Source organism: Helianthus annuus, chromosome 17, assembly GCF_002127325.2.
Source record: "Helianthus annuus cultivar XRQ/B chromosome 17, HanXRQr2.0-SUNRISE, whole genome shotgun sequence".
NCBI lineage: Eukaryota > Viridiplantae > Streptophyta > Magnoliopsida > Asterales > Asteraceae > Helianthus > Helianthus annuus.
This window is the reverse complement of record NC_035449.2, coordinates 81242658-81314746: the sequence shown is the minus strand read 5'-3', so window position 1 is coordinate 81314746 and position 72089 is coordinate 81242658. Positions and strand designations below refer to the sequence as shown.

At 38.6% G+C, this 72089-nt stretch overlaps 1 protein-coding gene across 1 annotated transcript; it reads left to right on the top strand.

The window, feature by feature from the left end:
* Positions 1-62231: 62231 nt before the first annotated feature.
* On the top strand, positions 62232-63535 carry LOC118489195. Its single transcript, XM_035986881.1, has 2 exons — positions 62232-62660; positions 63211-63535. The coding sequence occupies exons 1-2, from the start codon at positions 62277-62279 to the stop codon at positions 63271-63273; spliced, it is 447 nt and encodes a 148-aa protein (XP_035842774.1). The 5' UTR covers positions 62232-62276; the 3' UTR covers positions 63274-63535.
* The last annotated feature ends 8554 nt before the right edge of the window (positions 63536-72089 follow it).

Genomic DNA, 72089 nt, shown 5'->3' with positions numbered 1-72089 from the left:
CAGATTAAAAGTCAAAAGACTTGGATCAAGAGTTATGACTAAAGGACAATAAAATTTCGCAAAAACAGAAATTTCGATAGTTATGTTCAACTACTCTAATATTGGACGGGCCGAATAAAGTATAATACTTGATATTCCAAGTAAGCGCAACCCGAATAATGAAAGTGTGAAATATTATTGAACCAATATGATAGGTCGTAAAAGAGTATGGAAAGGAAAATGCAAACCAATAAAACCGGGGTGTTAAAAACATTAAGATAACGAACCCAGTAACGGGTTGAAAGGAAATAGGGGCATAAACCAAATAACGGTATAAGTAAACTAAACCGACGCGAAGGTGACATAAGAAGTCATAGAGTCGGAAAGGTAATCCGAAAGAAAATGAGTGTAGCCTTAGACTACGGTCAAGGTCAAACGAATAGAAGATGATCCATAGGATCACCATAACCTCCAGATTATAAACAATGTAAAGGTCTACGGTACCAAAATGACCATTGGGTCTCAAATACAATGGAACAAACTACGGGATCTCACCCTAAAAAGGTGAAGACCTAATAGAATAGTCTACACGACTAAGTAAAGGAACCTGCGGGTCGATAATATAAAGCGTGGGAACCAATTATGATTTCTCGCGTAAAATGATAACGCAGAAGAATAATCCTTGTCGTTAATTCCTTGATATGATTAATCGATATGTGTTAAAGAGAAAAACATTAAACTAAAATTAATTTTTAGTAAAGAAACAACGTTCTAACAAATATAAATATTATGAGAGAAGTTAGGAAATGGTTAATACTAAAGAACATAAGCCTTAACGCCGATAGGTGTAAGACGGTGCATTCAAAAGAAGATTCATAATAATGAAAAACTGACGAAAATCTAAACATGACGTGATGTGATCACGGACCCAAGAGTGGTACAGAATACAGCCATGCTGTAATATGAGTCACTAGATATGAAATTATAAACACGCAAAGGGCTGATGACGGTAATATAGTATACCCGAATGACGAGGTATGAGGTAAGACGGTGACCAATTAGTCTAGGCAATAAACAAGTTGTAGTCAAAATAATGTGGTGACCTATATAGAACGCTTTTCAATATAAGACTAGCGTGAAGTAAGTATGCCGACGGACTCAGTGACTGGATGGTTAAACCACAGCCCGGTCAAAAAGGCAACAAAGATAGTTAGGTCTAGACCAAAGGACAACTTAAAGAAGGTTTCGGGAACGAAACCCTTTTTAAGGGGGGTGGACTTGTAACATCCCGAAATTTATAAAGCTTTATATTAGAATTTTAAAGTACTAAATAAATGAGAATAAGCTAACTAGGAAATAAATAACCTAGTTTGCTAGTTGACTTGTAGTAACTCATGAAGGCATTGAAAAAGTCTAAATTATAAAGTTAACAAAGGTTGAGGGGTTTATGTTGTAAAACTTAAAATTTGATTTAATAAAAATAAAATAACACACACCAAACACACACAAAGGTGTGTCTGGTCGATCAGGAACACAGGGGCGACAAAGGGCTCCCCACCAAACCCTAGTTCTTGTCAAAATTGATCAAATTGGAAGTTCTAATCTGTTCCAAATCAATTTCCAAGCACAAATTAGTGATCCCCTCTGAAAAAGGATCATAATGTATGTAATTTCCATGGAAAAACCTTCATCTAAATTTCTGAGTGAATCCATGGAATTCAAAATTGATGTTGTATGTTAGTTGTTTGGGATGAAATAGTGTCTAGGGATAAACCCTAGTCAACTACTTGTTGAAATTTTGCTTATTTCTTGTGAAATTCATAGTCACCATTGAAGGTGATAAGTGGGTTTTGTAGAATTATGTTAAACACTAGGGTTATCTTTGTTAACTTAGTGTATTTGAGCTCTATGGAGCAAATTCAGATTTGGTTGATATGAAAATTTGTCATGAACATATGAAATAATGTTTAAATCTTGGTTAAATAGTTAGTCAAGAACTTGATTTTTGAATTGTATGAAATCATGCTCATTAGGTGTTTGATATAATGCCTAAGAGAAGATAAGTGTTAAGAATTTGGACTAAAAACGCATATTTGATTAGTGTGGTAAATTATGCGTTATATACTATAAGAGAGTTCTAAACATCTGTGGTTGAACTCTATAGGCAAGGAAATAGGAATGTCAAGTGGACGAGCTAGTGGCGATATGCGTTTGAAGGGAACGCTTTGAAGGTACGTAACTACGGTTTCGTTAAGTTATGTTCGATTATGTGATTTTTTTAATAGACTTTAAAATTACCATAATATATGAAGTTGATATTAGTCGAAGTGACGAAGATCACTAGATAAATAAACGGGTCAAATATCGGTTAGAATAAGTTTGGTGTGTTGTAAAATAGTGGTTCCATTAAACAACCAAACGGGTCGAACAACGGTTGAAATTGTAGTGTTGAAGTGACTAAAACGTCACTCATTAAAACTTGAGCTATAAAAAGCGTAAACCGTGGAATGGAAGTGATACGTTAAGATGGACAAGCCCGGGAATGGGTAATTATTGTTAGAAACCAATGACATTGAATTATGCAAGCATGTAACATGTTCCGTTACATCATGTAAATTTGATATTTTAGATAATTGAAATTGTGTTTTAGTATAACGAATTGTATTAGTTGAAAAGATGGCGATCAATACTTAATTGAATGAAATAAAATAGCATAGGAAACGTTTGGTAGTCATTAGAAACGGAGAATTCCATAAATGAGCCAAAACGGGACAAATAAGTGTGTATTAAGTAGTAAAGACTTGATTTTTGTTAGTTTTGGGCAATAATGGATCACTAGTGCATGAAGCCATAGATTTGGTAAAGAAATGCCGATGATCGTAAGCCCCGGATGTTGGGTGAATGCGCCAAGACGTTATTATAGTATTGATAGTTGAATTAGTATAAACTATGTAGGTCGATTAAGCTAAAATTGTAAATTTTCGACATCCGGTCTGTGACTTGAAATTGTTGTATAATAAATGTAATAGGCACGTCAGTAATTAAATTACAGACGTATAGGAAAAATAATCACCTAAAACGGACCTTCGGATCAAAAGTTATGAGCAATTGAAGTTAGAATGGTAAAATCCGGAGCTGGGCAGGAAATGCAGGTCAAAACCTGCACTTGCTGGAAAACCGTATCCCCCGCCCACGCGACAGGATCATCTCGACCCGGCGCGACACGCGAGAGCCGTCGCGATACGCGACAGAATAAACGATGTCTGGCGCGACACGCGACAGACTAAATTTTTAAATTTTATTTTATTTTTGATGGTTTGATGCTAGAACTTGTTTATGCATATTTAAACAATGTCAAAACTAACTTTTTAAGTGGTTTTGACTCTAGGTGATGATGGGGTCATTCCGAATGGCGATCAAGCATGTTTTGAAGAACCGAACACGAACTTTTGAGGCTTCCGCGTTAAATTAATTTTGTTTAGACAATGTTTATGATGTAACCAATTAACTAATCATGTTTTTGAATGTTTAAGCTAGTCGGTAGTTGACTAGTATGCGGTTACTTTAGAACTTTGAATTGGTAACTTATGTTTTAATTAAAGCACTTTTTATATAAAATCCAGTATATTATTATTAAATTCGAGTAGTAATTAGACGGGTGTTACAGTACTCATTCTTTTTTTACATCAAAGTTTTTGAGATACACACATTCTTGAGTTTTGTGGTTTGTTTTGCCACAGATGGTGCAGCTCTCAGCAGATTCAATTACACTTGTTTTGTTGAGATCATATGCTTTTAGATGAAAACAATCTTTTGTTAGATGGTTTTTCTTTTCACAAAAATCACAAAACAAGTTTTTGATCTTTTACCTCTTCTTTCTCTTTTCAGATTCCTTAGCAACAGAGTTTTGAACCACTGTTGGGATATCTTTGAGTGGAATGACTTTTGCCTTGGGAGCTTTTACACCATCAGTGGTTGTGAAATCCATTGGTTTGAAGTTTTCAATGATGTCACACTCATCAGACCATGTGGGTTTAAATTGTTATCTCTCAATTTCCTCAAAAGATGAGGACCCCACAGATCTTTCCAGAGTTATTTTGTTACCAAGTTTGTCAGTTATTTTAATCTCTTGGTCATCCTTGTTTGTGGGAATAACTTCAATAGTGGATTGAACAGATTCTTTTAAAGCATTGTTTTCAATTTCATCATGTTTTCTAAAACCAATACCAAATTTCACATTGCTTTTGATCTGTTTTTCAAGCATGACCTCATATTTGCATGATTCCACCTATTTTTCACAAGTGATCTGGGTGGATTCCAACTCCTTTTTGCAAACCTAGTATTTTTCTACCATTGTTTGAAGTTGGTTTTTGGTTATGCTTTGCTCTTCTTTTAAGCTGCATATTTCTTTATCCTTTTCAGCCAATTTGTTTTTAAGTTCTTTTAAAGACTTTTCAAATTTGACTTCATCATTCAACACTCTATCCCTAAGGTTTTCATTCACCTCTTTAATGTTAGCAAATGCTATGATGCATTTGTCTGAACACAGATTTTCAAGAACCTGAGATGATACCTTAGCTGCAGCCATCATGGCACAATCACATTGATGATCATTTTCTTCATCAGCTCTCTCTTCTTTCCCACCTTCTTTCTTTTCTTCCTTTTCTTCTTCTTTGGACCGGGGGTCAACCAAAGGTTCAATCAGGGTTTCTGAATTTTCTCCCAGCAGTAGTTCACCAGCAACAGCAGTAACCACTGCTTAAGCAACTTCATCCACTGATTCAGCACTTGTTTGCCCCTTTTCAGCATCCAGCTCTTCTGGTATTAACTCTAATGCCATAAGACAAAATTCATCATTAGAAACATCATTAGTAGCATAGAGTGCAAAATTTTCATCCCCTAGCTCATCAGGTAGAGTCAACAAAGCCTTGGGTGAAAAAACTTTGCTGATCTGGTTGAACCACTGCTGGTGGTGCAGCTTGTTGTGGTGCAACTGGTTGCACTTGAACCTGAGGTACAGGAGCCTGAACATACTGAATTTGAGGGACAGTGGTTTGAACATAATGCACAGGAACAGAGTTTGCATAATGAGCAGTGTTTACATGGGCAGGAGGGGTATAATGGGAATAGTGCACAGTGCTTTGATTTTGTGGCCTAGGGTTTGAGCTGGGATGAGTAACAATTGGACCAGTGGTTTGACTCCTGCATTCCCTAGCAAAGTGTCCTAGCCTATTGCACTTATAACACTTGATTTTTGACTTATCCAACCCCACTTTTAAATTCCCATGTAACCCTGGGAATTTTCTCCCTGTCCTTTTGTAAAATTTGCTTGTTCTTACACTAAGCAATGCCAATTGATGCAAAATGTCCATTTCTTCAAGGTCAATTGGATCAAAGTGTTGTAAGTCATTGAGTTTAAAGCACAAGTTATCTGACATCTGGTTTTCACCATTTGCAGTAAAAGCATAATTTGCAGAGTGAGAATCAGAGTTATTAAAGTTTCCACCAGCAGTTATGTCAATAAAATGATCATAACTATGATCCTTACTACTGCTACCAGATTCTTCCTGACCAAAAAGAGCTATGCTGCCAAATGAATAATCATCAGCAACTTTACCAGACTCTTGCAACTTCTTTTTCTGGTTTAACTCCCTTTCATAGGTCAGGAGTCTACCATGAAGTTGGGTCAGGGTCAGATCTTTGAACTCAACAGAATTCCTAGTTACAAAAGCAATTGTATCCCATTTTTCAGATAGTGTTCTAAGAAACCTGCTATTTTGTGTAGAATTAGTAAATGTAACTTTAACAAGTCTTAGCTCACTAATGAGACAACTGAATCGCTCAAACTGTTGAGTCAATCATTCACCCTTAATGTGACAAAAGGTTTCATACTGCTGATTCAGAATTTCCCAATTATTTTCAATAACTTCTTCAGTTCCCCCAAACTGTTCCTTAAGTGCATCCCAGAATTCCTTGGCATTGTTACAGTGTAACAGCCCAGCATAAATTTCATTGGGTAATGCAGATGCAATGATGCTAAATGCTTTGGCATCGGGTTTGAACTTTTGAAAATCAGTTTCAGTATAGTTTTCAGGTTTTTTAGGTTCGAACTTCTTTGTATCCTCAGCACTTGGCACCATGGGAACATGTGGTCCAAAAACAACAGATCTCCAACATCCAGTATTCTATTGAGCAAGGATGTGACCCATCCTTCTCTCCCAGATGTTGTATTCATTACGTTTAAGCATGGGTGGTTTGAAAAGTGAACCGATGTTATTCTTATCATCTTGTGATTGTGACGTCATCCTGGTTGTTTTACCGGCACTGATTAATCAATTTTGATGGTGATTAAACCTTGCTCTGTTTTTCAACAAAACGAACAACTATCAGTATCAACGATTGTGAGCTGAACTATTTATGTCAAAATGATTGTTAAATCAAATTTGACTGTCCTAGCTCTAATACCAATTTTTAGGATCTGAGTTTGGATTGATTGTGTTTTATGTTTGAATTAAGATGAAAGATGAACAAGTAGTGCAGCAGAATATAAATGGAAACAAACTTTGCACACAATCAAACAGGAGAATTGCTTTCAACATACAAGTTTAACATTGAACCGAATGGTTGAATTTATTACAAGATTCAATTACAATATGCAAGTATGTAACAAACTCCCCCTCAGCCTGAGCTCACAGTGATTATTCATACATGAATGAAAGTGATGAAGAGAGCTGATAGAACAGTAGAAGGTACTGTTCTATTTATAGGCACGCTCAAACCATTGTGGCATCTTTACTGACGTCACCATGAAAGTGACATCTAACCTCCTAACAAACTCTAACAATTGATCTGATACAAACACTGCTATGCTAACTACTGTTACAATACATTACATAAAACAAGCTAAACTATTGCTTTATCCTTCCACTGTTGTGACTCCAGCAGTACTTGAGATATTCAGCAGTGCTTGACCCATAGCAGTAGATTGATCAGCAGAGCTTTAGTCTTCATCAGTCTTTGACTTGATCAGTAGTTTTAGGTCAGCAGTTGTAAGGATCAGTGGATTGGAGGTCATCAGATGTTGAAACCACTTTCAAGGGGAAAGACTTGTATACATAACATCTGCTTATTTGGATCCACTGCTCTGATCCAGTTTTGGCTTTAATTATCTGTTCCTCTGATAGGGTTCAATCCCAACAATCTAATTATTATTTTCAAGTCCTCAAATAGGAGAACCCAATTTCGTAGAGTTATTAATTATTATTTATTCTTTATATATATTTAGGGTTTGTTATAATTTATAGGGTTTTGACTCGTCGTTATTTTCATTGTGCGGTTACGTCTTTAGTGGATTGAATCTTCGCAAACAGTTAGTAAACTCTCTCTCCTCTTTTTAGAATAAGTTTTTGGGGTGTATCAATGTGTCTCGGTCAGTTGTTCTTTTAATCTAATATCAAACATGCAATATTTGATGTGTTGTATATGTATTATTTGTAAATTTGTTTTTGTTTGTGGATGTTGTTGTTGTTGTGTTGGTCATTGTTGTCAATCAAGTGTTCATGCAGTGGATCCACGGCTGGCATTGCCTCATGACCTGGAGATGTTGGTATCGTCCCATTAGTCTTGGGCTGACATTTCCTCCTAACTATGAGATGTTGGTATCGTCACAGTCATACCCGTTTTGAGTGTGATACGCAAGCAGATGGTTTTGATTTTGGTTTTAGTCACTATTCTATGCTTATGTTACTTGTTGCCTTACTTCCACGCCAATATTTGCATGTTTAATATCTGGATTAATATTTAAATTTTAAAAAGGAAGAGTATATTTCTTTTTAGCTAAATTTAAAAAGGTAACTTTATTTTTAAATATGATGGTTTACTCACCAACTCATTGTAGCTGACTCAAAAATATTATTTTATATATGATAGAGCTATTGAAAATTGAAGAGTGAACTCGATGCAAATCACATAGAAGCGTTTGCCTTATAAATTAATAAAAACAAGTTCGTATTATTATGTTTGGAAATTGTTCTATTTGATATTTTAAGCTTATATAAAAAGTGTGATATTCAATCATGACATCTAGTTATGAAATTTTAATAGTGTCATAAGCTTTAGACAATTATAATGACCCGTACCATTACGTTGTGATCGGGATGTGACAACTAAACTGTAGCTATGTTCATAGCTAACCTGTAGCCAAATTTGCTACCGATTTGTTTGGTAGCAAACTTTCTTAGCAAATGCTCTTTTTTTAGTAGTCTTGTTTACTAAACAAACTTATTTTTGGTACGTGCTCAGCTCGTTTACTAGACAACCTTAAATACGAGCTAGATGTTATTAAATATTAATAAAAACTAATATTAAACCAAGGCTCGACAAGCTTGGCGAACTTCACATGCCAGGCTCAAGCTTGGGCTTGATAAATAAACAAGCTTTATCTTAAGTCTAAGACTTAGACTTAAGCTCGGCTCGGGCTTGATAAGACTCGGCTCGTTTCGAGCTTTTTCTCGAGCCAATCTCAAGTAGCTCGCGAGTCGCTCGGCTCGTTTGCACCCGTAGGTCTTACAATAAATAATATTTTGTTTTAAAAAATGTGTTTCGTTTTGAGTTTTTTTTTATTTCTGAATACATCAGAAACATTTTGAAATATTATTTCGTTCAAAAATACGGACTATTTTTTGAACGGCAAAAACTTCTATAAATGATTACAATCATGAATATTTCGGTGCGTTATTTAAAATAAAGACCTATGTCCTATGAGTTCGATATCAAAATAAAGACCTATCTAAATGAACTTGTACTGTAAGTCTATGATTCATAAATGCCAAACATTTATTTAACCAGATGAATAACTACACTATAAGTTAGAATTGGTAAATTTGTAACGTGGTAGGCCAGCCAAACTTTGTTTGAATAATGCAATCCAGTCTTTAATGTCATGTGTTGACGCTGATAATGACTCGTTGCTCGTATTGCCACCTTTTGTGGTGTGCATGCTTTGCAATTTCCCTTAGGAATATGGCATACAGTACAAGCACATCCCCCTCCCTTCTCTCCATTTCCCTTGGGAGTATGGCATACAGTACAAGCACAACCCCTCCCTTCTCTCCATCTCTATCTATATTATTATTATTTTTTAATAACAAATCTTACTCACTTCTAATTTACATCAAATTTAATCCTAAACTGCTTCTTGGTTTATTTATTATTTGTGTAATATATATATATATATATATATAGGTAGAGGATCCTGTACATTAATCCAGAAGTGTGAGAAGTATATTATAACACTATATATAACACCATATAAACACCGTATAACAATATGTAACACCATATAACATCATATAACACTATGTAACACTATATAACAAATATAACACTATAGTTTGTCTGATAGCATGCCTATGATAGATGTATAGTGTTATATATTGTTATATAGTGTCATATACTGTTACATTACATAGTGTTATATGGTGTTACATAGTGTTTATATGGTGTTACATAGTGTTATACGGTGTTTATATGGTGTTATATAGTGTTATATATAGTGTTATAATACACTTCTCACACTTCTGGATTAATGTACACTATCCCTACCCTATATATATATATATATATATATATATATATATATTAGTATGGTTAATGCGAGAATCGCCCTTATCGCGAGAACTAATATGAACACAACCAAAATAAACTCACCCCACCAATAACCCTCCAAGAACCTAAACCCCTCACTAAAACTAAATGCCAAAAGTAAACACTAAAGCTAAACCATAAAACTAAGTGATAAAAATGTTTTTTTAACAGTTAAATCGTGACTTTTTACAAAAAAAAAAAAAATTATATATATTATAAATAAAAAGTCGAAGAAAGTAGATAAGCACGCTAAAGCTTGTGTAGAGAACCAACATGTTTTTGTCCCTTTTGCCTTTGACACATTTGGCTCCCTAGCATCAGAAGCTAACCAATTCTTGACTAGGGTCCAACGGGTCATTTACAACAATTGCTTAGCCTTAGGGGGACGGGGTTTTGTCTTTGGTAGATTAGCGTTTGCAATTCAGAAAGGGGTGGTGGCGCACCTTATTGCCCGTCTACCTTCTGTTTTGATGTAACTTGGCAAGTATGAATGGATGTGCAATAAAAAATGTAAAAAGAATTCAAATCCAAAATTTTCTTTTTACACTTATCATTATTATCCGAATACAATGTCAGAAATTAAATTTACATGAATTCGTAAATAAAGAAAATTTACACACGTGTAAAAAATCTAACAAAAGTGATTTTGAGAGAAGAAATGAATTATTTGATGTTGTAAATTCTTTTTTTGTTGTTATATTTTAATTTCAATGAGGGTTCTGTTAAAAAAATGGTTTTGATTGGTGTTCTCATTCGTTCTCACGATTTTCACAATATTTAACGTTCTCAAGATAACCCGCCCATATATATATTAATGGGTTTGGTAAAAATATATTTTCTTAGAATTCATAGAAAGAACCGAGGATAGGACATATGTAAATGCATCTATATTAGCAGGTAGGATTGTTACATCATTTTAACCACAAGCATTTCTTGAACCAAATATATGTAAAGTCGGACACACCTTCGCAATGGATTTGGCATATTGTTTATGGACGAAGGTATCTTTATAATCAAAACTCGTTACTACAACATATGAAAACTGAAGGCACCATTGTAATTAGTTGGAACAATCGTTGTAATCAACAAAACTCTGCATGAAAAAAAACCATAATGTTGGACGCACCGTTGTAATCGGAGTTTAACATATATGCTTTAAAATGAAGTATATTAAATTAAAATAATGAATAAGGTAATTTCAAGCAGAGATTGTGTGTAGGGCTGTAAACGAACCGAGCGTTCGTGAACTGTTCGGTGGGAAGTTCATTTATGTCCGTTCGTTTAATAAATGAACGAACATGAACAAAAAATTCCGTTTGATTAGTTAAATGAACGAACATGAACAGAGGTCTCGTTCGTTCGATTGTGTTCGTGAACGTTCGGTAAGGTGTTCGTGAACGTGTTCATGAACATTCGTTCATTTTCGTTTGTTTATGTTCATATGTTTGTGTTTTAATTGAATATTTTTGTACTTTCATATATTTTATCTATAATTTTTGTATTATTAAACTTTTATTTATTTTATTACCCTAACAATTAAACTAGGAAACCCTCTTTCACCTTGTTTATACACCATTTTCCTTTCATTTCTCATTATTTACATCGGCGAATACGGTCGACCTCTGTTCCACAATAAGGGATTCAAGTTTCAATGCTACTCTCTGAGCCATCTACCTTTATCCTTCATCGCGTTTGCCAAACTTATTTGTGTTCGTGAACCGTTTGCGAACACGCTCATTTCCTTAATGAACGAACACGAACATAAAATCTCGTTCGATAAGTGTTCATGAACCGTTCGTGAACACATTATTTCCTTAACGAACGAACACGAACAAGGCCTTGTTCGTGTTCGTTCGGTTCGTTTACAGCCCTAATTGTGTGTATAATAGGGTGTGTAGGAAATCATATTAATTGAACCATAATCGAATTAACTAGCGTAATCGAAGCGTACCAAATATTTGGTGGATCGGTTTAAAGATTTTATGAAAACCGACAACAAGAGATCAGTTATGTTTAACAAGGTTTCATACCCACAAAAACCAAACCGACCCAATTATATATATTTGTTAAATGATAGGTAAAAAAAATCAAGCCCGAACTTTCAGGCTTAAATAATACCCAAATATTGCTTTGAGCTACTTTAGCTAGACTTAAATTCATGGATAACCGACCTATAGCCAATCTGCTATGGCCTTCAAGACCGATTAACCGAACCGCCATAATCGATTAACGTCCATTAACCGACGTCTCAGTCATGGTTATAGCTTGTTTTGTCCAAAACCGGCCCATACACACATTGTAAAGAAATTAAACTTATGTTTTAATTTTGAAAACACAAAAATGGTAACATGTTACTTCCCATTTTACTATTAAGGTCATTTTACGAGAGCTTAATATATTATATAGCCAAGAACTAAACTTATCGAGAGTCGTCTGTGGTCCCAAGTTTTGAATGAAACAACACAAAAGTTGATGGAACCATACACATTAAATTCGTGTTGTTAACTTATGCTGTTTTATTTATGATCAATATGTGACACAATTTAATGTATAACAAAACAATATAGATAAATAGGGCTGCAAACAAACCAAACGTTGCGTGAACGGTTCGTAAACTGTTCGACAGGAAGTTCGTTTGTGTTCAATAGTTCATTAGTGTTTTTAGTTTTAATATTTTATTTAAAACTTCAAAATTCCGACAAATTAAATATCTAATAATTGTTAGTGTATTATATATTTTGTTCATGAACGCTTATATGTGTTCGTTTGTTTCCATTTTTGTTCATGAACATTAGTTTGTGCTCGTTTGTGTTACGGTAGTTTTGTTCATTGACTAAAATTAACAAACAAACACAAATGAACACGAATAAGTTCATTTCCTTAACAAACGAACACGAATATAAAATCTCGTTCGATAAATGTTCATAAACGGTTCGCAAACACATATATTTCTTAACAAACGAACACGAACAAAATTTCGTTCGTGTTTATTTGATTCGTTTGCAGCCCTGTAGATAAATGAAACAAATAAGCTTTGTAGGTAAATTAAGTACAATGTATCGTTTCATTTTATAAAGAGTAAATTGCTAAAATAGTCCCTAACGTTTGTTTACATTTGCTAGATCCATTCAAAAAAAGATTTTTTCTCATATGAACCACTGAGGTTTCAAAAAAGTTGCTAAATCCATCCAAACTTCAAGGACGATTTTAGCAATTTAATAAAACAAACTTTTTTTTGGATGGATTTAGCAAATGTGAACAAACGTGATGGACGATTTTAGCAATTTACTCTATTTTTTTTTATTTTCATCTTTTTTATTATATCTCTTAATTAACATAAAATCTATTTATTTTCATCTTTTTATTAAATTTCTTATTTAACATAAAATCTACTAGTTTTTTTTTTGTTTTTTTGAACGACGAATTTCTACAACAGACGATAGATTCGCACCTGCTTTTGCAGGCCCTCCACCCCACTCTGGCCAAGACTATGTTGTCTTGACCGGGCTCACGCTTCGCATCAGAGTTTGGTTTGGCGCTCCCCGACAAAATTTCCAGCCTACTGCCATATGCGAGTAGTTGCACCCACCACAAGAGCCGAAAACTCTCTGAAGTAAACGCACTGTAATAGAAAACTCGGGTGTATTCCGCGGGTTTCGAACCTTTGGCCAGGCCTTCACCCAGTATTTTTTTGTTCATTTATAAAATAAAATACACGTTCTTGCTAAACAGGTAACAAATTAAACCGTTGAAAACATTTTGTCGTATAATTAACTTTATTAAAGGATTAATAATGAGTAAAATGTTTACATTTTAAAAGACTTGGTTAGATGATTATAAATATAAAACCGTATTCATAATTGTAAAATATAAATGATTAATCTTTATTATGAAGTGGGTGAAGGCCTGGTCACAGGTTCGAAACCCGTAGAGCACACCCGAGATTTCTATTACAGTGCATTTACCCCAGAGAGTTTTCGGCTCTTGTGGAGGGTGCAACTATTCGCATATGGCAGTAGGCTGGAAATTTTGTCGGAGAGCGCCAAGCCAAACTCTGATGCCAAGCATGAGCCCGGTTAAGACAACATAGTCTTGGCCAGAGTGGGGTGGAGGGCCTGCAAAAGCAGGTGCGAATCTATCGTCTGTTGTAGAAATTCGTCGTTCAAAAAAACAAAAAAAAACTAGTAGATTTTATGTTAAATAAGAAATTTAATAAAAAGATGAAAATAAATAGATTTTATGTTAATTAAGAGATATAATAAAAAGATGAAAATAAAAAAATAGAGTAAATTGCTAAAATCGTCCCTGACGTTTGTTCACATTTGCTAAATCCATCCAAAAAAAGTTTGTTTTATTAAATTGCTAAAATCGTCCCTGAAGTTTGGATGGATTTAGCAACTTTTTTGAAACCTCAGTGGTTCATATGAGAAAAAATCTTTTTTTGGATGGATCTAGCAAATGTGAACAAACGTTAGGGACTATTTTAGCAATTTACTCTTTTATAAAATTTCAAAAACAAAATTTCATGCGCCTTGTGTTGTGTGAATGGGAATTTTTTTTGTATTTAAATGGCTTTGGCAATATTTTTTATTTTGTTTGTATTTTCCGAAAAATATCTTGTATGTTCATGTTCCTTAGTTATAACTATCCAGGGATAAAAATTGGGTAATCAATTAATTATACAATGTGAACCGGATTACCAACTGGCAACCTGTTTATGAAATATTTCGCAATCGATTGGTTAAATGGAAATCCCATCTCTTATCAATAGGTGGAAGGGTAGTCATTATTAAATCGGTGATGGAAAGTTTGTCTTGTTATTACTTCTCATTATACAAAGCTCCTAAGAAAGTGATTTTCGACTTGGAATCGATGATTAAAAAGTTTCTTTAGGGTGGATCTAGCGAAGAAAGGAAGATGCATTGGGTGGCATGGGACCGTATGTCGAGTCACAAAAAAGACGGGGGCTTAGGGTTATACAAACTCAAGGAGATTAACTTGTCGCTTCTTTCTAAATAGGGTTGGAGGTATAAAACGGAGAATAACTGTTTATGGAAAAGAACGGTTGATGCGCTACATTATAGTCGAGTTGGCTGGGAATGTATCCCTTTTAAGAAATCGCAACATGGAGTTTGGAGAAATATTGCTAAGGTTTTCATTTATAGTAAAGCAGGAGGTCTTCATCTTAGGAACCATATGAAAGGAGTTGTCGGTAATGGAAACAAGATCTCGTTCTGGCTTGATACCTGGACCTCTAATGAACCGTTAAAACAGAAATTCCCTGCTCTGTTCAGTTTGGAAGCTGAGAAAAAATGTAGAGTCACGGACCGGGTTAAGAAGGTGGGCTCGAACTTGGAGTTCGATTGGAACTGGAAGTCTGATATTTCAGAGTCGGGTTTGTCTGCTGAGTTGCAGCTGCTCCTCGCTCAGTTGGCCTCGGTTCAGATTGAAGACAGGGAGGATAAGTGGATGTGGTCCCCCGATCGCAACGGTATTTTTTCGGTTAAATCTGTTAAGAGTCTTTTTTACTTGGATAAAGATATAAGTAATAATTTCCTCATGGCTTGGTGTAAATGGGTTCCCGACAAATGTAATATACATGTTTGGAGATCGGAAATGGAAAAAAATCCCGACAAAGGAAGCGTTAAAGAAAAGGAACGTCGTTATTGGCGATTCGACATGTCCGCTTTGTTTTTCAGCTGACGAGACGGCTGAACACTTGTTCTCAGCCTGTTTGGTGGCTTCGAATGTATGGAACGGGATTAGTTCGTGGAGTAAGATCCCGCTTATTTATGCTTTTTCGATTAAAGACCTTCTCGGTATTCATTCGGATATTCAGGCCTCGAAAAGAAGGAAGCGGTGCAAGGAATTATAATTATAGCTTGCTGGAGTCTTTGGCGAGCGAGGAACAAACTGATTTTTTTCTAATAGTCCGGTAAGGATAGATAGGATTCTTAGTGAAGTTAAATCCTTAGGTTTCCTTTGGTTTTTGACTAGATCTAAGTTTAAAGGGATAGAATGGGAAGAATGGTGCTTGTTTGTAAATATGTAATTGCTTTGTAGTTTTTGGTCGGCCCGGTTTGGGTCGGCTGGTTGTTAATGAAGTTTACCTTTCAAAAAAAAATTAATTATACAAACTTGAATGGAACTTATAAAATCGAACGGCACACATTTATATGCTATTAATTTAAAACATTTGTGTGCATATTTGGTTGTAACCTGTGCTTAAATGGTTGTACCTTAATCAAGTATAGGTTGTAAGTTGTGCTTAAGTGATTGTACCTTAATCAAATAATAATGGTTTCATTACCTTACCAATGTTTTGTATGCATGTATGGTTGTAAATTGTGCTTAAGTGGTTGTACCCTACTCAAATAATGGTTTTATTATCTTACCATATTCAATAGGTTTGATCCATTCAAAGTTGTGTTGTTTTATTTGTAAATTATTATTATTTATAATAATCTAATTAATTTAGCCAAAATCTTGTATAAATATAATTTGCAACATATCGATGCAATGGTTGTTGTAATGTATTCATTATGATTTGTATATTGGTAATGATATATATTATATATAGATTACGATGAACCTGTCAAACGAGAAAAAATTGACGCGGGTTCATCGTAACGTGCGAGTCCTAGATCAACTTAGTTATTTTATTATGTGTTTTACGTTTCGGTTTAATTTCTTTGCATTAACACCGCAAGTTCAATGTCGGTGGTCGCTGACAGTAGTGTGGCATTAGTGCTCGTCCCCGCCGCAACGCGCGGGGTGCTTAATACTAGTTGTATTTAAATGGCTTTGGAAATATTATCTATTTTGTTTGTATTTTCCGAAAAATATCGTGTATGTTCATGTTCCTTTTTTTACAGGTGAACTTCACAACAGACGGCTCATTCACACCCGCAAGACGCAAGCCCGTCACCACTCATTACCAGGACTATGTTATCTTAACCGGACTCACACCTGGTCGAGAGGGACGTTACGCTGTCCCCATAAATATTTCCAGCCTCCTGCCACATGATAGGAGTTGCACCCTCCACAACAGCCGACCCTCTAGAGTAAATGCACTGTAGTAGAAAACTCGGGTGGGATCAAGGGTCGAGCCTGAGTCCTTCCCCATCATTTCCAATGCATCAACCAGCTGGGCTGGAAGTCTGGAACTATCTAGGGATAAAAATTGGGTAATCAATTAATTAATTATACAAACTTGAATGGAACTTATAAAATCAAACGGCACACATTATAAAATCAAGGGTAAATTACACTTTTTCCTTTATGTTTTTTATCGGATTGCAATGGATGTCCTTTAACTTCAATAATTACAGTCACAATCCTTTATTTGGAAAACTTATTACCCATTTGGTCCTTTAGCACTAACCACGTTAATATTTTAAGTTATGTATGACATGTGCCTGCACATGAGGGTATATTAGTAATTTTACTAATATATTTAATAATATATATTTATACAATCAGATTTAGTAATCATGTTCTCTCTCTTTCTCCCCTCTTTCTCTCTCAGCCACCACCATCTGCCACCCACCACTTCCATCGTCACACACTCACCTACTACCATCATCTAAACCTTAATTACTTCGCAAAAAAATGTAATCTGATCCCCTAACATCGTCTTCACAAACCCACACAACTGTGAGCCTTATTCCCTAACAACGCTGTCAGCAATGGTTTTTAGATCTGAAACGAGTAACAACATTGAGGTTCTCATATCTGAAACGAGTAACAACAACATCGAGGTTCTTCGTAGATCTGAAATAGGATAATGGTCTCCGAAGAATTTCTTGTTAATCTGAACCACGATGGTGGTGGTTAGGTTTGGTAGTTTAAAGGCAGCGTCGATAGTGGCGTTTGATAGTGTGCCAGTTAAAGGGAGATTCGTTGATTTGGAATTCTTGAGTGAATTCAAGAATAATCAGACTTCATATCTTAGTATCTTACCCGATAATGATTTCAACTCGTATTCAAAAATTTCCAAAGATAAAAAAAGAGACTAAATAAATATGATAAGAGAATAAGACTTTTACTAAGTTTCTGAAAACAGAGCGTGAATATGGATTTATAAATAACCCACAAATTCAATATATAGCAAATATTTGAATTTCTTTTTATAAAAAATGTTTTAAAGTATGCAACAAGGTCAAAATGGAGAGGTGTCCTTGTGTAGTGGTGGTCGGCGTTGATGGAAGTGGTGGGTGGCAGACGGTGGTGGCTGGTGGTGTTTGAGAGAGAAAGGGGTGAGAAAGGAGAGAGCAAGATTACTAATATCTGGTTTTGTTTATTTGTTTAAATATTTATTAAACATTTAGATAAAAACATGAAATGACCAAAATACCCTTAAGTGAATAAACTTAACATAAATTTTTTATCTAGTTAGTACTTAAGGACGTAGAGTGTAACGAGTTTTGCAAATAAAGGATTGTGACTGTAATTATTGAAGTTAAAAGCTATCCGTTGGAATCCAGTACAAACATAAAGGACGAAAAGTGTAACTTACCCTAAAATCAGAAAGACCCAAAATGGGAGCTCAAAGATTGAAGCTGGTATTACTATATATTAATAAAGGAATTGAAATGAATAGTGATTTTAATATTATAATAATATATAGCTCTTTTATACTTTTATATTTTAATATTATAATAATAGTTATTTTCTTTATTTTTTAACTTTAATCCTTTTTTAATATCAGGGATTGGGATAAACTTGGTTTCAACCGGTATCGAACCAGTACTTGTATCAAAAGTACCAGTACGGTCCTGTTCAATATCAGTACATGTAGGTAAAAACCGGCACTAATACAGAAAACGCCAAAAGTTGGTGCCGAATCGATATTGGAAATCTTTTGGTTCGGGAAATTCAGTGCGTATTAATAAAGGAATTGAAATGAATAGTGATTTTAATATTATAATAATATATAGCTCTTTTATACTTTTATATTTTAATATTATCATAATAGTTATTTTCTTTATTTTTTAACTTTAATCCTTTTTTAATATCAGGGATAGGGATAAGCTTGGTTTCAACCGGTATCGAACCAGTACTTGTATCAAAAATACCAGTACGGTCCTGTTCGATATCAGTACATGTAGGTAAAAACCGGCACTAATACAGAAAACGCCAAAAGTTGGTGCCGAATCGATATTGGAAATCTTTTGGTTCGGGAAATTCAGTGCGGCTACCCGGTACCATTTGCTCATCCCTGATGACGGTTACCGTACGAACAACGGTATCACACAACTTTTTTTGTTGATTTTCTTCAACTTTTAATTTTTTCCTTTTTAGTTTCATGGGTAGGGATGAGCTCGGTGCCAACCGATACAGAATCGGTACTGATACCGAAAATACCGGTTACGGTACCGGTATATGAAGGTAAAAAACGTGTAGGTCCCTCGGAGGTTGAGGATAAACCTATTCCTTGTTATGTTTAACACTCTAGCAAGTGCGGAATCCAAGCTAGAGTGCAAACCGTAGTTTAGATGAAAGCAAAGATTACAAAGAGAAAGAGTAGACAAGCAATATATCAAAGTTTTCTCTTGTATTTCAGTGGACACGGTTACAGCCCTTGACCAAACTGAAATGCTCTCTTACAAGACCTTGGGTTCACTCACAAATGCTCTCAATATCTTTCTAAGTGTCTACTGTGAAATGAACCCCAACAGGGATATTTATATCCACAACAGATTACATGCACGAAGGATAAGCAGTTCTGGTCGAAGGATCATCTATCGACCAGAATGTCCATCGAAAGATATCGAAGGATCCATATGTACCTCGAAGGATGATATATCCTTCGAGGTCCATAAGTATCCAACGAAAGATCATCTTTCGAGGTCATCGAAGGATACAATCCATCCTTCGATGACATCCTTTGAAGCATACATAATAAACACAAAGTGTTGGCTGATTGACCAAGTCAAACCAGGAGGATGGTTGACTTGGTCAACTCACAACCAAACAGATATACAATACACCAAAAGACGTAAAACACAACAGACAAAAGACATCGTTTTATACATTACAAAATACAGACAAAGTACAGACACAAGTGCACCAACAAACTCCCCCTTGGCTGTAGCTTTGTCTCGGTCTTCGTGTCTTAAGTCTCGGACGTCCTTTCCACTGTCAGATGATGAGATGACCATGCACTTCCTGCGTTGACCAGCAGATTGAAGCAGTATCGGGCCATCCTTTGAAACTTCATAGCTTGATCTCGATCCTGAACTAAGTAGTTTATCTCATGATCCGTCAGAACAATAATATCCGATCTGGACATGTTAGTAATCCACATCGGATCTATTATCCTGAAGTTCTCCTGACTATCTCTGAAGAGGATCACCGCTTCTCCAGTATCAGCATCGTAAACCCAGCAACGGAAATTTCCAAGAAAGTCGGTCTTCATCTTCAGCAAGGGTATCTTCTTCATCACCTTGGGAGGATCATATACCAAACGATAACGAGCTGTGTTTGTCTCTGGATCAAGTGTAAACCTGATCTGCTCGTATCTGGGAAACTGTGGCTTGTACAGAGGATCCTTCCAACCCAATCTCCTTTCCAACCTGATTTTCTTAGCGAATAAATCCACCATCTTTTCTTCGCTCCGATTGATGACATCTAGTTGGGCTAACACTGCAACATCATAATATGGAAGTGTGAGAATGCTGAGGAGAGTTCTGAAATACTGAAGACCCGTTTCTCTTTTCACGACCATGCAGTGAAGATCTTTGACAAACATCCAACTAATAATGCGACCCCGAGCCCGATTCTTCTCCAACATCATATAGTTAACCTGTTCCAAAGGAGCGAGCGGAGGAGGATTCCTAGCAAGGAAATCCGCTCGCCATTCATTCACTGTTTTCTCACGGTTTTCTTGAGCTGATGGCGAATCAGAAGAAAGATTGGCGAACTCTGCAGTCTTTTCAGCCACAAAATCATCATCAAGGGCATTCACCTCTGCATTGTCCTTTCCAACATATACAGGACGATCAGGATCCGAACCGATGAAGATTTCATCTATTGAAGAGAAATCGGTTTGATCCTGAACTAACGGAGTGTTATCAATCATGCTTACTGCAACATCATCCAATTCTGTCAGAGCCAGTATCTGTTCATCCGACATTTCAGAAACATATTCTCCCTCTTCTAACATTTCACCCGTAACTGGATGAAACTTCTGAGCACCTGAGGATTCAGGGAGATCTGTAAACGTTTCTGCTTCAATACTAATATGTTCAGGCCCTGTAGATGTTTCCAGTGTCTCTGTCTGCTCAGTTGGGCCAGTGGTAGCTGTCGGAGGAGCAGAAGGAGTATCCTGAGCTGTACCAGATCCACCTGCAGCACCGGATGCAGTTGCACCGGAGCAGATGAAGGCTGGACAGAGATAGGAACAGACATTAGCTCCGACGTCTCTTTTTCAGTAAATTGATCACCAGAGGGAGGAAACTGCTGCTCAGGAGCAGATGAAGGCTGGACAGAGATAGGAACAGAGGTGTCATCAGCAGTTTTCTTCGATGAACGAACACCCTGTCGTTTTGCCTTCCTCTTCTTAAGAAAACCCGGAGAAGTAAGCGTATAATCTTCATCCGTGTCAGAGTCTCCAGTATCACCCGTCTTCTTGATACGCACAAATCGGGGGTTCCCGCGTTTATCAAAGACTTTCATCATCCCTGGAGGAGGAGGATTATCATCCTCAGACGAAGAATTATCGCCATCAGAACCTCCTTCCTCTTCAGAAGACGAGCTGCTTTCATCAACTATCTTCCTCGGCTGATCTACTTTACCTTTACCCTTGTCAGTCGCAACAGTACCAGACTGACCAGCAACACCACCAGCACCACCAGCACTACCACCTGTTTCAACAACCACAGCACCACCATCACCACCAGTACTAGTACGAACATCAGGATCCACAGACATCTCCTGAACCTCTTCAGCAGCAACATTGACATCAACCTCAACACGTGCTGCAGCACTAGAACTGCCAGCAGACCTTCTTGTTGCTTTGATTCCATGTTTAGCTCCGAGCTGCGTATCAGCCAAAGCGGTTAACTTTGGCTCTTCATTATCAGAATCGCTCGCGTCTCGACGCCATTTGTTGTGCTGCGGTGCCTCGTAGTTAGGAATATCAAGATGACCAATAAGTTTCCTAATTGGGTCTGATTCCTTATAAGCGGCCATAGATTTGAAGATCAGCAGAGTTCGTTCGTTCATTGGATTCACAGGAAGAACATCTGCCTCGGCTTTAGCAAGATCAGGAATCTGATCATCTATCATCATCTGCAGAAACCTGGGATATAACCAGAACTTGGTGGATGTTCGCTGTGTTGCAGACGGAAGTGGCCTTCGAGCGTTTTCCTTTAGGTTGTCGAAGATATAGCGAGATATGTTAAACGGTTTGTTCAGAATCAACGCCGTAAACAATCCAGTCAAATCGATCGGTGACAAGTCATACCCAGAACGCTTGTTGCTCAGACAATGAATAAGAATATGCAGCAAGAACTTATACCGAAGTGGCATATACTTCTTGTTGATTTGATTAGCCAGAACATCGTCGCTGTACCGCAGCCTCATCAGTAACCCCCTTTGACATTGTAAATCTATAGAAGTAGGATCTTCCGGTTGATCTCCAAGCCGTAGACGTTCTCTGATAGTGTTTTCAGTAATAACCACAGTTTTTTCAGCAACAGTAGCCCTGAGCACTTCCTTATTATCTACCGTTTCGATCCCAGCAGAACTCCAGAATGCCTTGATGTGCGACTGATAGGCAATGTATTGCGTTGTGATAGCATAATTGATGCGCGAGCGGTGAAGGTACTCCATGATGCCAGCAAACTCCGGACTGATACTGCCTTCCGGTTGTAAATATGCAGCCATATTATGTCTAGATTCAGACATAGCCTCAACTTCCGATTTCTCCTTCTTTGTTGGCTTTGCCCGCTCCTTTTTCACTTTTGGTGCCATTTCTGCACATCACATTGACACGTAATAAGAAAAAGGTCAAACAGTCAACATTGGAATTCCACACTTAGAAAATTTTCAATTTCGTGAAAAATTCTAAGTGTTGAACTCTTCGAAGGATCCAATTATCCATCGAAGGATTTAATCAAAGCACGAAAGATGGCAATCTGTTTGAAAGATGACAGATGGTTCGAAGGATGTCACTTTCCCCGAAGGATAACAACCATATCGAAAGATCATCTTTCGAAGAATCAAGAAATTTGAAAGATGTCTTGATCCTTCGAAGGTTGATCAAATCGAAGGATGATCCTTCGTGAAATCTAACATCTTTCGAGAATCACCTCGAAGGATGTTGTTCAGCACATCTATCGAGGTGATGAGTCATCATCATCCTTCGCTCCGGAACTGTTCAACGGCGAGTTTTTCCGGTGGGGTTCTAGTGTTTTCCGGTGATGTTTTCATGTGATTTCAAGTTGATTTTAAAGCAGATTTAAATGAGTTTTAGATCAGATAACAGTACATCAAATCCATTTAACATATCAACATTCAAAACAAACCAAATCGGTCATTAATCCACCCCGGATGATAAACACAAATCAAAAACCCAAAACATGCTCTGTTTTACCCAAACCAAACATCTAGACACCAAGATTCACAACTTTTCATGTTTCATTTGAACAAACAATGATCAACAAACCTAACACTAATCATTTTCAATATATTTTCATATACAAACTCATTTTATACATGATTTCCCCAACCCAAAGTATGAACAGAAACCATGATCAAATGAGGTTTTTATACTGTGCTTGTTTGTGTTAATGTGTGTTCTGAAAAGCATGAACATCCTACCGTTGTTTGGTAAGAAAATCCTGATATAAACAAGTTATGAAAATTTTGACAGAGGTTCGATAAGATGAGAGGGTTTTGAGAGAAATTTTGAAACTGATAAGAACAAATGAAGAAGAAGATGCCTTATATACCCTGACCTCGAAAGTCCAACCGCCTCGAAGGACCCACAACCATTCGAAAGATATAAAGGTGTTTCGAAGGATGATCTTGGGCTCGAAGGATCCATATGTGGCTCGAAGGATCCAGATATTTGAAAGATCTGGATCGAAGGATACCAGATATTTTGGAATCCTTCGAAAGATATCTTTCGACCTAAACCATCTTTCAAAGGGTCTGGTCAACTCGAAGGATCAATTGGTCAAATCCTTCGTTGACCAAAACATCTTTCGACTGAAACAGTTGACTTTCATTGACTTTCTTGACCATCTGATCTTTCGAGGGCCATTGCTTCCTCGAAGGATCAGATTTCCCACCAACACTTTGGATTTTGGGAATTTCCAATTCACACACTTCAAATTTTGGAGGTTTTCAGAAGTGACCATTTTGAAAAGTTGTCCGTTATGAAGTTCTGCAAAGGTTAGTTTTATGAAGTATCTCGGCTTGTCAGGTATCGGATCGAGCACCAACATCAGTTAATCAAAAATAATGTTAAATTGAAAATCTTTTTGGATTTTGTGGTTTGATAAAATAAAAGGCAACAATTTTAAAATCCTTTGAATGTTATCAAACGACATCACCGCTAATGTCGTGCTGATATGCACCAAACGACAAAAACTGTTTAAAAATAAAGCAGTAAATAGATATATACAAACACAACAATATTTTTGCGAGTTTCTGGCGAAGAGAATCATATCAGCTTGCGGTCTTTTGTCAAAAACACATTTCCTTTTAAAATTCTTTTACAGAGGTGGATAAGTATTCTACCACAATTACCGATATTGTTGTCCACTTAAACTCAGCGATCAAGTGTAATCATAATACAATGAGATACGTTTAAGGTATGATTTATACTTACCGACCGGTGTTCATCCACTCACGACACATTCCCGTATCAAGGTATGCACGAGAGTTCATCTTACTGGGGAGTATACCATTTATCATCCGTTTTTAACGTATATATATACAATGTGAACAAGTCACTTATTTGAGTTTGAAAACAAGCCCTATGTGATAGAATCACTTATTGATGAGGAACTTGATTTTCGATGCATGAGGGCACAGGAGCAAGTCCGTGAACAGGTCAGTACTTCCGTACAGCAGAGAGACGAACTTGACTCCCGGATAGATGTGATATTTTATCACTTATTTAGTATGGACATGTGATTGTTTATCACTTATTGAGGTCGAATGCAGTATGAATTATGTACACGTATGTATGGTATCATGGAAGAACTTAGACTTTGTCTTTTATAGAAACAACCATGATACCCAGATGATAAACAGCATAAACCCCGAATATCTCAGAACCTCGGCAATCTATCAAACGAAATTTCGGTACCAAGACCATATGCCAATGAACGGTTCCCACGCGGTTTTCAGTCTGTTATGTTTATATCTCCTGCATACTTTAAAATGATCGTGAGTCTACCGGTACATCATTAGTAGAGCTACTTATCATTTTCCTTTCCTTTTGATTTTTAGAAACATGTTTCAACCGACCTCTGATGTAATATCACTTTCTCTTATATTACCAAGAAACTCATTTTTGTTTTTCTATTGTTTTTGTGTTTTTCTGAATTTTCTCCCCCTTAAATGCAGCAAGTAAATAAATTAAAGACATATTTTTGTATTTTTGTGGTTTTTCAATGTTTTTGTATTTTTCTTGAAACTTTCTCCCCCTAAAATTCAAAAATAAAGTGAAGTAAAAATATTTTTGGATTTTTGGTTTTTAGAAAAATATTTACAAAAACGATTTCCTGATGTCGGTTACTCTTGCTTCACCTTAATGCCGTTTACCAAAAGTAAATAATCAAATCTTGATTTATCAAATGCTTTGGTAAAAAGGTCGGCACGTTGGTGGTCAGTATGAATATGAACCACATCGATAAGTCTCTTTTCAAAACAATCACGTATGAAGTGATATTTAATATCGATGTGCTTCGTTTTCGAGTGCTGTACAGGATTTCTAGTGATCTGTAAGGCAGCCTCATTATCAACATAAATAGGAGTAGTTAGGAATTCAAAACCGTAGTCCCGCATCTGTTGTTGGATCTATAGAACCTGGGAGCAGCAACTAGACGCAGCAATGTCACACCCCGAAAATATCAGAGCATGGCGTGACTGGACTGGTATCTTCATTACACAGCGGAAGCAAATAGCTAAGACTTCTAGAAATTGAACGCCTGCTAAGTACTCGAATTCCCATGGGTTCTCCTATTCCAACCGTTCCATAGTTTTGATAAGGCAACCTGAGAAAGAACATGCGAAAAAGTCAACATAATGTTGAGCGAGTTCATAGTTTGTTTTGAAAAGATTTAAAATAAATCTTTTTGATAACCGGTTTAAAAGTTGTTGAGAAAATATAGAAAAATCATTTTCTTGGCATGATATATGAGGACTGTGAGTCTAGCCCATGAGGGTGTTTGTGCATTGCACGAGAGAGAATGGGCCGAGCCCAAACGAACCTTTGTAAGCAGGATCAGCGCTTCCTCTTACTTAGGTATAACTTGAAAAACGTTACCAAAGTTTGTAATTCATGTATTTGTGAGTTTCCATCAAATGAATCTTATGAATACATGAAAGTTTAGTGTTGTAAATGGGTATGTAAAGCGTCTATGAACAGGTTGATCGTTAATGTTTCGCGAGGACATTAACGTATGCGGCGACATAGGAAGTACTCAACCTGTGTAGACGGTTTTTAGTGTCGAATCACCTCGACTGTGTCGAATCACCTCGACTGTGTGAATCACCTCGATTGTGTCGAATCACCTTAACCGTGTGAATCACCTCGACTGTGTCGAATCACCTCGACTGTGTCGAATCCCCTCGACTGTGTCGAATCACCTCGACTGTGTCGAATCACCTCGACTGTGTCGCCCGTACCCATTAGAAAATCATGCACGTTTCGTAAATAGGCGCGTGTTTTGTAAAACCGGTATGTTTGATCGAAATCATTCATAAACCATTTAAGTTCCTTGAAATTCGTTCGCAACACGGTTTAGAAATATGAGTTTTCGTTCATCGAAAAGTTATTTACTTTTGCAAAAACTTGCATGTCTTTCCACCCCCGAAAACATTTATAAAAATGTAAAAACAGTAAAAAGTGGGGGTTATGAACTCACCTTGATGTTCCTGTGCAAAGCTAGCTTAGCGTGATTCCGTAGTGTCGTTCCGAGACCGTGAATTAGCTAGCGTGCACTTAAGGCATTCCTAATCAAGGAATAATTATAAGTTTCTATTTTAAACGTAGCTAAACTACGCGTCCGAGCTCTACCGAATCGTTAACTAACGATTCTATTAAGGTGCTATCTTGATTAGAATAACCATTCTATGGTTAATTGATCCCGTTTATAATCGGGATAGAACTAAGTTTCGAGATCGACTTAGTTTTTGAATGGTTTAGAACATATTTATATATTTAAATATAAATATACTTACGTCGTCGTGTTAGTAATAGAAGGCGTAGATGAAATATTGTACGTATCCGAAACATCGTATATGATGCAGTAATATACCGTTGTGGTTTTCGTAGGATGGAAACAAATAGATATATATACTTATATATATTCGAAAACATGACGTTTGAAACGAATATAACAAATATATTCATTTTATAAGAATATTCGATCCGAAATAATTGAAGTAAATATAAACAATTATATTTATTTATATGATTTCTGAATATTAAGCGTTTCAAATAATTTAAAAAGATACTATATTTAGTTTGTAAGAAAGTTTAAAGTCGACATTTAAAATAAATGTAAGCGATTAAATTGATTTTATAATCTAACACGAAGTAACGTCGTTTGAAATAAATATAAAATAATTATATTTATAAATATAACGGCATCTGAAATAAATATAAACAATTATATTTATTTTATAAAAAAAATACGAGTAACGACGTTTAGAGTAAATATAAACGATTATGTTTGTTAGTAATCCGCCTTATATGTTATATAAGGCCGCTAAAATAAATATACTTCTATATTTATTTTTTTATAAGAAAACTAGAGTTTCGATTGGTGTCGTTTTTAAGATATAATCACGGTTTGTAATTCGGGTTTTTAACGAAAATCGGGCAGAGTTTCCTCTGTTTTTGGAACAACCCGACAACTAATGTGTCGATATATTTATCAAAATTCAACAATAATCAACGCAATGTAATCAAAATGTAGTTTTCGCCAAGATATCAAAATCTAAACTAGTAAGTAATCAAGTCGGGTCGAGCTCGGTCGCGTATAACTATCAAAAATCTAAACTAACGTATATTAACTCGCCACTTCTAGTTTGTTACTGATGTGTGTAAAATGCAACATATAAAACACATCAATTAAGGCATAAAACTAACCCTTTTTAAGTACTAATGTTGGAAAAAGAGTGTTTTTGTCTTCCTTTTGTATTTTCAGGATGAAATGAGCTCAAAATCACAAAAGAAGCAAAAAGACCACTAATTCTACCATAAATACAAGAAAAGGAACAAAAGTGGACTGCCCGGACCCTCAACGGCACCTCCCAAAACAAAGAGAAGAAAACAGAGTCTGAACACGCCCCGTGTCCAGCGAACACGGGGGCGTGCCCAGGAAGCAGCAGAAAAGACAAACCAGTAGAAGCTTCCATTGCTCACCACGGGGCCGTGCCCAGCGGGCACGGGGGCGTGTTGAAAGTACAGCAGGCGCATTAATTGTAATTCGCAATTACAATTAATGAAGAGAGAGAGTGTCAGACGGGCACGGGGCCGTGTCCAGTGGACACGGGGCCGTGTCCAGCGTTCTGTCCAGCCTATAAATAGAGGAGCTTGGTTTCATTCTCCCTCATCCCTTGGCACACCACCTCTCTCACACCTCATCCACCACCCACCACCACCATAACACCATCATCCACCACCATCATCCATTGTCCATCGTAGAGTGTGTGAGTCGTCTCGGGATCCAAGATTGATCGTAAGAGTTCTTGACAATCAAGGCCATGTTTGCCTAAGTCTCTTACATCACTTGGTGAAGACAAGTGTTTAGTATAATACTTTTTATTTTTAATCTTTTGCACTTTTTATTTGGTTTTGTATTAATGACTTTAATAACTAGTTACTTATGTTGAAGGTGATCTTTTCTTATCGTTTGTCCGTGGTGTCTTGGCATTATTTTACTGTCTATATAAAATAAAAGATTTTCACCATTCATATCTCCACGGTCTATATGGAGGTATGTTGGCTACCTGGTCGGGGGTTAAGGGAACGGTTTGGTAAAGGTCTTGCCCTTGTTCAGCGTTTAGAGGTCCTGCTTGGGACCTGGGTCAAATTTAGTAGGATCTCCTTCAATGCCCATAGGTATTGGATGGCGGGGATCCAAACTCTTTGACCCCCCTCATAAGTTAACTACTATTAATACTATAACCCGGCTATTTAGGACTGTATCCCTGCTGACTCAGACTACTTAGCCGAGGGTAACGTCACCGCCAAAAGCGGGGCCTACCATAATTTGCATTAATAACTTAATTCATTATCTTTCAATAATCCGACCCTTTAGGATTGTATCCTTGCTGACTCAAACTACTGGGTTGAGGGTAACGTCGCCTTCAAAAGAGGGGCCTACTACAATAACTAAGATAATCTCTTAAACAAGTGCAAAAGTGCGAAAATAATCAAAGGTTATACTAATACACGTGTCGGATCCAAGTGATTCATCTTGTCTATCTGTTTTTATTTTATTTTTATTTTTCAGCATTTAGTTAGTTTTTATTTTTCTTAGTTTAAAACATTTTTCTAACCTTTTTGATTTGATTAGACGTTGAGGATAAACCGGTATTAAAAGCTCTTGTGTCCTTGGACGACCTCGGTATCTTACCAACACTATACTACGTCCACGATGGGTGCACTTGCCCATATGTGTGTTTAGTGTTAGTAAATATCGTGTTTTATAAATTTAAAACTTGGCTAAAAGTGTAAAAAGGGCTTAAATATACATCTAAATTATATACACACCGACACGCATCAAGTTTTTGGCGCCGTTGCCGGGGACACAAGGATTTTAAGAAAGCTTAAAATCGACGGCCTAATCAGTTTTTCAAAACATTTTCAAAACGCGCGCATTTTTCTGCATTTTAGTTTAGTTTTGCATTTACAGTAGCCTGAACACGGGGCCGTGCTCGCTGAACACGCCCCCGTGCTGCATATTTTAGAGTAGATAACCAGATACAGAGTCTGAACACGGGGCCGTGCTCACTGAACACGCCCCCGTGCTCAACGTGACCAGTAAATTTAATTAAAACGCCCAGATACAGTCCCTGAACACGGGGCCGTGTTCACTCAACACGGGGCCGTGTCCAGCTTCTGTTTCCGTCTTATTTTTGTTTTCTGGTCCCGAGACTCAGTTGTGGTCTGTTGAGTGATTCTTATGGATCAATACTCAAGAGGTTACAACTACACCTATGATGAGGATGATTATAGAGGTAATTATTGCACTAATTGTCGTAATGCACGCTCGGTTCAATATAGTACTTCATATCAACCATCCAATTCATACAACCATTATGAGGAGCCCAGGTACGAGCCATCAACTTCATACACATCCTATGAAGACCCAAGGTATGAACCTCCTTCCTCATACTCATATTTTGATGAACCAAGGTATGAACCTTCATACTCATACTTTGAGGACTCAAGATATGAGCCACCACCTTCATATTCTTATTATGAGGAACCATGGCGTGAACAACCCACCTCATATGAGTACTATGAAGAACAAAGTTTCGACCCTTATCCATCATATACTTACAATGAAGAACAATGGTGTGAACCATCTACTTCATATGAGTACTATGAGGAACCAAGGATCGAACAACCGGATTCAAGCTTTGAGGATCCAAATTCTTTCAATCTCACCGAAGTAACTAATAGGATATTAGAACACATTAAAACTATCGAACGTTGCATGAAAGAATCTCGCGCAAGGGAAAAGGAATCCCGCGCAAGAGAAGAATTAAAAAATGATAATAACGTAGAGATAGTTGAAAGTGTAAAAATGGAAGAACAAGAAAGTGAAAAACAGACACATGAGTTAAACAACGAAAATGGTGAGTCCGATAATGTTAAAATTCAAGAAGAGTCTAATTTTGAGGAAATTATTCTCTTGTCACCTACTTTCGAAAATCATTGTTTAATAACCCCTCATGCCAAGTTTTTAAAAGAGTTAAACACTAATGCTAAAATCAATGACTTAGTAAGTGTTAAGTTAACTAATGATCAAACCTCGCTAATAAAAGAAGATCCTTTTGAAATTAACATCACACCGGTTCCATGTTTCTTTCAAAATTCGTTTATTAGCAATATCACTATTGATAAAGATCTTTGTGTTAACATAATGCCTAACTACATTTTTGAAAAGCTAAGTATTAGTGATTATACTCCACTTCAAATACCCATTTTTCTATCCGACCGAAAAGTAGTGAAATCAATCGGTGTAGTTGAAGATGTTTTGGTTCAAACTAATCAAATGGTAATCCCAACCGACTTCGTCATTTTAGATGATGCCCCCCTAGTCTTGGGAAAACCTTTTGTACAAACTCACAAAGCTTTGAAAAACCGGAAATTCAACAATCTACCTCTTCAATTAGGGGCATTCAAAAGGAGCATAGATCTTGAGCGCTCAATGAAATATCCTTTTGGCAATAATAACCCCCTAATTGAAGATGAAGCTGAGCCACCCGATACAACCGACGAAGAAGACCACTTTGTCGATGAAGAGGTAGCCATAGAACAAACTTTTAAAGTTCTTGATCTAGACGAGCCACAAAATAAGGTGTCTCCTAAAGACCCACCCATTGAGCTCAAAGAACACCCTAAAGGTTTGGAATATGCTTTTCTAGGCAAAGATGGTAGTTTACCTGTAATTATTTCGTCTAAATTAACTAGCAAAGAAAAAGAAAAATTAGTTAACCTACTTAAAAAACACAAAAATGCGATCGCTTGGAAGCTTGTAGATATTAAAGGAATAAGTCCTTCCATGTGCACGCACAAAATTTTAATGAATGATGACTACAAAACGGTGATTCAACCACAACGAAGAGTGAACCCCAATGTTCAAGAAGTGGTTAAAAATGAAGTCATCAAACTACTCGACGCCGGACTAATCTACCCTATCTCCGATAGCCCGTGGGTAAGTCCCGTCCAAGTAGTCCCAAAGAAAGGAGGTATGACGGTAATAACTAACGAGAAAAATGAATTAATACCCACAAGAACCGTCACAGGATGGAGAGTCTGTATAGATTATAGGAGATTAAATGAAGCAACAAGGAAAGACCACTTTCCTTTACCATTCATTGATCAAATGTTAGAAAGATTATCCGGTCATAAATTTTATTGTTTCTTAGATGGTTTTTCAGGTTACTTCCAAATACCGATAGCACCAGAAGACCAAGAGAAAACAACTTTCACATGCCCCTACGGAACTTTTGCATATCGACGCATGCCATTCGGTCTATGTAATGCACCTGCAACATTCCAACGTTGTATGGTCGCCATTTTCCATGATATGATTGAAAAAACCATGGAAGTCTTCATGGATGACTTTTCCATCTTTGGAGACTCATATGATCAATGCCTCGATAATCTTGAACGAATGCTATCCCGATGTGAGGAAACTAACCTCGCCCTTAACTGGGAAAAATGCCATTTCATGGTAACAGAGGGAATAGTACTCGGGCATAAAATCTCAAGCGAAGGAATGGAAGTTGATCGAGCAAAAATAGAGACCATTTCTCGATTACCTCCTCCATCCTCCGTGAGAGCAATCAGAAGTTTCCTAGGGCATGCCGGATTCTATAGAAGGTTTATCAAAGACTTTTCGAAAATTTCAAGACCTCTAACAAAATTGCTTGAAAAAGATGCACCCTTCATCTTTGACAAGGAATGCAATCAAGCATTTCTAACCCTCAAGGAAATGCTAGTCAATGCACCTATCATGATAGCACCTGATTGGAAATTTCCTTTCGAAATCATGTGCGATGCAAGCGACTTTGCTGTTGGAGCAGTCTTGGGACAAAGAAAAGAAAAACATTTCCACCCAATTTATTATGCTAGTAAAACTCTAAATGATGCACAAGAAAATTATACAACTACAGAAAAAGAGTTACTAGCGGTGGTATTTGCTTTTGATAAATTTCGTTCTTATCTTGTTCTTTCTAAAACAATAGTTTATACAGACCATGCAGCCATCAGGTACCTCTTCAAGAAGCAAGACGCAAAACCCCGTTTGATAAGGTGGATTCTACTCCTCCAAGAATTCGACATTGAAATCAAGGACAAAAGAGGAGCAGAAAACACTGCTGCGGATCATCTCTCACGCTTAGAAGATGTGACAACCGGTGATTAACGGCCTCTAATTATGCGATTAAGCAACGTTTAAGTCGATAATAAATAGTGATTAAAGCACGAATTAACTTAATTAGCCTGTTGGAGTCTCTAGGAACGCCTAATCGACTTTACAACGCGTGTATGACGATCTGCGGAGAAACCGTTGAATATTAAACGGTAACGAACGAAAAACGAACAAAATACTGACAACGCCAAAAGTTTGAGAATCTTATACGCGTATCTTATATATATAAAGTTAGTTTTGTGAGTGTATCGTGCTTTCGTACGTCACAAACGCAAACATGAACGAGAAACGCGACTGCAAGAACGCACCGGCAACGAAACAGAAGCATCGGGCACGCGTATTAACTACAAAACTGAAATTTTACGATTTATTTGGCTTTGTAATTAAATTTTAATGATCACAGTCGAAACCGGATCGAAAAACAAAATTAAAACGGTCAACGCAATATTTTACGCGATTTTTAATTAAAGCGACGAACGAACGCTTCGAACGCGACTACCGACAGTGTTTTAAGTCTTCTTATTTTAAAACAATAATTTATGACCTTTTTACGACACTCGGGTTTTGAAAACGGGTTCGTGAGTACGACTGGGCCACTCAAAACACGGGATTGGGCTTGTGGGCCTTGGGCCCAAGCCCACTTAAAACAAGTTTGACCTAGGTATAAAAGGGTAGTGAACCCTATCCATCCTCATTTTTCACCAGCCGCTATACGTGATTCCCTCTCAACTTTACTAACCTGTAGACATGAACTCACACATAATATACTCTCATACAATAGATTATCTCTCAAATGCACCCATAAATCCACTGCCAAACAACCCTTCTCCTTCAAAAATCCAAAACCCATCTCAATTATAACTACAAATTCATAACCACACCCACAACAAGAACCTGCAACCTCTGTTCTCTCACTAGCCGTTAACCGGAAGCCGAGAGCCCCCCCCCCTCCGATCTTCATAATTCCGGTCACACACACATCCACCTCTCACACCTGTTACACCCCCCCCTCGATGATGAAACGGACCACCACCACCATCGTCGAGTGGTGGTGGTGGTGGAGAGCGACGGATGGCCAGGAAAGAGATGAGAGAGAGACTGAAGCCGCGAGAGAGAGGAAGAGACGCTGAGAGACAGAGAATGGCGGCGGCAACGGCGAGCTACGGCGGCGGCGACGGCAACGCCGCCGTGAGCGGCGGCGGTCCTGAGTCCTTCCGACGAACTTCTGTGAAGGTTGAAGATAATGTTGTTGGCGGAGGTGGCAGTCGACGGCTGTAGAGGTATCATCAGCTTGGGTTCGGCAGGTTCGAGTTAAAACTCTGGTCAGATCTATTTCGGTTCACACTTGTGTTTTGGTTCAATTTTTCAAGTGATTTTCAAGATTAGTTGGTTCGGATCTAGGATATGCTTGGTTCGGGTTTGTCTCATCTCGGGTCAGATTGGTTCCGGGTGAGTTGATTTGGCTCCGGATCGGGTCAAACAGTGTTCAGGTTAACAAAGTCAAACCAGTCAACACGTCGGTTGACTGGTCAACGCTGGTCAACTGGGTTCTCGGTTTCGGTCAACGATAGTCAACAGCAGTCAACGGATTGGTTTCGGGTCAGAATTTGGTTAGAGTTTTGTGGCACGGTCGGTCTGGGTCAACTCAGTTCGATGTTCGGGTCAACTGGTCAACGCAAGACGCGGTAAAGTTTAGACGACGTGAGCTTTAATTTCGTTGTTTATACACATTACACTTTACGCGAACCGAGCTCGAACCGATACCTTTAGCGATTATTACGTTTTATTTTGGCGTATTTTATGGAAATTTATTATATATTGCTTAAATTGATTGAAAATTGTTGCGATTTGATTAAAATAAATCGACACTTTAGTTGTCGGGATCGTCTAAAAACAGAGGAAGCTCTGTCCATTTTTAGTTAAAAACCCGATAAACGAAACGTATTTTGTTATAAAAACGACACCTATCGGAATTCAAGGTATTTTATAGAAATTAATATAAGTGTATACTTATTTCTAACGGTGTTCTATAACATAACAAACGGAGTGTAATATTCGAAAAACGTGAGTCATGAGTTTACGAAGCTTGATATTTATATAAAACAAATATAGTTATTCAAGTTTATTTCAAAACAACGACAAATCTAATAACTTCGTGAACTTTCGTAAAATAAATATAATTGTTATATTTATTTCAATCGGTGCAAATTCGTATACTTTTACAAAAAAAAATATAATGTTCTATGTTATTTTAACGTCGTTAATCGTATAATTTTTATACAAAAATATAGTTGTTATAGTTATTTCGAACGACTATTATTTGACGATTACTTATAAAAATATAATTACTTATATTCATTATAACCGTTGTTTATATCCTGTATCTAATTCAAGATTCCGAATTATATATATATGTATGTATATATATTTAATTATTTCCGTCCTACGAAAACTACAACGAGACGCACCCTCATCCGTATACGTATTTCTATTCGCGACAATTAACACGACTTAGCATTTATCCCGACTACAAATGGGATCAAATAACCATAAGTTGGTTATCTCTAATCAAAATATTAACACCTTTATAGAACCGTTTAGTTAACGATTCGGTAGAGCTCGGACACGTAGTTTAGATATGTTTAATTAGAAACTTATAATTATTCCTTGTTTAGGAATGCTTTAGTTGCACGCTAGCGAGTTCACACTTTGGAACGGCATTACGGAATAACATTGTTAAGGTGAGTTCATAACCCCCACGCTTTACTGTTTTACATTTTTATAAATGTTTTCGGGGGTGGAAAGACATGCAAGTTTTTGCAAAAGAATACTCTATTTCGATGAACGAAACACATATTTATAAACTATTTTGCAAATGAATTTCAACGAACTCGCAAGGGTTACGAAATGTTTATACTAAACATACCGGTTTTACAAAAACAATTGCGTATTTTCGCAAACGTGCATGAATTTCATGACTAGTGATAAGAATATCCTAGTTACAACAACGGGACTGGGTTGGCCTGCGTACGAAAAACGAGACAACTCAGTGAGATCATGTCCCCCTTTTCTTTCAACGTATTGGTTTACAACTTTCGGGGGAAAATACATGTCAAACTTAGGTATGATTAAGTTATGGAATGAACTCTTAGATCATGTGAGCATAGGCTGTAACTGAGGTGCCATTAATCCTTTTGAGGACCAAGGAACAAAGGTTAGATCTAATGGGTACGGGCGAGCCCCACTCACGGTCCATGGGTGACCACTTAGAGTGCTGTTGTGTCCAGCGTCGAGAGTTCGACACTTAAATTGCCTACGCGGGTTGAGTACCTCCTATGTCGTCGCATATGTTAATGTCCTCGCGAAACATTAATGATCAACATGTTCATAGACGCTTTACATACCAACTTACAACACTATAACTTTCAAATGTTTTTAATATTCATTTGACGCAAACTCACAAATACATGGATTTACAAACATTGGTAACGTTTTCAACTTATGTACAAGTAAGAGGACGAGTTAGTCCTGCTTACAAAGACTTTCGTGGGCTAGACTCACAACTTTCATACATCATGTCGAGAAAATGATTTTACTATATTTACTCAACAACTTTTAAACCGGTTATCAAAAAGGTTTATTTTAAATCTTTTCAAGACAAACTATGAACTCGCTCAACTTTGTGTTGACTTTTTCGCATGTTCTTTCTCAGGTTACTTTTCAAAGATATGGCACGGTTGGAATAGGAGAACCCATGGAAATTCGAGTACTTAGCGGCGTTCATTTTATAGAAGTCTTAGCTTAATCACTTCCGCTGTGCAATGAAGATACCAGTCCAGTCACGCCAAGCTCTGATATTTCGGGGTGTGACAGATTGGTATCAGAGCTATAGGTTTTAGCGAATTAGGTTTCTGTCGAGATACCTAGGCTCTAACCTCACTTTCCTTTGGGGACTTAGATTATTAAGGATTGAATACATACAGAACGCCTAAGACTCGAATATGGGTTCCAACTGTTGCCGAAAACAACGAGTCAACAATTTTGGTTTTAAAAATACACAAGTGTTGTGTTTGATACACGGTTCACGAAACAAATTCATACATTAAGCAAAACTTTGAGAGTTTTGCGATAACATACATTTAGGACCTTTGTAAAGCTTATGTCGAAACTCATTAAAGGTCCTCACTTAGAAACGGTGACTAACAACTCGGGCAAGCGCCATTATCTATATTGTCTATGCTATTTTATTTACCTAAGCAGGTAATCTACGTGGAACGAAACACTAGTGCGCGAGTACATGTGAAACTTAAACTATATGTCAGTGGACGTCGAAGTACATCATACACGACTTTCGAGGCAAGGCCTTAGGGAAACACAAACGGTCACTACTACAACCATGCAAATTCCGTCAGCGGGAGGATTGCGTATCCAAATGCGGTAAACTGCCACGTGATCTTGCAAGAGACACGAATCACGCTGAAGTATGTTGAAGCAAGATTTCACAACAATCTATACTTACTCTAATGAGACTCACAACTATTGGCGCTGCAAAAGAAGTCACATGTCTTCACATTCCCCCTACTTCATTCAAGACGATCATGCTACGTACAACATTTTATGGTAATGTCACAGAACAACCAATCATCACGTGAACTTCCAGGTAAAGTCCTTAAATCTCTTTTGTTGAAATTTCGACTTTTTGCATATAGTGAGTGGATTCTCACAGTTCTACTCCTCCTAATGGTCATTGTACCACGAGGATTTCTTTTATGATAGCGAACAACCATTTGCTTATTTCTTGACAAATTCGTACGCCACACATGCATTGTTTGTTACGCATGTGGTTTCACTTCGAATGGTTGTTTTGTCAACATCTCACATATTTTTTTTTTCGCTATACTAAATCTTTGCATTGTATTCTAGACGACCCGTATTATTGCAAAATGTTGACTCCTTGGTATCGAGTCAACGGATCTTTTTGGAAAACTCATTTTCTTTTGAGTAGCATACATGGTTTTTCGTTGTGGCCATGTCGAAACTTTCTTATTGATACATGAATTCATTGTTGGATTATGTTTCAACCAAGTTCAATTGATTGAACTTGCTCGTAATATATATTCGATTCAAGATTCCATATGATGGATTGATCCATCATATTCGAAATAATCCCAACAAGCACTTCATTTGCTTTGAACGATAACAGGCTTGTTTCGTCTTCGACTTCATTGAATCGTTTCTTTGATCAGATCACCTTATGGTGGCGTATTTCACAAGTTTGAAGCTTGCGCTAATCTCGTTGCTCACATCATGTACGGATTTAATTATTTATTTATTTGTTTGTTGATATTAAATCCGCTTTGTTGGTTTATCATATTAGTGCAATCTTAACACAATCGTGTGCTAAGATAATGGTACACAAAATTCATGTCATATTCCAGTGTACCTCTTAACGGTTCTTTCAGCATCGTTCGAACATCTTGTGATATTCATTGCTTTCCATCTTCGATCGAAAACATTGTTTATTTGTTTCATTATCAATTGAAAATTCTATGAGATTTGCTGGAACGAGCTTTCAAATTTACTTCGTTGAGCCTTCATTTGATTTCAAACACGGTGATATTTGTTTGGTCACCGCTATTATTGAATTGTTTTATACACTACGACACCTTATGGTGTCGGTATAAACTTGTAGCTTGTACTAATCACGATCAGCCGTTTCATGTGTAACTATTTACGCTTTTCGTTTGACACATCATTTAAATAGTCTTAATGCAATTATGTATTAAGACGATGATACACCAGGTTCGGTTGTATTTCATTTCGGTGTATCCTTGCAACACGTTGATTTTATTCATTTAATGGTTCAAGAGTTGATAAATCATTTTTACGATTCTACTTATTTGAGTTTGTTGAATTCGAGTTTCACTTATACAACAACCAACGCTAGATTCCGTTGGTATTATATTCTGTTGTTTCAAAAATTGATTGCAGTTTGTGAACGTTCATTTGGAATTCCATTGGTTGAATTTCCTCTTCTGTTGAATCTGGTAAAGCTAGTCACATTGGTGATAGTATCACAACATCTCGTTCACTTGACATCGATTTCTAGAACAAACTCAGTTGAACCGTTGGGTTCCTACCGATGCAAAATTTCTTTACACTCACAAAATCTGAATCAGTTTTGATTCGATTAGGCGGTAATTCACTTTGGTATTATTCGGACTTACCTAGGAACGACAAAAGAACATACACTAAATTTCGAGGACGAAATTTCTGCAACAGGGGGAGAATGTGACAACCGGTGATTAACGGCCTCTAATTATGCGATTAAGCAACGTTTAAGTCGATAATAAATAGTGATTAAAGCACGAATTAACTTAATTAGCCTGTTGGAGTCTCTAGGAACGCCTAATCGACTTTACAACGCGTGTATGACGATCTGCGGAGAAACCGTTGAATATTAAACGGTAACGAACGAAAAACGAACAAAATACTGACAACGCCAAAAGTTTGAGAATCTTATACGCGTATCTTATATATATAAAGTTAGTTTTGTGAGTGTATCGTGCTTTCGTACGTCACAAACGCAAACATGAACGAGAAACGCGACTGCAAGAACGCACCGGCAACGAAACAGAAGCATCGGGCACGCGTATTAACTACAAAACTGAAATTTTACGATTTATTTGGCTTTGTAATTAAATTTTAATGATCACAGTCGAAACCGGATCGAAAAACAAAATTAAAACGGTCAACGCAATATTTTACGCGATTTTTAATTAAAGCGACGAACGAACGCTTCGAACGCGACTACCGACAGTGTTTTAAGTCTTCTTATTTTAAAACAATAATTTATGACCTTTTTACGACACTCGGGTTTTGAAAACGGGTTCGTGAGTACGACTGGGCCACTCAAAACACGGGATTGGGCTTGTGGGCCTTGGGCCCAAGCCCACTTAAAACAAGTTTGACCTAGGTATAAAAGGGTAGTGAACCCTATCCATCCTCATTTTTCACCAGCCGCTATACGTGATTCCCTCTCAACTTTACTAACCTGTAGACATGAACTCACACATAATATACTCTCATACAATAGATTATCTCTCAAATGCACCCATAAATCCACTGCCAAACAACCCTTCTCCTTCAAAAATCCAAAACCCATCTCAATTATAACTACAAATTCATAACCACACCCACAACAAGAACCTGCAACCTCTGTTCTCTCACTAGCCGTTAACCGGAAGCCGAGAGCCCCCCCCCCCCTCCGATCTTCATAATTCCGGTCACACACACATCCACCTCTCACACCTGTTACACCCCCCCCCCCTCGATGATGAAACGGACCACCACCACCATCGTCGAGTGGTGGTGGTGGTGGAGAGCGACGGATGGCCAGGAAAGAGATGAGAGAGAGACTGAAGCCGCGAGAGAGAGGAAGAGACGCTGAGAGACAGAGAATGGCGGCGGCAACGGCGAGCTACGGCGGCGGCGACGGCAACGCCGCCGTGAGCGGCGGCGGTCCTGAGTCCTTCCGACGAACTTCTGTGAAGGTTGAAGATAATGTTGTTGGCGGAGGTGGCAGTCGACGGCTGTAGAGGTATCATCAGCTTGGGTTCGGCAGGTTCGAGTTAAAACTCTGGTCAGATCTATTTCGGTTCACACTTGTGTTTTGGTTCAATTTTTCAAGTGATTTTCAAGATTAGTTGGTTCGGATCTAGGATATGCTTGGTTCGGGTTTGTCTCATCTCGGGTCAGATTGGTTCCGGGTGAGTTGATTTGGCTCCGGATCGGGTCAAACAGTGTTCAGGTTAACAAAGTCAAACCAGTCAACACGTCGGTTGACTGGTCAACGCTGGTCAACTGGGTTCTCGGTTTCGGTCAACGATAGTCAACAGCAGTCAACGGATTGGTTTCGGGTCAGAATTTGGTTAGAGTTTTGTGGCACGGTCGGTCTGGGTCAACTCAGTTCGATGTTCGGGTCAACTGGTCAACGCAAGACGCGGTAAAGTTTAGACGACGTGAGCTTTAATTTCGTTGTTTATACACATTACACTTTACGCGAACCGAGCTCGAACCGATACCTTTAGCGATTATTACGTTTTATTTTGGCGTATTTTATGGAAATTTATTATATATTGCTTAAATTGATTGAAAATTGTTGCGATTTGATTAAAATAAATCGACACTTTAGTTGTCGGGATCGTCTAAAAACAGAGGAAGCTCTGTCCATTTTTAGTTAAAAACCCGATAAACGAAACGTATTTTGTTATAAAAACGACACCTATCGGAATTCAAGGTATTTTATAGAAATTAATATAAGTGTATACTTATTTCTAACGGTGTTCTATAACATAACAAACGGAGTGTAATATTCGAAAAACGTGAGTCATGAGTTTACGAAGCTTGATATTTATATAAAACAAATATAGTTATTCAAGTTTATTTCAAAACAACGACAAATCTAATAACTTCGTGAACTTTCGTAAAATAAATATAATTGTTATATTTATTTCAATCGGTGCAAATTCGTATACTTTTACAAAAAAAAATATAATGTTCTATGTTATTTTAACGTCGTTAATCGTATAATTTTTATACAAAAATATAGTTGTTATAGTTATTTCGAACGACTATTATTTGACGATTACTTATAAAAATATAATTACTTATATTCATTATAACCGTTGTTTATATCCTGCATCTAATTCAAGATTTCGAATTATATATATATGTATGTATATATATTTAATTATTTCCGTCCTACGAAAACTACAACGAGACGCACCCTCATCCGTATACGTATTTCTATTCGCGACAATTAACACGACTTAGCATTTATCCCGACTACAAATGGGATCAAATAACCATAAGTTGGTTATCTCTAATCAAAATATTAACACCTTTATAGAACCGTTTAGTTAACGATTCGGTAGAGCTCGGACACGTAGTTTAGATATGTTTAATTAGAAACTTATAATTATTCCTTGTTTAGGAATGCTTTAGTTGCACGCTAGCGAGTTCACACTTTGGAACGGCATTACGGAATAACATTGTTAAGGTGAGTTCATAACCCCCACGCTTTACTGTTTTACATTTTTATAAATGTTTTCGGGGGTGGAAAGACATGCAAGTTTTTGCAAAAGAATACTCTATTTCGATGAACGAAACACATATTTATAAACTATTTTGCAAATGAATTTCAACGAACTCGCAAGGGTTACGAAATGTTTATACTAAACATACCGGTTTTACAAAAACAATTGCGTATTTTCGCAAACGTGCATGAATTTCATGACTAGTGATAAGAATATCCTAGTTACAACAACGGGACTGGGTTGGCCTGCGTACGAAAAACGAGACAACTCAGTGAGATCATGTCCCCCTTTTCTTTCAACGTATTGGTTTACAACTTTCGGGGGAAAATACATGTCAAACTTAGGTATGATTAAGTTATGGAATGAACTCTTAGATCATGTGAGCATAGGCTGTAACTGAGGTGCCATTAATCCTTTTGAGGACCAAGGAACAAAGGTTAGATCTAATGGGTACGGGCGAGCCCCACTCACGGTCCATGGGTGACCACTTAGAGTGCTGTTGTGTCCAGCGTCGAGAGTTCGACACTTAAATTGCCTACGCGGGTTGAGTACCTCCTATGTCGTCGCATATGTTAATGTCCTCGCGAAACATTAATGATCAACATGTTCATAGACGCTTTACATACCAACTTACAACACTATAACTTTCAAATGTTTTTAATATTCATTTGACGCAAACTCACAAATACATGGATTTACAAACATTGGTAACGTTTTCAACTTATGTACAAGTAAGAGGACGAGTTAGTCCTGCTTACAAAGACTTTCGTGGGCTAGACTCACAACTTTCATACATCATGTCGAGAAAATGATTTTACTATATTTACTCAACAACTTTTAAACCGGTTATCAAAAAGGTTTATTTTAAATCTTTTCAAGACAAACTATGAACTCGCTCAACTTTGTGTTGACTTTTTCGCATGTTCTTTCTCAGGTTACTTTTCAAAGATATGGCACGGTTGGAATAGGAGAACCCATGGAAATTCGAGTACTTAGCGGCGTTCATTTTATAGAAGTCTTAGCTTAATCACTTCCGCTGTGCAATGAAGATACCAGTCCAGTCACGCCAAGCTCTGATATTTCGGGGTGTGACAGAAGACCCAGCTTTGGAGACAACCAGGGACGAGCAAATCAACGAAAAATTTCCCACGGAGTCCCTGGAAATGATGGAAAGCAGACAAGAACCATGGTATGCCGACTACGCTAATTTCTTAGCCAGTGGTATAGTCACCAAAGGATGGCCACATCATCAAAGAAAAAAGTTCTTTGCTGATGTAAAGCATTACTTTTGGGAAGACCCCTATCTTTTCAAAATGTGTGCCGACCAACTCATCCGAAGGTGTGTCCATGGTAATGAAGCACGAAGAATACTCCGTCATTGTCATGCAGGTCCATACGGAGGACATCATGGTGCCGCAAGTACCGCAAGAAAGGTATTTGATTCGGGATTTTACTGGCCGACCATTTACAAGGATGCACAAAACCTTGTAAAGACATGTGATGTCTGCCAAAGAACAGGTAATATTTCTTCCAAAAATGAAATGCCTCAAAATGGCATTCTCGTTTGTGAAATCTTTGATGTGTGGGGACTCGATTTCATGGGACCCTTCCCACCTTCAAGGGGAAACAAATATATACTTGTGGCAGTCGATTACTTGTCTAAATGGGCAGAGGCCGAGGCTCTTCCAACAAATGATGGAAGAGTAGTGGTAAAATTCCTGAAAAAGTTGTTCTCTCGTTTCGGGACACCAAAAGCATTAATAAGTGATAGAGGTACCCATTTTTGCAATCATCAACTCGAAAAAATATTAACAAGGTATGGGGTCTATCACCGGGTCTCAACAGCATATCATCCTCAAACAAATGGGCAAGCCGAAGTGACTAATCGAGGTTTAAAACGAATACTTGAGAAAACCGTAGGAATAAATAAAAAAGAATGGGCCGACAAACTAGACGACGCTTTATGGGCTTTTCGAACCGCTTATAAAACCACTATAGGCACAACCCCATATAAACTCGTCTATGGAAAAAAGTTGTCACTTGCCAGTAGAAATCGCTCACAAAGCCTACTGGGCAATAAAAAACGTAAACTTAGACTTAGAAGTTGCCGGTAAAAATCGATTTTGTCAAATAAACGAATTAGAAGAACTTAGAAATTATGCATATTCTAACTCCGAAATTTATAAAGAAAAGATGAAAAATTTGCATGATAAATATATTAAATCTAATGAATTTCGGATTGGAGACCAAGTTCTATTGTTTAATTCGCGACTTCGATTGTTTCCTGGTAAGTTAAAGTCTAGGTGGTCGGGACCTTTTTCAGTCACCCATGTTTTTCCACACGGTGCAGTAGAAATTAAAACTCGAAATGGGACACCATTCAAGGTCAATGGCCAACGGCTGAAACTCTACAGAGGATCCATTGAGGATGAGGAAGAGGAAATCGCACTTCAAACGGTCAACGAATAAACTCATATCCGACATGTTACAGGTAAGTATACGTTCAAAACCGGAAAAATCATCTAACCATTTTTCGGAAATAAGGGGCATGCACACGAACACGTAAAAAAAAAAACAAAAAAAAAACAAAAAAAAAAAAAAAAATTCAAAAACTTCACCCGGCACGGGGCCGTGTCCGCTGGGCACGGGGCCGTGTCGAGGCGACTGTCGGGATAAAACCCTCTTTTTCTATCAGTTACACCATTCCACACGCCCCGTTTCGCCGAAAACTCTCTGGTTAGAGGCGATTTTCTGCAGATTTCGAACGTCACCACCGAACCTAACGACATCAAGGTATGATTCTATCCTTCTTAGTAGTTAGATTAGTTACTTGCATGGAGTTAAAACATCAAAAATTGGGGGAAATCTAGGGTTCTTCATGTTCATCCGGATCGAACTCAAAATTTTTGATGAAAATTGTTAGTAGTAGTTTAGAGTAGAGTAGTAGGAAGTAAATAGACATGTATTGTTGATAGATTTGTCCGATTTCCAACTAAAAACACAAACCCTTGTTCTTGAACCGAAAAACACAAAATTGAAAGGGTAAATGGTTTGATTTTGGAAAAATGACACTTAGGGTTTCATTTTCGGGGGAAACCGCTGCTACTAGGCTAAAAATTTTCAGGTTTTCGAAACCGGGACGAAAAAATGAAAATTAGGTGTTACAGACGCCTGGACACGGGGCCGTGTCCGCTGAACACGGGGCCGTGTCCAGCCCACTGTTTGCAGTTTTCAACCTGAATTTCCATGTTTCGCACTAACTTTTGCTGTATTCTTTTCAGATGTCCAGATTCACACGGTTCAATGCCAGCGAACTTGACGCCAGGGCTCGCTACGAGGTCCTACAAACAAGGCCCGAAGAGTATCCAAGGCGGGCATGTACTGATTTGCTGACAATGGTAAACCAACTGGACCGCTTCAACAACATAGTGACGGGTCCACTGCACGTCGCATTGACTGCCCGACTTCGGTCGGTCCATCAATGCACATTGGAGTTCTATAGCACATTCGTCTTCAACACAAGATGCGAACCGTTTGATCACGAGGCGGTGGAATTTCGATGTGGAGGTACGACCTATAGAACCTCTGTGGCGCAGTTTGGATCCATCATCGGGCTGTACAAAGATGAAGAAGCGGGGAATGAAGAGAATACCGGGGGATTGCGAGACTTGGACGCAACTGAACGCCAAGCTGCATGGGCTCAAATCGGTGATGGGATCTACAACCCAAGCAGCACAAAGAGCACTAAACTGAGGGACCCGCTATACCGCTACATCCACAGGCTCCTCACGTACTCGCTGAACCAACGCCATGACAGTAGTGGCGTTGTTGGGTTGAAAGATTTGGTTGTCCTTCACTGCATCCATAACCAGAAGCCTCTCGATGTTTCTTACCTCCTGCTGCGGAACATGCACTTAAACCGCCTTGCCTCTGCTCCTACACCAATCTTCTTCGGGGGATGGGTGTACCGTCTTTTCAAGCACTTCACGAATATCCCGAAGTCCTTCGAAAGGAGTCCATGGTCGGGACGAGTTGATTATCATATCTGCCGAGCCATGAACTTGCTGCATGAAGCGGAGGACGGGACGGTGAGCTTTCAGAGGACACAAGGCTACGCATGGAACCCGCAGGAGGCTCTAGTTCTTCATGCACCACCTCCACATTATCAATACCCTCCCCAAGGCGATCCGGGTCAATCCTCCTCTCAAGGAGGCGGTTTTCCTAACTTCCAAAGTTTACATGATCTTTTGCAGGAAAACCTCATGTGCACCAGGAACACCTACAACCTCGCCAACAACACACACCTCCGGGTTGGAGCTATCGAACGCAGCGTCAACGATATACAAGATGATATCGGTAGCATCCGGGAGTACATGGCGAGGCAGGGAGGCGGAGGTGGAGATAGTGATGAAGATATGGAGTAGGAGGCTGGGAGGAGCAAGGGGCTGGCTGGTGATGAGCCCACAGGTTTGATTACCCTTCTTATCCATCGAACAATTCATGGCCTGCGTGCCATTTGTCAAACAATTTACTTTCCTTAACTATTTTTTATCTTTATTTTGTTTTACTTTATGTTTGGATAATATTTGACAATGGTAAGATTAGGATGGTTTGTGCTTGGTTGGATGGTATTGAATGATTGAACAGGTGCAAGGCAAGGGTTAGAGTGCTAAACATTGGCACTTGCAGCCCTAGGATGAATAAACCGGGGGAAAAACCTATTTTTGTGGCTAACAGACTGTCCACACGGGGACGTGTCCAGCCGACACGCCCCCGTGCCCATCTCCCAGTTCTGCTGTTTGGCTACTGACCTGCAGATTTTTGCCGGACACGTGGCCGTGTTCACCCAACACGCCCCCGTGTCCACCCTCTGTAAGTTTTTCGTTACTGGCAGTTCACCACGGGGCCGTGTCCAATGGACACGGGGCCGTGTCCAGAGCGCCAGTAACACAAATCTTTGTTTTTAAACACACTTTTACATATTCTAATCAACCAAAAAATTTATTTTTGGACACATTGAGGACAATGTGTAATTTAAGTGTGGGGGGGATGCTAAAACCTTGAAATTTTGCAAAATCCTAAAACAAGCCTTACACAAAACTCTATTGGAACCGCTAAACACCCCAAATTTTTTTTTCAAAAAAACTTTTTCATTTTTTTTATTTACTTGTCTTAGTTTAAGTTGGGAATAACAAGTTATAAAAGGGTTATATATTTTTTATTTTACAACCGATAGCGTCGTGATAAAAAGAACTAACATAAGAAAATTGTGAAACGGTATAACAAGTCTAGCTAAAATTCGATTATATATGCTTGGTCACATTAAAAACCCATTCCCACAAAAGTGAGTTTTGAGCCTTTATTGAGCATAAAAATATACATATTTAGATTAAATGCTCATTTTTCGTTTCTTGTGTGAATAGCCGCTCGGTCTTTACAAATCTAGAACTTGCCACGACGATACATTCCCGGTCCTTACCAACTTAAACCCAAGTAAGTAAATGATGAAGGCATTAGGACTAACTATTTTTCTTTCAAAACCATTATTTTTCATTTTTTTTTACCTACCCAAAATCCCCCTAGAAAAACCCCTTTGAGCCTAAACCTTTCATTTCATTACCCCCAAAACAATTTTTTTTACCCACAAAAAAAAAAAAAAAAAAAAAAAAAAAAAACCTTTTTCATTTTTTCACCCTTATTTTAGTAACAAGCTCGGTTTTTCATAAACATACCCTTTACGTGATGAAAAAAAATATATATATATATATATATATGAATAATGAAGTCAAAAACAAACAAAAGCTACAAAAGCTTGTTTGGAGAAATACTTCAAAAAGAAATGTCACTAAAAATAAGGTATGAAAACCGACACTTGTTACGATTTTCGCCCTTTTTACTAACCACTAACCAACCACCCACCTTTAAACCCAAGCCTTCACCCCAAAAGTCCTCTTGATATTTACAAAGGTAAAAAGTTAAAAAGGAGGAGGATTGATCGCTTGGCAAGCCTATGGAAAACGTAAGTCCGTGCCGCTCTCGAGCGATTCACTTAAATATACACCTTCGGCCGAGTGTTGAGTGATCTCCCGTGAGGTATGTGAACTTGTATATAAATGGAATTTTAATAAGTCATGTTATACCAAATAAGTAGTTTATCTTATGAAAAGTTCAAAATAAATTATGACGAATAGGATTGTAAATAAAATAAAAATAAAACCTATAAAAACCTTGGATTCCCGACACTCTAGGACAAGCTAAAAAACTTCTCTTCTACCTATTCCATTTGGGAGTGTAAGCCACATTAAAAGAGTTTTGCTTGAGGACAAGCAAAAGTTCAAGTGTGGGGTATTTGATGTGTGTAAAATGCAACATATAAAACACATCAATTAAGGCATAAAACTAACCCTTTTTAAGTACTAATGTTGGAAAAAGAGTGTTTTTGTCTTCCTTTTGTATTTTCAGGATGAAATGAGCTCAAAATCACAAAAGAAGCAAAAAAGACCACTAATTCTACCATAAATACAAGAAAAGGAACAAAAGTGGACTGCCCGGACCCTCAACGGCACCTCCCAAAACAAAGAGAAGAAAACAGAGTCTGAACACGCCCCGTGTCCAGCGAACACGGGGGCGTGCCCAGGAAGCAGCAGAAAAGACAAACCAGTAGAAGCTTCCATTGCTCACCACGGGGCCGTGCCCAGCGGGCACGGGGGCGTGTTGAAAGTACAGCAGGCGCATTAATTGTAATTCGCAATTACAATTAATGAAGAGAGAGAGTGTCAGACGGGCACGGGGCCGTGTCCAGTGGACACGGGGCCGTGTCCAGCGTTCTGTCCAGCCTATAAATAGAGGAGCTTGGTTTCATTCTCCCTCATCCCTTGGCACACCACCTCTCTCACACCTCATCCACCACCCACCACCACCATAACACCATCATCCACCACCATCATCCATTGTCCATCGTAGAGTGTGTGAGTCGTCTCGGGATCCAAGATTGATCGTAAGAGTTCTTGACAATCAAGGCCATGTTTGCCTAAGTCTCTTACATCACTTGGTGAAGACAAGTGTTTAGTATAATACTTTTTATTTTTAATCTTTTGCACTTTTTATTTGGTTTTGTATTAATGACTTTAATAACTAGTTACTTATGTTGAAGGTGATCTTTTCTTATCGTTTGTCCGTGGTGTCTTAGCATTATTTTACTGTCTATATAAAATAAAAGATTTTCACCATTCATATCTCCACGGTCTATATGGAGGTATGTTGGCTACCTGGTCGGGGGTTAAGGGAACGGTTTGGTAAAGGTCTTGCCCTTGTTCAGCGTTTAGAGGTCCTGCTTGGGACCTGGGTCAAATTTAGTAGGATCTCCTTCAATGCCCATAGGTATTGGATGGCGGGGATCCAAACTCTTTGACCCCCTCATAAGTTAACTACTATTAATACTATAACCCGGCTATTTAGGACTGTATCCCTGCTGACTCAGACTACTTAGCCGAGGGTAACGTCACCGCCAAAAGCGGGGCCTACCATAATTTGCATTAATAACTTAATTCATTATCTTTCAATAATCCGACCCTTTAGGATTGTATCCTTGCTGACTCAAACTACTGGGTTGAGGGTAACGTCGCCTTCAAAAGAGGGGCCTACTACAATAACTAAGATAATCTCTTAAACAAGTGCAAAAGTGCGAAAATAATCAAAGGTTATACTAATACACGTGTCGGATCCAAGTGATTCATCTTGTCTATCTGTTTTTATTTTATTTTTATTTTTCAGCATTTAGTTAGTTTTTATTTTTCTTAGTTTAAAACATTTTTCTAACCTTTTTGATTTGATTAGACGTTGAGGATAAACCGGTATTAAAAGCTCTTGTGTCCTTGGACGACCTCGGTATCTTACCAACACTATACTACGTCCACGATGGGTGCACTTGCCCATATGTGTGTTTAGTGTTAGTAAATATCGTGTTTTATAAATTTAAAACTTGGCTAAAAGTGTAAAAAGGGCTTAAATATACATCTAAATTATATACACACCGACACGCATCAGTTACCGGTTCTTCGAGTTGACTGTTTGACTGCCGTTGACCAAGTTTGACCGCCGACTTTTGTTGACCGCAATGGATCTGAACACCGAATCAAAAATGTGAACCGGGTTGACTAGTTTTTGTTGTGTTGACTGCTGCTGACCCGAGTTGACTCGGGTTTGACCGAGTCGACTAGTGAGTTACCGAGTCGAGTCGTGTTGCACCGAGTCGAACCATTTCACGAACCCGAACCACAACTGACGTGCACCCGAACTAAATTAGAGTTGAATCTGAAATAAAACTCAAACCACTTTGAACCGAGTCCACGACTTGAACCAAAACCGAGTCAAAGTAGGACCTGAACAAAGAAAACAAATATGTCTGTGTGTGAACCCATCGTGCCGGCGTCTGATCCGAGCCCGAAACAACCAGAGAGGAAAAAAAAAGAAAAAAAACTTCGAACCAAAAGAAAACTTGAACGTGTTTACCTATTCACTGTCGCCGCCACTGATGTGGCTCCGACGGTGCCGCCGTCGGCCACCCCAGCACATCATCATTAACCCATCGTCATCGGTAAATCATCCTCTTCAACACTACCTTAAACATCGAGTGTGACCGAGACCTGAACTGATTCAAAGAAGGAGATGAAGGAGATGGGTCTTAGGAGCTTACCGGAGTTTGGTTGTTTACGAAAAAGATCATCAACAGCGGTCGTCGAAAATTGTGTCACCGGTCATCACTCTCAGCTTGTCTTCATCGGAGCAGGGCCTGACCCGTGCTGACTGTTGTCGCCGCTGTCTTCTCTGGCCATCGTCAACGTGTCGCCGCCATCCTCATCAACAACATCAGCTCATCATCGTCATTACCAGCACCCTCATCACCACCGCCATAGCGGCGGTGTCGGTAAAACGAGGAGAGAGAGTCAGAGAGCGAACGTGGGTGTCTCATCGGAGAAGAAGGGAGGTGTGTGAGTGCGTGTGTGGCCGGAACGCGACCGGGGTGACGTCGCCGGTAAGAAATCCGGTGACCGGATTTAGTGAGAGAGGAAAGAGGGCACTGTAGTTGTGTGCTACTGAAAAGATAAGGAATGATCTTAGGGTTTTGAAGTTTATTAGAGTATTTATACTAGGTTTTTCCATGGTGGGTTGGGCCCAGGGCCCATTAGCGTGTTTTGAGCAGCCCAATTCGTTCCCGAAACCCATTTTTCGAAGCTGATCCTCGTAATGTCACAGAATAAAATCTTAGAGTCTAAAGGCCTCAAAATTACATCGGATATCGATATTTGACGCGCATGATCGTCGTCGCATTAAAATCGCGCAAACTGCGTAGTTTGTCGTTTTTAAATCCGTTTCTTGATCCGTTTCCAACTACGGGTAATAAAATTTCAAAACAAAGTTAAATATATCAAAATAGATTAATATCAAGACGGAGATTCGAGTCTGGTGCTTCTATTTTGTCGTTGATTGTCGGCGCGTTACTGTTTCCGCGTTTTTCATTCACGTGTGCGCTTTGTGTCGTTCAAAAGGATAATGTTTTCGCAAAACAAAATCCATTGGTTTAAATTATACGTATAAATTTGTATTTGTCGGTGTGGTTACTATTTTGTACAGTTTCAGTTCGTTATCGTTTAAAGCTCGACAATTTTCTTCACAAATCCACAAACGCGCACCGTAAGGTCAGATAGGCGTTCCTAGGCATTCCAACAGCCTAATTAAGTTAATTTGTGCCTTAAACACTACTTATTATCGCCTTAAATGTTTATTAATCGCGTAATTAAAAGGCCGTTAATTACAGGTTGTCACATTCTCCCCCTGTTGTAGAAATTTCGTCCTCGAAATTTAGACTATGTTATCGTCTCAGAGTTGTGTCGTTCGCAGGTAAGTCCGAACAATGTCAAAGTGAATAACCGCGTAATCAAATCAAGACTTATCCAGATTACGTGAGTGAAAGGACATTCTGCATCAATAAGAATCCAATGGCTCAGCTGAGTTTGTTCCAGAAATCAAAGTCAAGTGAACGAAGCGTAGTGATACTATCACCAATGCGACCAAGTTTACGGGGGTCCAACAAAAGAGGAATTTCGAACAATAGAATTCCAAATGAACGTTCACAATGTGCAAATTGATTTGTTTATTATTATTTTTTTTTTGTGAGACAAAAGAATTTACTACCAACGGAAACTTGCGTTGGTTGTTGTATGATTGAAACTCAAATTCAACAAGCTCAAATGAATAGAATCACAAAATGATTTGTCAACTACCGAACCATTGAATGAATAAGATAAAATCAGTGTGTTGCAAGGATACACCGAAATGAAATACAACCGAACCTGGTGTATCATCGTCTTAATACATAATTGCATTAAGACTATTTAAACGATGTGTCAAACGAAAAGCATAAATAGTTCCGCATGAAACGGCTGATCGTGATTAGCACAAGCTACAAGTTTATACCGACACCACAAGGTGTCGTATTGAATGAAACAATTCAATAATAGAGGTGACCGAACAAATTCACCGTGTTTGAAATCTGATGAAAGGTTCAATGAAGTAGATCTGAATATTCGGTTCAAACAAATCTCATAGGATTTTCAATTGAAAATGAAACAAATAAACAATGTTTTCGAGTGAAGATGAAAAGCAATGAATATCATAAATGTTCCCTCGATGGTGAAAGAACCGTTAAAAGGTACATCGAAATACGACATGAACTTGTGTACCATTATCTTAATACACGATTGTATTAAGACCGATTTAATACAATAAATCGAACAGACGGATTTAATATCAATAAACAAATAAATAGTTAAATAATTAAATCCGTGCATGATGTAAGCAACGAGATTAGCGCAAACTTCAAACTTGTGAAATACGCCACCACAAGGTGATCGTGATCAAAGAAACGATTCAATGAAGTCGAAGACCAAACAAGCATGTTATGGTTCAAAGCAAATGGAGTGCTTGTTGGGATTTAGTTGAATACGATGGCCTCAATCCATCATATGGAACCTCGAATTGAATGTATATTATGAGCAAGTTCAAACAATTGAACTTGGTTTAAGCACGATCCAACAATGGATGCATGTATCAACAAGAAAATTTCAACATGGTTACAACGAAAAACCATGTATGTAGCTTGAAAGGAAATGAGTTTCAACTAGTTCGTTGACCCGATATCAAAGAGTCAACGTTTTGCAATAATACGATTATCCAAATCACAATGTAAAATTCGACATAGCGAAACAATATTGAACGTTGATAAAGCAACAATTTCGAGCGAAGCCTCATGCGTAACGAACAACACATGTGTAACATATGAATTTGTCAAGAATGAAGCAATTAAGTGTTCGTTATCATGAAAGAAAATCTTTGTGGTGCAACGATCATTAGGGGGGAGTAGAAATGCAAAAATCTACTCCCTATATGCAAGAAGTCGAAATTTCAACAAAAGAAATTTAAGGACTTTACCTGGAAGTTCACGTGATGATTGGTTGTTATGTGACATTACCATAGAATGTTGTACGTAGCATAATCGCCATGAATGAAGTAGGGGGAATGCGAAGACATGTGACTTCTTTTGCAGCGCCAGTAGTTGTGAGTCTCTTCAGACTAAGTACCAATCGTTGTGGAATCTTGTTTAAACGTACCTCAGCGAGATTCGTGTCGCTTGCAAGATCATGTGGCACATTGCCGTATTTCGATCCGTAGTTCTCCCGCTGACGGGATTTGCATCGTTGTCATGTCCAATTGGGTTTCCAAAGACCTCGCCTTGAAAGTTGTGTGTGATGTACTTCGACGTCCGCTGACGTAAAATTTAAGTTTCGTGCATACTTGTGCACTAGCATTTCGTTCCGCGTAGATTACCTGTTCTCGGGTAAGTAAGATAGCATAGACGACATAATATAGTGGCGTTTGCGCGAGTTAACAATCGCGGCTCCTACGTGAGGGCCTTTAATGAATTTTGACATAAGTTCTCATCAAGAGTTTTCCAAAGGTCCTAATTGCGTGCTACCAAAACTCTCAAAGTTTTGCTTTCTATGTGTAATTGTTTCGTGTAACATGTTTAAACACAACACTTGCGTATTTTAAAACCAAAATTGTTGACTCATTGTTCTTGGAAACGGTTGGAACCCATGTTCGAGTCTTAGGTGTTCTGTATGAGTTCAAGTCTTGATATCTAAGTCCCCAGAGGAAAGTGAGGTTAAAGCCTAGGTATCTCTACAGAAACCTAATTCGCTGAAACCTATAGCTCTGATACCAATCTGTCACACCCCGAAAATATCAGAGCATGGCGTGACTGGACTGGTATCTTCATTACACAGCGGAAGCAAATAGCTAAGACTTCTAGAAATTGAACGCCTGCTAAGTACTCGAATTCCCATGGGTTCTCCTATTCCAACCGTTCCATAGTTTTGATAAGGCAACCTGAGAAAGAACATGCGAAAAAGTCAACATAATGTTGAGCGAGTTCATAGTTTGTTTTGAAAAGATTTAAAATAAATCTTTTTGATAACCGGTTTAAAAGTTGTTGAGAAAATATAGAAAAATCATTTTCTTGGCATGATATATGAGGACTGTGAGTCTAGCCCATGAGGGTGTTTGTGCATTGCACGAGAGAGAATGGGCCGAGCCCAAACGAACCTTTGTAAGCAGGATCAGCGCTTCCTCTTACTTAGGTATAACTTGAAAAACGTTACCAAAGTTTGTAATTCATGTATTTGTGAGTTTCCATCAAATGAATCTTATGAATACATGAAAGTTTAGTGTTGTAAATGGGTATGTAAAGCGTCTATGAACAGGTTGATCGTTAATGTTTCGCGAGGACATTAACGTATGCGGCGACATAGGAAGTACTCAACCTGTGTAGACGGTTTTTAGTGTCGAATCACCTCGACTGTGTCGAATCACCTCGACTGTGTGAATCACCTCGATTGTGTCGAATCACCTTGACCGTGTGAATCACCTCGACTGTGTCGAATCACCTCGACTGTGTCGAATCCCCTCGACTGTGTCGAATCACCTCGACTGTGTCGAATCACCTCGACTGTGTCGCCCGTACCCATTAGAAAATCATGCACGTTTCGTAAATAGGCGCGTGTTTTGTAAAACCGGTATGTTTGATCGAAATCATTCGTAAACCATTTAAGTTCCTTGAAATTCGTTCGCAACACGGTTTAGAAATATGAGTTTTCGTTCATCGAAAAGTTATTTGCTTTTGCAAAAACTTGCATGTCTTTCCACCCCCGAAAACATTTATAAAAATGTGAAAACAGTAAAAAGTGGGGGTTATGAACTCACCTTGACGTTCCTGTGCAAAGCTAGCTTAGCGTGATTCCGTAGTGTCGTTCCGAGACCGTGAATTAGATAGCGTGCACTTAAGGCATTCCTAATCAAGGAATAATTATAAGTTTCTATTTTAAACGTAGCTAAACTACGCGTCCGAGCTCTACCGAATCGTTAACTAACGATTCTATTAAGGTGCTATCTTGATTAGAATAACCATTCTATGGTTAATTGATCCCGTTTATAATCGGGATAGAACTAAGTTTCGAGATCGACTTAGTTTTTGAATGGTTTAGAACATATTTATATATTTAAATATAAATATACTTACGTCGTCGTGTTAGTAATAGAAGGCGTAGATGAAATATTGTACGTATCCGAAACATCGTATATGATGCAGTAATATACCGTTGTGGTTTTCGTAGGATGGAAACAAATAGATATATATACTTATATATATTCGAAAACATGACGTTTGAAACGAATATAACAAATATATTCATTTTATAAGAATATTCGATCCGAAATAATTGAAGTAAATATAAACAATTATATTTATTTATATGATTTCTGAATATTAAGCGTTTCAAATAATTTAAAAAGATACTATATTTAGTTTGTAAGAAAGTTTAAAGTCGACATTTAAAATAAATGTAAGCGATTAAATTGATTTTATAATCTAACACGAAGTAACGTCGTTTGAAATAAATATAAAATAATTATATTTATAAATATAACGGCATCTGAAATAAATATAAACAATTATATTTATTTTATAAAAAAATACGAGTAACGACGTTTAGAGTAAATATAAACGATTATGTTTGTTAGTAATCCGCCTTATATGTTATATAAGGCCGCTAAAATAAATATACTTCTATATTTATTTTTTTTATAAGAAAACTAGAGTTTCGATTGGTGTCGTTTTTAAGATATAATCACGGTTTGTAATTCGGGTTTTTAACGAAAATCGGGCAGAGTTTCCTCTGTTTTTGGAACAACCCGACAACTAATGTGTCGATATATTTATCAAAATTCAACAATAATCAACGCAATGTAATCAAAATGTAGTTTTCGCCAAGATATCAAAATCTAAACTAGTAAGTATTCAAGTCGGGTCGAGCTCGGTCGCGTATAACTATCAAAAATCTAAACTAACGTATATTAACTCGCCACTTCTAGTTTGTTACCGGTTCTTCGAGTTGACTGTTTGACTGCCGTTGACCAAGTTTGACCGCCGACTTTTGTTGACCGCAATGGATCTGAACACCGAATCAAAAATGTGAACCGGGTTGACCAGTTTTTGTTGTGTTGACTGCTGCTGACCCGAGTTGACTCGGGTTTGACCGAGTCGACTAGTGAGTTACCGAGTCGAGTCGTGTTGCACCGAGTCGAACCATTTCACGAACCCGAACCACAACTGACGTGCACCCGAACTAAATTAGAGTTGAATCTGAAATAAAACTCAAACCACTTTGAACCGAGTCCACGACTTGAACCAGAACCGAGTCAAAGTAGGACCTGAACAAAGAAAACAAATATGTCTGTGTGTGAACCCATCGTGCCGGCGTCTGATCCGAGCCCGAAACAACCAGAGAGGAAAAAAAAAAGAAAAAAAACTTCGAACCAAAAGAAAACTTGAACGTGTTTACCTATTCACTGTCGCCGCCACTGATGTGGCTCCGACGGTGCCGCCGTCGGCCACCCCAGCACATCATCATTAACCCATCGTCATCGGTAAATCATCCTCTTCAACACTACCTTAAACATCGAGTGTGACCGAGACCTGAACTGATTCAAAGAAGGAGATGAAGGAGATGGGTCTTAGGAGCTTACCGGAGTTTGGTTGTTTACGAAAAAGATCATCAACAGCGGTCGTCGAAAATTGTGTCACCGGTCATCACTCTCAGCTTGTCTTCATCGGAGCAGGGCCTGACCCGTGCTGACTGTTGTCGCCGCTGTCTTCTCTGGCCATCGTCAACGTGTCGCCGCCATCCTCATCAACAACATCAGCTCATCATCGTCATTACCAGCACCCTCATCACCACCGCCATAGCGGCGGTGTCGGTAAAACGAGGAGAGAGAGTCAGAGAGCGAACGTGGGTGTCTCATCGGAGAAGAAGGGAGGTGTGTGAGTGCGTGTGTGGCCGGAACGCGACCGGGGTGACGTCGCCGGTAAGAAATCCGGTGACCGGATTTAGTGAGAGAGGAAAGAGGGCACTGTAGTTGTGTGCTACTGAAAAGATAAGGAATGATCTTAGGGTTTTGAAGTTTATTAGAGTATTTATACTAGGTTTTTCCATGGTGGGTTGGGCCCAGGGCCCATTAGCGTGTTTTGAGCAGCCCAATTCGTTCCCGAAACCCATTTTTCGAAGCTGATCCTCGTAATATGTCACAGAATAAAATCTTAGAGTCGAAAGGCCTCAAAATTACATCGGATATCGATATTTGACGCGCATGATCGTCGTCGCATTAAAATCGCGCAAACTGCGTAGTTTGTCGTTTTTAAATCCGTTTCTTGATCCGTTTCCAACTACGGGTAATAAAATTTCAAAACAAAGTTAAATATATCAAAATAGATTAATATCAAGACGGAGATTCGAGTCTGGTGCTTCTATTTTGTCGTTGATTGTCGGCGCGTTACTGTTTCCGCGTTTTTCATTCACGTGTGCGCTTTGTGTCGTTCAAAAGGATAATGTTTTCGCAAAACAAAATCCATTGGTTTAAATTATACGTATAAATTTGTATTTGTCGGTGTGGTTACTATTTTGTACAGTTTCAGTCCGTTATCGTTTAAAGCTCGACAATTTTCTTCACAAATCCACAAACGCGCACCGTAAGGTCAGATAGGCGTTCCTAGGCATTCCAACAGCCTAATTAAGTTAATTTGTGCCTTAAACACTACTTATTATTGCCTTAAATGTTTATTAATCGCGTAATTAAAAGGCCGTTAATTACAGGTTGTCACAAGCAATGTATTCTGCTTCACATGTAGACGTAGCCACACATGTCTGCTTCTTGCATTGCCAAGTGACTAGGCGATTGCCTAAGAACTGACATCCTGCTGTAGTTGATTTTCCATCTTTCTTGCAGCCGCCGAAATCAGAATCACTGAAAGCTTTGAGATCGAAGTTATCATCCTTAGGGTACCATAACCCGGTGTCAGGGTAACTCTTCAGATAACGGAAAATTCTTTTGACAGCAGCATAGTGAGAGACCTTCGGATTCGCTTGATACCTAGCGAGAAGACAAGTTGGATACATAATGTCAGGTCTTGATGCGGTGAGATACATTAAGGATCCAATCATAGCACGATAAAGTGAAGAATCCACCGCATCCCCTTCTTCATCCGGAGTAATCCCGTGATTCTGCGGAAGAGGAGTAGAAATTGGCTTCGTATCGGACATCTGGAACCGGCTCAAGATGTCTCCGACGTACTTGGTTTGATAGATAAAAATTCCAGATTCGGACTGATTAACTTGCAAACCCAAGAAGAACGTCATTTCACCCATCGCACTCATCTCGAATCGATCTTGCATCACCTTTTCAAATTCCTTGCACAGCTTATCATCGGTAGAACCAAAGATAATGTCATCGACATACACTTGTACCAACAGAAGATCTTCACCTTTTTCTTTGATGAAGAGAGTACAGTCGATCAAACCCCGTCTAAAACCATTGCTCAGCAGGTAGGTAGACAACGTTTCATACCAAGCCCGAGGTGCTTGATGAAGACCATATAACGCCTTGTTAAGTAGTAGAACCCTGTCAGGATGTAATGGATCTTCAAACCCCGGTGGTTGCTCGACATATACTTCCTCTTCGACTACTCCGTGTAGAAAAGCACTTTTAACATCCATCTGGTACACCTTGAATTTCTTGAAGGATGCGTAGGCTAGAAAGATTCTAATAGCCTCCAGACGAGCAACAGGTGCATACACTTCATTGTAGTCAATACCTTCGATCTGACTGAAGCCTTGAACCACTAACCTTGCTTTGTTTCGGACAACAATCCCACGGTCGTCCTTTTTGCACTTAAACACCCAGCGAGTTCCGATCTTTTTGTAGTTGTCGGGCCTATCAACCAATTTCCATACGCCCAACTTCTCGAACTGCTGAAGTTCTTCTTGCATTGCTTCCACCCAGGAATCATCTTTCAATGCCTCCTTCCAAGATTTAGGCTCTTCTTGGCTAACATAGCAGGCGAAAGACCAATCATTTTGTTTTCCCGATTCTCGTATCTCAGCATACAAGCCAGCATTTTCGTTATTTCTGATTTGATTCCTTGTCCTTACACCACTGAGAACATCACCTATAATATTCTGCTGAGGATGAATGTTATGAATTCGGGTTTCAGAAACTGGAGGAACGTCAACATTTGACCTCAAGTTATTGATATTTAAATTCCCGATATCATTCTGAAGCTGGTGAGTTGTAGAAGATGATGCATTTTCTTCTTGGATGTTAGAGCATATGAGATCGTTGGTACTTGTGCTGGATCAGTTTAATTGTAGTTTGTATGCATTTTGAATGTTTAGGGGTTGTTTTTGTAATTATCTAGAAGTTATATTCCTGACCTAGTGTAGTTAAGATACCAGCAAATTTATAAATTTGCTGGTTAGTCAGGACACTAGTATAAATACCCCAAGCATTGTAACATTCTCAAGCTTTTGGCTCTTGGTGCAATAGAAGTGTTGTTTACATTCTTGTTGAGCTTTAATCTGATTTCCAAGGTTGTGTATTGTTATATCTTTCTGTTTGGATTCAATACAACACTAGTTGTATTCATCAATCCATTAGCTTCACCTTCATCTTCATTCTTGACATTTCTTGACTATTCATAGTTCAAACACTTAATCAATAGGTGTTTTGGACTAAAACAACCAACCACTGTGATCCGGATACGTTTTGGGATCTACAATTTGGTATCAGAGCCTTTGTGCTCTTGGTTGTTGTGTTCTTGTTAAGATTTTTCATTGCTTTTGAAGGTTTTTCAAAGTTTCAAGGTTTTTAAAATTTTTGGGCTTAAAATGGATTGATTTGGTGTGTTTAATGAATAGGTTGTTGTTAATACTTGGTTAGTGAGTCATTTTGGTCATTTTGATGCATTTAAACATGGTTTTTGGGCTGTTTTTGAGTGATTAGAGGGTTTTAGTTCGTGATAAACCCTCTGGTTGGCGAAGTTAACTTGAATATAGCGATAAATTTTTGAATACAGCGACGATATTTTTGAATACAGCGACGATATTTTTGAACACAGCGACGATAAGTTTGAATATAGCGAAGATAATCATTAAAAGTAGCGAAGATAGCGATCTTGTCTGAATCGTTGTCTGTTTCATCGCATAATCAGCAAGTTAGCCGACTATCGTTCGAGCAAATTTGCTGATCATCAGCGATATAGCATCATTTGACCCATTAGCGATTTTATCGAAGGCGACTTCGAGAACCGTGCTAGCGAATCACAGCGTTCCTATCACGGTTTCCGGCAATTATAATCTAACTTCGTTTGATGTTTGATTTGTCAGCGTAGACAGCGTAGTTGTTCGTGCAGGATCTAGCATCTCGACAGCGAAGACAGCGAACTAGCCAGATATCAGATCAGCGAAGACAGCGAACAAGTTCTCAGAGATCATAATCTACATCGCTCGACGGCGATTTTAACTGGTTTCTCAGCGAATTAAAGCCTGTTTCAGCACACATTCCTCAAAAACTAAGAAAAATGTCGCTAAATCAACTAAGTCCAATCGCTCAAGCGGAACTTGAAACTGGAACCACCACTCGCCCACCAAAGTTGAAAGGAGCGGAAGATTTTAGCACTTGGAAAACTCGCATTCAATCGTTCTTCGAGTATACGGATTACAATCTGTGGCTCTCCGTTACGGCCGGACCTCACGTTCCTACGGTAGTTAGAGGAGATACGGTGGTTCCTAACAACGATGCTACCACCTTCACTGACGAAGACAAGGCCCTCATTCAACGTGATCGTCGTGCACACGCCGCTTTGACCATGGCTTTATCAACAAACGACTGCAACATGTTTGAAGAACACCGAACTGCTAATGCACTCTGGAATGCATTGATCGAGTACTATGAGGGAAATGAAGAACTGATCGAAAGCAAGAGAGATATGGTGCAGAAGCAATACGACATGTTCTGCGGAGTCCGTGGAGAGAGCTTGTCTGATCACATTAGCCGCTTCCTAAACATGATGACCAAAATGAAGAAAGCTGGAAATCCTGTAACCAATCGTGCTGCAATAAAGAAATTGCTTGACTCGCTCCCCAAGGAATGGAGCTTGCAGTGTATGATGATCAAGAAGGAATTCCTCAACAATCCTAATCCTGTTACTCTGACAGATCTGATCAACACTCTAAGGGCATTTGAAATGGACGTAAACAAGAGAGAGATGAACACTGCTGGATATCAACCTAAAGCAACTCAACCTTCAGCAGGACTGAAGAATGTAGCGTTTCTCGCTTCAGGGGGCATTACTCCACAAGCTTCTGATCTAATTTATGGAAATGCTTCCGCAAGCGCATCTAAAGCCCCACAAGTTGTCGAGAAAACGATCACTGTCGATACTCAAGCACTGAAAGTTTCAACCGAGAACGTGGCACTCTTCAACACTTTCCTAAGCAGCTATGAAGCCCTAATGTCTGGGGAATTGAGGAAGGAAATGTTTACTGCCGAAGACATGTATCAGGTTGATCCAGATGATATGGAAGAGATGGATCTGAAATGGCAAATGGCCATGATCACTCTGAGATTGAAGAAGTTTCAAGACAAGACAGGCAAGCGATTAGGTCTTGGAAAAGCTGGTTTTGACAAGTCTAAGCTGAGGTGCTACAATTGTAAGAATCTTGGACACTTCAAGCGTGACTGTCCGATGTTGAAAGAGGGAAACAGTGAAGCTACTCCAGCTGCTAAACAGATCACTGCCGAAGAGAACAAAAGCAACGCTTCTCCCAGCACACCGAAGGCTTTGGTTGTTGAAGACTATGACTGGAGCGAAGAGATCACTGAAGCTAAGGAACAAGTCAACAAAGCACTGATGGCCAAAATCTCTAGTGAATCATCTGCAAAACACTTTGAGAAGCAGACAACGGGAATCCCAACTGGAAACAATGATGCTGACCAGGGATTGAAAGGTATTCTGCCTTCAGTGGAGTCTGGTGATAAAGCTGAAAAAGATGCTGAGAAAGGAAAGGATAAGGTTCAAGCTACAGCCATGAAAGCAGATGCATCAAAAGAGAAGGCTGACAGAGACTTGGTAAATAGTATTCCACTTAGTTTCAAGGAGAAGTTATGCTCCGAAGCATGCGTTGATGTCGTGGCACATTATAAATTCCTAAATCTGGAGTTTGAAAGGCAAAAGGACAAAGCTTTGAAAATTAATAATGAGCTTAAACAAAATGAGGCTGCATATCAGAGAAAGTTGAACTCAACTTTGGCTGAAATGCAAACTCTTAAAGAATTTGTGTTTAGAAAAGATTTTATCATAAATGATCTAACTGAAAGGTTAGAAAAAGCGTTAAATGAAAAGAACAAACTCCAGATTATAATAGATAAATGGAATGTCAGTCAAAAGGCCTTTACTGACATCAAAAATTGCCAACGACCAACGTTTGTGAAAGACGGGATTGGTTATAAGGATAGGCACGGAAATGAAAGAAAACTTTTCTTTCCGCCTCACAGCAAAAACTACGTGCCTATGCCTACTCCTCATCCCGAAAATGATCTCATAAATGAAAAGGCCTCAGTTGAACAAAATGAATTTTATGAAAATGAGACAACTGCTAACTGTTCTAAAAGCGATGCAGATTCCATTGAGTGTAAAGAAGATGTGTGCGATGATGATGGAGACTGCGGAGGGTCAAAAATAGGAATTGGTTATTCAGGCGACAGTTATTCCACCGTTAACTGGTTCGTCTGGAATTGTTCTAAAAACAATGTTAAGGATGAATGTAATAGTTTAAGTAGGATGGATGACTGTAATGGCCAAGTGCCTAAAACTAAATCTGTGGATGACTGTAAGGGCCATGTGCCTACATTTGAGACCCGTGATCATGAACCTTATGTGTCTGAATGTCATGGTTTGAATTATGCGTGTCGTGATGATAATGTTGCTTGTGAATCTCCTGTATTTGTGCCAGAATTAAAAAGGAATAGCTTTGGAAAATTCCTTACAAAGGAAATTCCCGAATTTATTCCTTCCAGAACAGGTATGACAGAATCAGAAAAGAAAGCTACTGAAGATCAAGATAATGTAGAATCAAGCGACATTGCCACAGAAGATGAACAGACATCAGAAAGTTCGCAGTCAGAAATCTCAACTGAAGATCAAGCAACAAGTGATGAAAGCTTCGAATGTTCAAGTTATGAAGCAAGTGAAGAACAAAATTCAAGCAAAGACGACACGTCTGAAAGCTCACTCGATTCAGACAGTGATGAAGAATTTCCCGAAGATGAAAGCAGAGTGGACAAGAAAATGAAGAAAGCAAAAAGTTCAAGACTCTCATCACATACATCATCTTCTCACACCAAAAGACCCAGACATAAAAGATGTTTTCGCTGTGGTCATTTAGGACATACAGCGAAACATTGTAAAACCAAAAAAGTTTCATAAACCAGAACATGATTTTATTACAAACGTCACGCAGCAACTAAATTATCTTAAGAAATCTGTTAAAAATCTGGTTGATTCAACTGCGTATCTTTGGAAACAAAAAGAGGTCAAAGTGGGTCAAAACCACGATAGATTTGAAATGAAACAGATTTGGGTTCCTAAATCAAACTAATCTGTATATTTGTATATTTGTATATATCAGAATAAGCTCCAGAAATGGCTTCGAATGCTCATGGAATACATCTGGCACGTCGACAGCGGATGCTCAAGACACATGACGGGGTTAAAAGAACTATTGAAGAACTTCCGCTTTATTGACGGCGACTTCGTGTCCTTTGCCGGAGACGAAAAGGGAGGAAAGATTGTTGGAGTAGGCGATGTAGTATCCGAAGCTCTCACGCTGGAAAATGTCAACTATGTTCCAGAGTTATGCTATAATCTCATGAGCGTCTCTCAAGTGTGTGATAAAGGAATCTCAGTGCTGTTCAATGACATGGAATGCCTGTTCCTGAAGCCGGGTTATGTTGTTCCTGCAGAAATGATCATGCTTACTGCTCCAAGACAGAACAACACATATGTGCTCAACATGAAGAATGCCAAGACAAATGACAATCTAACATGCCTTATCTCTAAAGCTTCAGAATCGGAGTCACTGCTTTGGCATAGACGACTGGGCCATGTCAATTTCAAAAATATGAATAAACTATCTAAGTTAAACTTAGTTAGAGGTCTTCCGATTAAAGAATTTCCATTTTCTGAAAAATGTATTGCATGCGCCCAGGGAAAACAGCATAAGAAACCTCACAAAACCAAAGCAGTGAACACGATTTCTGCACCACTTCAGTTACTGCACATGGATCTTTTTGGTCCTATCAGTGTTAAAAGTCTTGCTAAAAGCTCTTATTGTTTGGTTGTAACAGATGATTTCTCTCGTTTTTCGTGGGTGTATTTTCTTGAAGCAAAGAGCGAAACTGCTGAAATATTGAAGGCATTCATTCCCTTGATAGAGAACGTAACCAAACGGAAAGTGAAGTCCATAAGAAGCGACAACGGGTCTGAATTCAAAAATCAGACCTTCATATCATTCTGCGCAGAAAAAGGAATTCATCTGCAATACAGTGCAGCCAGAACTCCTCAGCAAAATGGAGTCGCTGAACGCAAGAACAGAACGTTGATTGAAGCTGCAAGAACTATGCTGGTGGACTCCAAGCTTCCAATTATCTTCTGGGCTGAAGCAGTTAACACAGCATGCTACGTTCTGAACAGGGTGCTCATCGTGAAACCTCATGGAAAGACAGCATACGAGCTTCTCTTCAAAAGAAAGCCTCTTATAGATTTCTTCAGGCCATTCGGATGTTCGTGCACTCTGTTGAACACTCAAGAAAATCTCGTCAAGTTTGAAGCTGTGGGTGATATCTGCTACTTCATGGGGTATTCATCCACTCAGAAGGCTTACCGTGTCTACAACAAACGAACAAAGATGGTGATTGAATCGTACTATGTGGACTTTCAAGAAGGAAATTACACCAACACTGGAAGCACTCCTGACTGGTTCTATGATGTGAGTGTGATCTTCAATAACTTTGAAATTCCGGAACCTGTGTCTGACCCTGAGCCAGTTGAAGACGTTCAAGTTGAACCCTTGTTTGACTCGTCTGACATTGGTTTCACTCCTTTCACCACTCGATTATCTCCATCATCTGCTGATCCGATTATGGCTGTGAATGAATCAAATGGTCACACTTCGCCTGAGAACACCCAAGAAAATGGTGCTTCTTCTTCACAGGCAAATGTGAATGAGCCAACTCAAGACGATGATCCGCCAATAATCTATGTCGACGAACACTTCACCAACCTTCCGCAGCAAATCGAATCTCTGACAAATGCAGGTTACAAGACAAACAAAAATCATCCTCTTGAAAATGTAATCGGCGCAGTGGAAGAAGGAGTACGTACTCGAGGGCAGTCAGCTAGCATCAACAAAGGTCTCTTCGCAGCCTTTCTTTCACAATCAGTTCCACGTGACATCGAAGACGCTATTCAAGACTCCAGCTGGGTTCAAGCGATGCAAGAAGAATTGTCTCAATTCAGGAAACTCAAAGTGTGGGAACTCGTAGATCTACCTGAAGGAAAGTTTCCTATCGGTACAAAATGGGTCTTTCGAAACAAGATGGATGATCGTGGGGTGGTTATCAAGAACAAGGCTCGATTGGTGGTGCAGGGTTTTCGGCAAGAAGAAGGGATCGACTACGAAGAGGTTTTTGCTCCAGTAGCTCGATTGGAGGCGATCAGAATATTCCTGGCGTATGCTTCCTACAGAAACTTCAAGGTCTTCCAAATGGATGTCAAAAGTGCGTTCTTGTACGGGAAAGTTAAGGAGGAAGTTTACGTGTGTCAGCCTCCTGGGTTTGAGGATCCTCATTTTCCAGGGCGCTATTTTAAGCTGGATAAAGCACTGTACGGCCTACATCAAGCCCCACGCGCCTGGTATGAAACTTTGTCCACATACCTTCTGGATTGTGGATATTCCAGAGGAACGATTGACATGACACTCTTCACCAAGAAGGTAGGGGAAGATGTTATGCTAGTCCAAATCTATGTGGACGATATCATATTCGGGTCAACAAACGAGGACTTGTGCAGAGAATTTGAATCTATCATGAAGGCAAAATTTGAAATGAGCATGATGGGAGAACTGAACTTCTTTCTGGGTTTAGAAGTGAAGCAAAGGGAGGATGGAATTCTGATTCATCAAGCTAAATATATTCGGGACATTCTCTCGAAATATAATATGAATGACTGCAAGGTGGCAAGCACGCCATTCGCCTCTCAAACAGAGCTCACTTTAGACCCTCAGGGAAAGTCGGTGAACAAATCTTTCTATCGCTCAATGATCGGATCTTTGATGTATCTGACAGCAAGCAGACCTGATATCATGTGGGCCGTTTGTCTTTGCGCTCGTTTCCAGACAAATCCAAAGGAATCCCATGAGATTGCCGTAAAGCGCATCTTCCGCTATCTGAAAGGAACACCAAAACTAGGGCTTTGGTATCCTAAAGATAGTAATTTTGACTTAATTGCTTATTCTGACAGCGATCATGCAGGTTGCAAAGTGGATCGAAGGTCGGTTTCAGGAGGATGTCAATTTCTGGGAAATCGGCTGATTTCATGGCAAAGCAAGAAGCAAACAACAGTGTCCACGTCGACAGCTCAAGCGGAATACACTGCGGCATACAGTTGCTGTTCACAAGTTCTCTGGATACAGAATCAGTTGCTGGATTACGGAATCAACATCATGAAGACTCCGATATTCATCGACAATGAGGCTTGTCTGGGAATTGTGAAGAATCCCGTGCACCACTCCAGAACCAAGCACATCGAAATCCGCATTCCATGCAATTCGAGACGCTTATGAAAAGGGTTACATTCAAGTGGTGCCAGTGGATACGACACAGCAACGTGCCGACATCTTTACGAAAGCTTTTGACAAAACTCGGTTTAACCAGTTGGTAACCTGGTTAGAGATGGTCAATTTCCTTGATTGGAAATGAAGCTTGTGTTGATTAAAAAAAAAAAAAAAAAAAAAAAAAAAAAAAAAAAAAAAAACTTTTAATTAAATATTAATAAAATAATAACGTTTTTGCTTGTTGGAAATAAAACGGATATTGAAGGACGTCGCCTACCAAAAAGATTTTCTGTTTAAAATTTTATTTTCGGGCAAATGGACTTACGAAAATGAAAAATTTTAGGGGGGATATTCAGAAAATCCTTGAAACAGGATGCTTATGTCAGACGACGCTTATGTCAGACTCCTGTTAGAGGAAGTGATAGAAAACTGCTAACACTTTGTCATTTCTTTGAACAGAATACAATATACAATCAGGGTACCAAGCAACGATGTGTCGGTAGATTCAGCAACACCGACGAGTAAACTGCTGGTAGGGAGCTGAACATAATGTCTACACAAGAATTCTGGCTTTTCTCAGGCATTACGCTTCTCAGTGGGTAACACGTTGCGGCATATGGCTTAATGGTCTTGAATCTTGCGTTGACGGATTGCCAAAATCTGAGATTTCGGGTCTTTATATTGGGATTTCATTCGGAGGATATCATAGTTGCTCTTCTGCTGTACGGTGGTACTGACCTAGACGCAAATACTATGATATTCTCTTACCAATAAGTGCCTATTAAAAAAAAAAAAAAAAAAAAAGGAGGCCAAACCCTGTATAATAAGTGCCATTTTTGGCCAAAAAATCCATAATAAGTGCCATCTTTGGCCAATCTATCTGATAGATCAGTAGGCAACTCTGCTGTACGATGGTACTGACCTGTTTGCCGAACCATCTATCTTAACCCTCGATAGTTCCTGGAATCTCTGTTGTACGAAAGTACAGACCTGATCTCCGATCTATCGTTGAAGAGAATGAATCCAATATACTCACCTGTTATGAGGAATCTTTGTGCATACCCTGATCGCGGGGGTATGTCCTGATGTGGGACTCACGAGGGCGTAATGATTCTATTTTCAATAGCTTGTGTGGGGGCCATCGAAGACTTGTCAAAATTACCAAAAACATGATAAAACACGCTCTCCGAAGGTATGTTGAAAGAAGGATGCATGGATTTAAGCGGACAAACATACTGACAGTTTTTCTTGTGCCCTGGTTAGTAATATAATAGTAATAATATATAAGAATGTGGCAAGTGTTGGTAGTATGATCTTCTGCAGGTAAGTTCGGTAAGCGTCAGTCATTTCAAGAAAATCTGAGTCAAATGAATCCTCGCAATGCAAGAAAGTTGAAGTTCGGAGTCAAAATGGCCCAAATTTTAACATCACTGTAAATATCCCAAAATAAACAAGCTTTCAAACTTAAACGGGCACGTTTTTTCGAGAACGTTTGAAATCCTCAAGCAAAAACCAATATTTTTGAAACTATATATATAAGCCGGCGAAGATAAGATACCAGCGAACATATAAGTTCGCTGGTTACCTTTTGACCGTACCCTTATATACCCTTTAACCGTCATTTTTCAAATTTTTTACTCCATCACTTTCATCGCCGGTGTTTATACTTCACATTCTCGATCATCATTTTTCTTCCAAAATCATCAACACAAGTTTCCATTCAATCAAAGAATTTCAGGTGTGTTTTACTTGATCAGTTTATAGGTCATTGTTCAAATGATTACATGTTTAAATCTCAGTTCATGACAAACTTCATAAAATTGTTAATGTTTGGGTGGTTATTGTGGGTGGTTAAGTTTTTCATTGAAAAATCGATTGTGTAGATTGTTGGTTTTTGTTTAGACATAGGCATATTCAGGGTCAGATTCTTATTTATCGTATGTTCTTGTTTCATCCATTGTATATATAATCTGATCCAAGGGTTGATAAAAGAATACTTTGAACAATATCAGTTAAAGGGTTTTGAAAGGGTTTTTCAAGAAAACGTTGAACACAGCGATGAATACAGCGATGTTAGCGATTTTAAGGGAAATCCAAAAGTCTCGAACGCGAGTTCGAGCAATCAGCGAGTGGTTTAATTCGCTCGGATAGCGATTAAATTCGCTATCCTCGCTGTTCAATCATTTCCGTTAATGAAACGCTACCTTCGCTATGTTCGCTAGCGAAGTATTGACTTGAAATCACAACCGATTCACCAGCGAACATAGCGTATTTGTCGGTAGTTATTGAATTCAGATGTGTTGGCGAAGTCAGCGTGAATATCAAGTCTTGAACGCGAGTTCAAGCACCGAATCATTGATCTACCTTGCCCGGATGGCGAAATAGATCATGATCTTCGCTGTCAGATCAGTTCCGGGTCAAAAACTTTGTTTTCGTTAAATTCGCCAGCGAATTTGGCTTATCTTTCCGGTAATCTGTGTATATGGCTATCATTAGCGATGATACAATCTGATCTGGTAGCGAAGTTAGTGTATATATTCATTTTTTTTTCTCTTTTTAAATCATATATGTCTTATGTAAATTCTTGTCTCGTACATAGTTTATCCGGTATCCGCACACTCTAACTTGCTTCGTTTTCTGTGCAGAATGGTAAAAGTGCTCGAATGGGATAAAACCCTCAAGCATAACCAGAGCATAAATCTGGATCACGTACCAACTGACTTTGAAGATGTATCGAAATGGGTTCGCAATAGCAGAATTGGTCATGCAGTAGAGACTTCCGTTCCTGTCTATCCTCTTCACATTCGAGAATTCTGGGAAAACGTAAAGCTGGAGTCAATAAACAACAAACCAGGAATCTCTTCAACAGTACGCAACAAAAGAGTGGAAGTGACAGAGGAAAGGGTACGTAAAGTTCTGAAGCTCAACGACAACGATAATGAACCACAAAGCATGAGTCAAGACGATATTCTTGACGGTTTCAAAGGAATGGGATACGCAGGAGATTTCAGAAATAAGAAGGAGATTAAAAGGGGCAGTCTAACTCAGGATTGGAGGTTTATTGTTTACGTAATTTCGACAAGTCTAGCGCATCGAAAAGGCGGGTTTGATGGCTTAAATTTGGAATGGTCTGCAGCTATGCTAAGCCTGTGCACAAATCAAAAATTCAATCTCTCTGGATTAATTTTCAATTATATGAGAGAGAATGCAAATGGAGCGACTTGGGCAATGTACCCGAGATTCATTCAGATGCTCATTAATGATCAAGAAAAAGACCTTCCAAACGATGGAAATACCTACAAATTCCACGTGCCCACAAGTAGACAATATACTGAAATAAAAACCAACGAATGGGTTTTGTTGCACGATTGGATGTACAGAGCTGAAAAGACTACCCATCGTGAAAGCTGCATATCAGAAGTACAAAGAAGGGGTCAAAGCTAAACAACAGAGAGCAGCACAAGCACAGGCCGAAGCAGCCGCCAAAGAAGGAAGTAGCAAAGAAAAACGAAAGGGCAAGCAACCTGCAGGTGAAGAACCTCCTAAGAAGAAAAAGACAACAGGAGGTTCTGAACGTTTAATGAGTTCTGCAATCAGGGCGGCTCAAACTGGAAGAGCAACGCAAAAATATTCAAGATCTAAAAGCCATGCATGTAATACAGGAGAAAGAGAAACGAGAAAAGAGCCTGAAACGTAAAGAAATATCTTCTTCGGAGATGCCCGAAGTAGTTCCTGAAGAAGTTCAAGACCTAAATGACTTCGTTGATCAAATTCTTGTTGATCCTGACGAGGCACAAGCACGCGAAGGTACTTCAAGGGTTTCCCCAGTCAAACCTACCAGAATCTCAAAACCACCCGTTGTTCCTCAAAGACTACGTCCATTTCAAGATCTGTATGATAGGCTCATAAAAGACACCGGGCCTTCTGTGGCGAAAGAAATTTGCTTGTTGAAAATCAAGTCAATGATACAAACATCCTAAGAGAGAAACTCAAGGATCAAAGAAGAAAAACAAGGAAATGAAAGAATACATGGCCAAGCAAGCCAAGTTTGTCAGATTTCAACAATCCAGTTTAGAGAAGCTCTACCGAATGATGAGGGGAATATGTGAAAAGGCAAACATTGAGCCGATGTTTACATTTGATGAAATCTTCGATTTTGAAGCTTTCATTCAAGAAGAAACGGCTCGAAAAGAAAAAGAAGCCGAAGCGAAGAAAAGGAGATTGGAATCGGTTGACAAGGCATTGGAGGGAAACGAAAGCGACGAAGAGGAAGTAGATCGAGAAATTATGCCACCAACCTTCGTTGAATGGGGCTAGAAGACGAGGTTTTATATGAGCAAGAAGATGGCAAGACTTTCGCTCCTGAACATCCTGAGTGGTTCAGAAAAGAACGAGAAAGCTCCCTGTTCTGCATCAAGTGATAAAGGTTGTTAAATCTGAAGAGACTGAGAAATAATAAGCTGGATGTATGACAACCTCAGGGGCATGTTCGTTGTAAAGAGACGGGGTGGTGTGATACAATATTTCGCAACTGGGTTTGATCTCTTCTCACTCCCAAGGTGGGATTTAAGAGAGCTTGGGCGTCTAAACTTGCTCATCATGGTGACAGGGGCATCGGAAGAGACTTTGAACGTTTAATTACAAGCGAATGCGACAAGAACTTCCCG

What these genes read in the sequence shown, in the direction of transcription:
- LOC118489195 (XM_035986881.1), top strand. Translation starts at nt 62,277, where the DNA reads ATGTTGAAAGAGGGAAACAGTGAAGCTACTCCAGCTGCTAAACAGATC. An exon ending in AGAAGGCTGACAGAGACTTG is followed by an intron (nt 62,661 to 63,210) that starts GTAAATAGTATT and finishes AAAGCGATGCAG; the next exon opens with ATTCCATTGAGTGTAAAGAA.